This window comes from Ptychodera flava (assembly GCF_041260155.1).
Source record: "Ptychodera flava strain L36383 chromosome 23 unlocalized genomic scaffold, AS_Pfla_20210202 Scaffold_24__1_contigs__length_23054250_pilon, whole genome shotgun sequence".
NCBI lineage: Eukaryota > Metazoa > Hemichordata > Enteropneusta > Ptychoderidae > Ptychodera > Ptychodera flava.
Genome location: NW_027248278.1, coordinates 18,641,133 through 18,713,221, shown reverse-complemented (window position 1 = coordinate 18,713,221; position 72,089 = coordinate 18,641,133). Strand labels below are relative to the sequence as shown.

Below are 72,089 nucleotides of genomic sequence, written 5' to 3'. Positions count from 1 at the left end.
CCGGTTTTAGACAAATTAAATGAAACCATCGCAAAAATGAATAAATGGTCATGACCATTAATTCATTTCCGCGATGGTTTCGTGTATCCTGTCTCAAACGGATGTTAATGGTATGCGATGTCGATGATTTGTAAACTTCAATGTGCAACGAGTGGCTCGATCTGTTTATTTACTCTAATACGCAGTAAAGCGTAAGAAAACGTGTGCTTCCGTTTACAATCCACAAAGTAATTGGGTAGATTGGGCGGAAACCTTTTTATTTCAGTGTAACCCATCAAAAGAGATCAAAATTTGGCAAAAATCATGCATAGTTTTGGAAAATGAGAAAACAGAAAGAGTTTAGGGTCGAAAGGTTTTAAATAAGGAAGATCGGGTTACGGAAACACACACATTTTTATGTAGCCAAGCAGAAAAAAAAAACCTATTTGTATACTTAGACATCTGAGTTGTATTCAAAAAGAGCATAAATGCTGAAGTTGACGACGGCGAAGAGTATCTAATCTCACCAATAACCAATTTAGATGTGATTACATAAAAGAACAGAATTATAATAGACGGGGTTTGTTTTATTGAACACGGTATAAAAGTAGGAATGGGATGTTTTACTCTGCCATGTTGGTTCGATGACAGACGACTGTACTCGCTAACTGAGAACGATAAAATGGAGAAGTCATCACTGAAAACCCTCGATTCGATCGAATATGGATTAAGAAAAGTAGAATTAAAATCAGAAGAGGATGAGGAAATACTAGTGACGTCCTTTCTGCAAGGGAAAAAATGATTCGTAAACCTGTTTGCTGTTCTATGGCAAGTCTGAGCACAGACAGTAGGTTGAAGTGACAGATACGTTAGGTTTTCCAGATGTTAATGCGGATATAAAAACTAGGTTGAATCCAAAAATCGCCAGTCATTTTCAATCCTTGTTTCACTAATGGTAGCCTTAGTAATGGAAATAGGAAGGACATTTAGTTTCCTGCCTTCTAAACCACAGTGGGTGGAGAGACTGTGATTAAACTGAATATCTAGAGTGGAAACACCATTTAACAACATATAGCTGTGTCATTTTACGGGATATGTGAATCATGTCGCACGTGACCTTGGCAAAAGGAACAGCAAGGTAATTGTCGTTTCAAATTGATACTCAACAGCGTGCAAATGTTGAAAGGACGACCTCTTTTGACAACATTGCTCTCATTTCATGTACATTTTGTAATCACTTGCTGGCAGCTCTAATAACCATCGGTTGGTTGGCCCTTTGACCCGTATGGCACATTTCATGCGTTAGTCAATGGGACAACGAAAGCGAATGTTTGAAACTATATAGATATTCAAGTTCAGCGATATAACCCTTTTCTTACATTAATTCATCGAAAAGATGTTGGCCTGTTAAGAACAGTAATGTGCTTCAACAAGAATATTGCAACATGAATTACCCGTGATAGTCATTCTAGTATTTAATTGTCTGTTAGCGCGAATTTGATGTATGTAGGTTTTATTTAGCTTGATAGAGTTTGGACTGATAGATGTAAAGTTTTGAGTTTACGCGGGTCTCCTGTTTTCCGAAGATACATCACGATTCAATATAATAAATCACTTATTTCCTATTTTGTCATTTCAACTTCTGCGAACTGTTGCGTACGTGGTCCAGAAACGCCATGAATTTTAACAATTAAAGCGGGGTAGAGTAGACTTACATGTGTAAAGTCAAAGTGAAAATGAAATTAAGTGATGACGTGTAGCAGTGGTTTCGATGCAAAGCGCATGTAGGCCTACTGTAAAATCATCGACTTCTTTCGTGTTCGTCGGAAATACAATGCTGAGCTTTCGAACATGCATTCTTTCATTTTGTTACAGATGACACGGGCTATAACATCTTAATTGGAGACTTTTATGGCTGATAGACAAAGACCTATTAGAATATATGTATGATAAAGTACACTTCCTGTATGAATGTACAGACAACGTCCTTAACTGCGAATGGTCTGACGAGGCTGGGTTGGAGTTTTTGGAATTTCAATTTAAGAAACGGGAAGCGTGATCTTCATCCTTCATTATATAGCAACTAAAGCACTCGCCCACTGTTTTCTACTCGACTGTATATATAGCCCGGGCATACAAAAAGAAAAGAGGAAGATATGTGAATTTGACCGTTGTATTTAGGAGATCTCTGTATTTGCTGTTGTTCATTCCCTTTGAGTTGAGGAGATTCAACACTTCACTGCTTGACGCTGGATCCATTTTCCATAACGCCGGCAGCGATCACGACAGTGACATCGTCAGACGATCACCAGACTTAAACCTTGCAGGATTCATAACATTGATTTTGGACTAAAGCATGGGACTTCAAACGTTACTGGTTCTGGCACCTATTTTGTCTGTTGTCGTCACCACTCAGCTCCACGGTTCCAGTTATTACGAACCGCCTGACACGGTCTGTGATGGGAGTGAGTTCTACTGTAACTACACCGAACAGTGCACACCAAGAAGACTGCGCTGTCTCCTTGAGTCGGAGAGAACCTCGAAAAGCTGTCTGAACCCCAAAACACAAGAGGAGGATGGCTGTAGACGTGACGTCACCGAAGGTGTTTTTGAAATTTGGGAGGGATGGTCCACCCTCAGTAGTCTCCTGTCATCGGCACATTCTGATGGCCGCCCGTATCGCTTGGAACACCAGTTCATAGAGTATCGTGGGTTTACCTATGAGTATGGAAAAGATGGCGTCAATGTACGAGATATCAACGATCCAAATTTCATGTACAAGACACGAAATGTTCGTGACTTTGAAAAGGTTGGGGTCAGTAGGTGTCAAATGAGTGATTTGCAGGACTTTCTCGACAAGTGGAACAAAACGCGTTATCATTTCCTCTACCGCAATTGTCAGCATTTCGTCGACCAACTGACACAGATTTTGGAAGGCAATTGTAGAACCTTAGTATCGAAGTTGTACGGTATGGCCGGGATGGATCAGGGAAAAAGACTCTCTCCAACGTTTGATGGAGATGATGACGAGAAGACTGAGAGTGGTTCATCTGTTCGTGGAAGTGGGATCATTGATTCGCGATCTGACGTGAGGAAAATCGAAACAGGCACCGAGGTGTACTATGGCGGTGTTCTGATAGGCGGCAGACGGACTCATATCGAAGAGACGAAGAGTGAAGTGCAAATTAGCGCAGTATGGTTGACTCTGGCAGTGATCGCCGTGGTCCTGTTGACAGTTGGGGGCGTTGTCGTCTATGTGGTATTCGTGAAGAAAAGACGTACGGCCGAGACAAGAGCTTTGCTGGGGAAGAGCACAGCCTAGAAACAGGATTCGTGAAATCGGTCTTTCGCTTAGCTTTTCAAAAAAGTAGCCGTTCACTGAGTGATCTATACTACCTGTTACTGTTTGTAGAATTCCATCGAAGTACAACCCTGTGAAACGCCTGTTTTAATTTTTTCAAGTTTAGAAATGTGTTAATCAGGCTGCAATATAGCAAAGGCTGTAGACTATACCTAGTGTCTGACGTCATAGCAGGCAAAGTGACGTAGAAAATGTACGAGTCGCAGGTCTTCTTTATTTTATCAAGATGCAACAATACAATTGAAAATATTCAGAAGTGATGTTGTTTGTTTAGTAATATGTTCTACTAGCACTAGTATGCTAATTTTCACAATATGTAACACCGTACTCCGACAGTGAGTCCATTACTCTGGACATACTGAGTCTTGACCGGGTCTCGAACTCGCCATCCTCCGATAGTGAGTCCGGTCCAGGTTCCTCCCGCAATTTGTCAACTCGCAATAAAATTCAGGCTTGAAACCCTTGGACTAGACCTAGGTCGAGTATGGTTTAGCGCGAAAAAAACTCGAGTTTCGGTGGAATGCAACAAATAGAAGTAATGCCACGAAATAGAAGTTGCACACGAACCTTGAACAACTCTATCAACGTATCTGATAATAAGTTCCGATTAGCGCTTCCCTATTTTTGTTGAACTTAAGAGTCACGTGACAGTACGAGGACGTTTTGACCCTAATAGTTTCAGGCAGTTGTGGTCATTCTCAATCTGTATTGTGATCCCCGTAGAGCTTGCCATTACTCCTCCTCTCGTACATGGGTGAATATTTTCTCTCGTTCTTCGCGACAATTCCACTCAAAGATTTCCGTACTGTATATACCAAGTGAAAAGCGAATCAAAGATGAGTCCAGGATTTCGCGTCTTAATCCTTGTTTTGTTGGTTACGACTCAATGCACTAGTGCCACTCTCAGTGACGTGTTTGGTAGCAAGATAAAGGATCCTATCTGTTCCAGAACAGAGTTCTACTGTCCATACGATAGTACACACCGCTGTAAGCCGAGAAGCGCACGATGTCTGCTCGAGTCAGAGAGAACCGAACAAACCTGCTTGAATCCACAGACTCAAAAAGAGGAAGGCTGTCGCGGAAACTTGAAGACTGGCATTTTTGAAATCTGGGATGGTTGGACTTATCTCTTCCGGCCGGTCTCCTCACTGACCGCCTCCCGTTCTCACCATCATAGATTGAAGCACGAATTCGTCACTTACCGAGGCTTTACCTATGAGTACAGTAGCAGAGGTGTTGACATCCGGGACGTCAGTGATCCAAACTACAGGTATAATAGTCAGAAAGTTCTTTCATTTAAGGAAGTGGGTACCAGTGAATGCAGGATGGACGACTTGTATTCATATACATCGCAATGGAAGGACAGTGACTACAACGCATTTACACATAATTGTCAACATTTGCGGATGGTCTGATTCAACTTTTGAAAAGTAACTGTAAGTCTACTCGGTTATTAAAGTCTATGTACCAATCAGTCATCGATACAAGCAACCAGGAAATACACCCTCACAGTGATGACATTGCACCTGCTGCAAGCTGGAATGCTATGGGGTCAAGGGTCACCGTGGACCAGGACGACGACCGCTTCGTGGATTCTGATTCCAACCAGACGCGTGTACCCACGGAAACAACAAATCCAGACGAAGATAGTGGTATGTCGAAATACACGGCGGGTTTGGTTGTCTTGGTGATAGCGGTAGTGGTGTTAGCAATGGCAATCCTTGTTGCCATGGTAATTTTCAGGAGAAAACGCACTGAGGAAGGGAAAGCTTTACTTGGAGATGAACCCAAGACATAGACATCACAACTAGGCATAGGACCGACAGACTAACTACTACTACCTATCTAACTACTGACTATCAGAAAAGAAAGGTTTCAAATTGAAAAACCACATACATGAACTGGCTGAATTATATTCCAAATCCTGTAACCAGCTGTTTAAACGCGGACGACACAAATGAACGCAATAGAGTGAGCTCGGAACGGTATATTTAACCAAGGAAACCCGCTCAGTGATTGGGAAAGGGTACCAGGCTTTCGTTTTGCATTGCACTACAGATCGATGTCGTTCAACGATTCAATGTCTATCACAAAGGAACCTGTCACAAGGTTTAAATACAAACCTTTTTTGCGAACTTTTGAACTTGGGATGCAATAGTGAAGATCTGCTTCATCAAAGTGTCCATTTGTCACCGTTTACACTTCTTTGTAATTGTTACTCACATTCATCCTGTGTTCATTTCATTTACCGTCAGCTGTTTTCTAGTCTTCCGTGCATTGTCTATCAATTATAAATAGTAACCCTCACATAAGAATAAAGATATCAGCTCTAGTGGACATTAGAAAGGCAACCTAACATATAATATATCATTGATCGATCTACAGTGTATGTTAGCCTGCAATGAAGGGTCGTTTCACAGCATCTGCCAGCCTGGGTCTCGGCCCAACCATGTTGGTTGGCAGTTACCGACAATTGTTAAAGTTCTAAGTACACTTAGACATGTTTCAAGTAAATTTTAAAACGTCTGAGTCCTCTTTGCGACGATCAATTGAACAGTGCATCTCACTTTCTCTCTGAGCTGTATATTTCATTGTCAAAAGTTCTAATAATTTGTGATTTATCTTTATTTTACTCTTTAATAAAGCCTAAACCACACAATTTGAAGTTCGGTTTCATAATTTAATAGAACAAACCAACTGACCACAGTGGGCGCACGCTACAGCCCGAATAGTGTACGCAAGGCCGTACGCTGATGGTCGGGACTAGGATGGCCTGAGGCCGACCTTAATATTCATTGGAGAAACTAATAGATGAAGGAACAAATTAATTTAATTACCAATACTCTTGATCGTCTTCCCTGATTTCAATTCAAAGACAGGGAAAATGTAACTATCCTAAATGACTGCTTGATACCTAAAGAGGCATAAGGTATAAGCGAACTTGTGGACGAATTTTTCTCTATTCATGTTTATTTTGTGTGTGTAAATATAGTATATTGTTCAACTCCAAAACTTTCTTGAAATTACTGTTCTTCTTGTTACACAGTGTGCATATGCATGTGCTGTTCACCATATCTTTTCATTAGCTTTTTTCCACAGTTTTTCTCATCTGTTAAGACATATCACCTCCCATTAACCCCCCTGCATAGTCACTTTTGAATAATAATGTAATTCACTCGTGACTTACGCGATGCATAAATTACCTGCTTAGAAATTTGAGAAGTGTCAGTTTTTGGGTTCCGCTTTCGATTTATTCGGATGTTAATGGTATGCAATGTCGCCGATCGTAAACTTCCAGGTACAACTAGTGGCTCGATCTTTTTATAAGCTCCAATGCGAAGTAAAGCGCAAGAAAATGCGTGCTCCCCTTTACAAGCCATAAGGTAATTGGGTAGATTGGTCGGGAACCTTTTTATTTCAGTGTGACCCATCAAAAGATATCAAAATTTGGCAGAATCATGCTTACTTTTGAAATAGACAAAACGGAGTTAAAGGTCGAAAGGTTTTAAATAGGGTAGGTTGGGTTACGGAATACACACAGATGTTTATGTGGACAAACAGGAAAACCTATTTGCATACTTAGACAACAAGTTGCATTCAAAATGAACATACTCGAAGTTGACGACGCAGAAAGGTATCTAATCTCACCCATAACCATTTTAGATGATATTACATAAAACGATAAAACGAACAGAGTTAAAGTTGTAAGAGACGGGGTTTGTTTTATTGGTCACGGTATGAACGTTGGAATGGGCGTTTACCTCTGTCATGATAGTTCGAGAATAGACGACTATACTCGCTAAATGAGAACGGCAAAATGAAGAAGTCGGTACTTAGAACCCTTGGTTCGATTAATATGGATTTAAGAAATTGAAAGTTGAAATCTGAAGCGAGGGGTAATGTTAGTGACGCTGTTTCTGCAAGGACAGAACGTATTTGTAAATCCGTTTGCTGGTCCACGGCAAGTCTGAGCACGGTACACATAGAGTAGGTTGCAGTGGCAGATATGATAGGTTTACCAGAGTTTACTTCGATAAAACACTAAGTCAATCCAAAAATCGCCAGTCATTTCAATCCTTGTTTCACTATTAAAAGCCTTAGTAAGGGTAGTAGGAAGGACGTTTCGTTTCCTATCTTCATTCCATAAGGATTGATTCAACTGATGTCTTAAGTACAAACACCATTTACACACATTCATTTAGTTGTGTCGTTTTACAGGATTATGTGAATCATGTCGCACGTGACCTAGGCAAAAGTAGCAGCAAGGTAATTGTCGTTTTAAATTGATACTCAACAGCGTGCAAATTAGAAATGATGACCTATTTTTGACAACACCTGGTACCACCACTATTTCGTGGTTCAAGATGACCCCATTGCCTTTGTCATCATCTATATGTTCCTTGGACCTGGTAATTTTCATAGTTACCTTGAATGATAACGATTATTGGACCTGATTTGATGTCTTTTACGTGCAGTTTGTAATGACAATCTGCAGGTTGATCTGACAGCCAACGGTTGCTCGACCCTTCATCCCGTATGCACATTTCATGCGTTATTCAATGGGAAAACGAAAGCGGATGTTTGAAGTCGGGCAAGTAAAAAACATTCAAGTTCAACGATACAAAACTTTGTGACACTTTTTCGTCGAAAATATGTTGATCTGATGTGAGCAGTACTGTTCTTAAGCAAGAATATTTAGGATGAGTCACTCGTGATAGTCATTCTAGTATTTAAGTTTCTGTCCACATATAGAGAGTGAATGGAAAGTTAAAAGTCACATTTAGCCACCAATGCATCCAAGCTTTACATTTTCTACTTTGTCAAATATATGATGGTATTACACTTTAAGCTTGCAATTCGTGATAATACGGAAATATATTTTAGTTTTCCAATTCTCTATTTGAAAGCAAAAAGTAGTTTTACATGTAAAAGTACAAATATAACCGTATATAGACACGGCAGAAATGTTTGCTACATCGAAAAATATCCATGTCCTGACACTATGAAAGCTTTCACTTGTTTTTGTTAAGACGTCAGAGGCGAAATAACCTCACAACCTTTTACTCTTTTGATTACTCAGTCGTTAGCAATGATTAGAATGAGAAAGATTGGTATTTGTGATGGCAGACAGTCAAATTCGCCATCCCCACTCTGAGTACTGTCTGCTGTGTACAACAATCCGGAAGCAATATTACTATTAGCAACGATTTAGAGTATATAGCTTGTAGTTAGCTTGGTTGATTTGGGGCTTATATGTGTAAGGTTTTGAGTTTACGCGGGTCTCCTGTTTTCAGAAATTCATCACGACTCAATATAATATATCACTTATTGCCTATTTTGTCATTTCAACTTCTGCGAACTGCTGCGTACGTGGTCCAGAAACGCCTTGGATTTTAACAGTTAAAGCGGCTACAGTAGACTCGAATGATTTGTGAAGTAAAAGTGAAAATGGAATTAATTGATGACGTGTAGCAGTGGTTTCGATGCAAAGCGCATGCGCTGTAAAATCACCGACTTCTCCTTTCGTGTTCGTCGGAAATACAATACTCGGCTTAAGACCATAAAGTCTTTCATTTTGTTACAGATGACACGGGCTATAACATCTTAATTGGAAACTTTCATGGCTGATAGACAAAGAACTATTAGAATATATGTATGATAAAGTACACTTCCTGTACTAACAGGAAACGTCCCCAACTGCGAATGGTCCGACGAGGCTGGGTTGGATTTTTTGGAATTTCTATTTAAGAAAGCGGGAAGCGTGGTTTTCATCCTTCATTATATAGCAACTAAAGCACTCGCCCACTGTTTTCTACTCGAATGTAATATATACCCGAGCATACAAAAAGAAAAGAGGAAGATATGTGAATTTGACCGTTGTATCTGTGAGGTTTCTGTATTTGCTGTTGTTCATTCTCGTTGAGTTGAGGAGATGCAACACTTCACTGCTTGTCGAGGGGTCGATTTTCCATAACACCGGCAGCAATCACGACAGTGACGTCGTCAGACGACCACCAGACTTAAAGTTTGCAGGATTCATAACATTTGATATTCTACTAAGCATGGGATTTCAAACGTTGCTGGTTCTGGCACCTATTTTGTCTGTTGTCGTCACCGCTCAGCTCCAAAGCTCCAGTGATTACAAGGCGCCTGACACGGTCTGTGCAGGGACTGAGTTCTACTGTAACTACACCCGTCAGTGCACTACAAGAAGAGTGCGCTGTCTCTTGGAGTCGGAGAGAACCACGAAAAGCTGTCTGAACCCCAAAACACACGACGAGGATGGCTGTCGAGGAGACCTAACCGAAGGTATTTTGAGATTTGGGAGGGATGGTCCACTCTTAGTAGTCTCCTTTCATCGGCACATTCTGATGGCCGCCCGTATCGCTTGGAACACCAGTTCATAGAGTATCGTGGGTTTACCTATGAGTATGGAAAAGATGGCGTCAATGTACGAGATATCAACGATCCAAATTTCATGTACAAGACACGAAATGTCCGTGACTTTGCAAAGGTTGGGGTCAGTAGGTGTAAAATGAGTGATTTGAAGGACTTTCTCGACAAGTGGAACAAAACGCGTTATCATTTCCACTACCGCAATTGTCAGCATTTCGTCGACCAACTATCACAGATTTTGGAAGGCAATTGTAGAACCTTAGTATCGAAGTTGTACGGTATGGCCGGTGTGGATCAGGGAAAAGGGCTCTTTCCCACGTTGGATGGAGATAGTAACGTGAAAGCTGAGAGTGGTTCATCTGTTCGTGGACATGGGATCATTGATTCACGATCTGACGTGAGGAAAATCGAAACACGCACCGAGGTGTACTATGGCGGTGTTCTGATAGATGGTAGATGGACTAAGACCGAGGAGACGAGGAGTCGAGTGCAAATCAGCGCATTATGGTTGACTCTAGCAGTGATCGCCGTGGTTCTGTTGACAGTTGGGGCGTTGTCGTCTATGTGGTATTCGTGAAGAAAAAACGTACGGCCGAGACAAGAGCTTTGCTTGGAAAGAGCACAGCTAGAAACAGGATTCGTGAAATCGGTCTTTCGCTTAACTTTTCAAAAAAGTAGGCATTCACTGAGCGATCTATTCTACCTATTACTGTTTGTAGAATTCTATCGAAGTACAACCCTGTGAAACGCCTGTTTTAATTTTTCCGGTTTAGAAATGTGTTAATCAGGCTGCAACGTAGCAATGGTTGTAGACTATACCTAGTGTCTGACGTCATAGCAGGCAAAGTGACGTAGAAAATGTGCTAGTCGCAGGTCTTCTCTGTTTTATCTAGATGCAACAATACAATTGACAATATTCAGAAGTGATGTTGTTTGTTTAATAATATGTTCTACCAGCACTAGTATGCTAATTTTCGCAATATGTGACGAGGTTAACCTTCACATACAACACACTATTGGTTGAGAGCTGTGTAACTTTCGTTGTCAACTACACGATTTGCAAATGCATAGTTTGTTTTGTTTTTCTAACTGTTTGATCTTTAATCGGATTAAAGAAATTCTACCTTACAATATGTATACATATATTTGTATCATGTCATTTGTGCTTGGACTTTTCACAGGTGCTTGGCGTATTCCTAAGATTGTGAATACATTTGGTTTAGATTTACATTGAAGTTGTTTTTACCAATCGGCGTTATCGTTAGGAGATCTAGTATACTTTAGCCCTCAGTGCGTCAAACACGGAGGAAAGATGGTTAGTCGATACATGTCCGGGACACCCGTCAAGGCAGCATTGTCACGCGCTCCCTGCCTAGGAATACAATATGTCAATATCTGTTGTGTTGATCTCTTGTTCAACACAATTTGTTTAGCGACTTTTGATTTATTATATGTGTACATGTGTAATCAGCCATGACCACAACAGCTTCAAAGCAAAGGAGTGGGTGTGTTGGCGAATCTGTAGTATGATATCTTGAGTTTCGATCTGTCACAAAGAATTCCCCCTGGCTTGTTACAGTCAAAAAGTGAAGCAATGGTCTCGTGGCATAAAGAAATCTCAGTCTCGCAACCATAATGCATACAATGTATATTCTGACCACCATTCAAATGGGAAGTCGAGATCCCTGCCAAAGACCGTATCGTTGAATCTGCAAAAGTGCAAATCTGGAACTGAATTCCTTTTTTTGGTAAATGGCTCGTAATTATTTTTTCAGTCCATCATCCAACGGGTGTTAGGTCAATTACAGGATGACGTACGCATAACCCACTAACCTCCAATGGGGCACTTAGGAGTAAATTTGCCTTGCTCAGGGACACAACACCATGCTAGAGTCTCGAACACACCATCCTCCGATAGTGAGTCCGATACCCTAACCACCGGTCCACGGTGCCTCCGGCAATATGTCAACTCGCAATAAAATTCGGGCTTGAAACCCTTGAACCAGACCAAGGTCGAGTATGGTTTAGCGCGAAAAAAAACTCGAGTTTCGGTGGGATGCAACAAATGGAAGTAATGCCAAGAAATAGGAGTTGCACACAAACCTTGAACAACTCTATCTACGTATTTGACAATAAGTTCGGATTAGTGCTTCCCTATTTTTGTTAAACTTAAGAGTCACGTGACAGTACGAGGACGTTTTGACCCTGATAGTTTCAGGCAGTTGTGGTCATTCTCAATATGTAGTGTGATTCCCGTAGAGGTTGCCGCTCCTCCTCCTCTCGTACACGGGTGAATAATTTCTACGTTCTTCGAGACAATTCCACCCAAAGATATCCGTACCGTATATACGAAATGAAAAGCGAATCAAAGATGAGTCCAGAAGGATTTCGCGTCTTGATCGTTGTTTTGTTGGTTACGACCCAATGCACTAGTGCCACTCTCGGTGAGTGTTTGGTAGCAAGATAAGGACCCTATCTGCTCCAGTACAGAGTTCTACTGTCCGTACGATAGTACACACCACTGTAAGCCGAGAACTGCACGATGTCTGCTCGAGTCAGAGAGAACCGAACAAACCTGCTTGAATCCACAGACTCAAAAAGAGGAAGGCTGTCGCGGAAACTTGAAGACTGGCATTTTGAAATCTGGGATGGTTGGACTTATCTCTTCCGGCCGGTCTCCTCACTGACCGCCTCCCGTTCTCACCATCATAGATTGAAGCACGAATTCGTCACTTATCGAGGCTTTACCTACGAGTACAGTAGCAGAGGTGTTGACATCCGGATATCAGTGATCCAAACTACAGGTATAATAGTCAGAAAGTTCTTTCATACAAGGAAGTGGGTACCAGTGAATGCAGGACGGATGACTTGTATTCATACACATCGCAATGGAAGGGAAGTGACTACAGGGCACTTACACATAATTGTCAACATTTTGCGGATGGTCTGATTCAACTTTTGAAAAGTAACTGTAAGTCTACTCGGTTATTAAAGTCTATGTACCAATCAGTCATCGATACAAGTGACCAGGAAATACACCCTCACAGTGATAAAAATGCACCTGCTGCAAGCTGGAATGTCATAGGGTCAAGGGTCAGCGTGGACCAGGACGACGACCGCTTCGTGGAATATGATTTCAACCAGACACGTGTACTCAGGGAAAAAACAAATCCCGACGAAGATAGTGTTATGTCGAAATACACGGCGGGTTTGGTTGTCTTGGTGATAACGGTAGTGGTGTTAGCAATGGCGATCCTTGTTGCCATGGTAAGTTTCAAGAGGAAACGCACTGAGGAAGGGAAAGCTTTACTGGGAGATGAAGCCAAGACGTAGACATCACAACTAGGCATAGGATCGACAAACTAACTACTACTACCTATCTAACTACTGACGATCAGAAAAAGAAAAATATTTCAAATTGAAAAACCACGTACACATGAACTGGTTGAAGTATATCCTACATCCTGTAACCAGCTGTTTAAATGTGGACGACACCAATGAAAGCAATAGAGTGAGCTCAGAACTGTATATTTAACCAAGAAGGAAACCCGTTCGGTGATTTGAAAAGGGTGCTAGGCTTTCGTTTTGCATTGCACTACAGATCGATGTCGTTCAACGATAGAATGCCTATCAGAAAGGAACCGGTCAGAAGGTTTAAACACAAACCTGTGTTGCGAACTTTGAACTTGGGATGCAATAATTAAGATCTGCTTCAAAGTGTCCATTTGTCACCGTTTACACATCTTTGTAATTGTAACTCACATTCATCTCATTAAAGAAGGCAATACAGAGTTGACAAATATCCTTTTTCACTTCTGTCGTGTTATTCACATTTGTCTCTTTCCCAGAAAATGTAATTGGAACACCAATGTATGGCTTGAAATTTCATTTACCGTCAGCTGTTTTCTAGTATTTCTATCTGATTGCAAAGCTTAACGGTTTGGAGTACTATACACACATATCGCCGCACCTTAATTTGAATGGTACAATAGGCTGAACTTTGACATGTAATTTATCCATGTAAAAGTCATTTTTACAATGGTGTACAGTAGTTTCCAGACTTTTACATTGAACTGTAGTTTATCTGAATAAAACACCTAGTCACAGAAATGTTTGAAGCTCGCCATTTTAACGACTGGAATGTTAAATTACAGCGAAGTTTCAATGAAATCGCAACATTTGCCTGAATATAGCTCGTCTAAGATTGACAACACTTATCTTGTTACAATAAAACACTGCTAATCTTCAGTGGAGGCGATACACGCAATGTAGATCAACTATAAACACCAACTCTCACATAATAGTAAAGGTAGCTGGCTAGCAGCGCTAGTACTAACACATAATAAACCATCGCTCGATCTACAGAGTATGTGAGCCTGCAGAGAAGGGTCGTTTCACAACATCTGCCAGCCGCGGTCTCGGCCGAACTATTATTGTCATAATTTTAATTACACTTAGACATTTTTCAAGTAAGTCGTCTAAGTAAAGGGCTGCATAATATTGCCGACACGTGTGCCATAGCGGAAATTGTGATATGATAATTTCAATAATGATATAAGTTCTAACCTCCCTCCCTTGCAATTGAAAAGTGCATCTTCAATTAAGCCTCTCATTTGGAACATTTCTATCTGAGCTACATATTTCATTATCAAAACTTCAATAAATTTGTTATTTATTTTTATTTTACTCTTCAATTAAGCCGATATCACATAATTTGAAGTTTGATTTCATAATTCAACAGAATACACCAATTGACCACAGCGGGCGCACGCCATACCTCCAATTAAAGTTTAAAGTTTATTTATTTTCTAGAGCGCCTTTTCTTTCAAAAGCGCTACACGCACTAATAATAAACCATAAATAAGTCTGCAAGTTTAAAATCACAGCTGAAAACGAAAAATAAAACTGGATACAATGTTAAAAGGGTGGGCTAAAACTGTTAGTAAAAAACACATTACATTTTATCTCTACAGTTTATAGTACTGTTTAAACAAATGTGTTTTTCGTTCACGCTTAAAAAGATCGATGCTAGTGGTTAACTTTAATTGTAAGGGAATTGAGTTCCATAGTTTTGAACCACAAATAGTGAGCGCTCTGTCGTTGAGTGTATTAAATGAACAAGGTACAACAACATTGTGAATACCATCGTTACGTAAATTGTAACGTGCATTGCTGGTAGGTGTGAACAAATCCTGAATATATATAGGTGCTTTGCCATTCAAGGCCTTAAAAACTAGTAAAATTACTTAAAATCCACTCTCGCCTTTACAGGCAGCCAGGGAAGCTCAATGAGAGATTGTGATATTCTGTCATTTTTCCTCAAACTTTTCACTAGTCGTACGGCATTATTCTGTACTCGCTGCAATTGTGTATGCAAGTCCTATTGCACATAGAGTGTTGTATTTTCAAGGCTACCCTTCTCATTCAACATACACAGCGGAAGGAAGTGTTCTTTCTCCCCGGAACATAATAATGAAAATATTATTGAAATTAATGACTGTAAAATTCTGAATGCGTGGAATTAATAATATAAACTAAATGACATTATTCACCTTTGGTTTTATTTGTGTTATGTGCCAGACATTAATTTACATAACGGTCTCTTCTAAGGACAAATACGAAGTCGCATTGTATGAGCTAGCTATGTCTCCTTATCTTCCTATCATACTTTGAGCACAACAAGTGTAACACCTATAGTTCTGAATAAGATAATAACTTATGGATCTTGGAAAATGTCCTCCTAACCTAAAACACTCAAGAAATTTTGTTGTCCTTGTCAAAATGGTGTCCTCTTTCAATGTAAAGTGCTCAATGAATTTTGTCAAGTGTAGCGTTCAGTCTTGTGACTCGGTATCCCTAAATTGAAAATATAACGACTTAAGCCATACATAAATTACCTGCGTAGTAATTTTGCGCAGTATCGGTTTTTGGGTTCCACTTTCGATTTATTCGGATGTTAATGGTATGCGATGTCGATGATTTGTAAACTTCAGTGTGCAACGAGTGGCTCAATGTGTTTATTTACTCTAATACGCAGTAAAGCGTTAGAAAAAGTGTGCTTCCGTTTACAAGCCTTCAAGTAGTTGGGTATACCGGGCGGAAACCTTTTTATTTCATGTGACCCATCAAAATATATCAAAATTTGGCAAATATCATGCATAGTTTTGGAAAATGAGAAAACAAAAAGAGTTTAGGGTCGAAAGGTTTTAAATAGGGAAGATCGGGTTACGGAAACACAAACATTTTATATAGCCAAACAGAAAGAAAAATCTATTTCTATACTTATACATCTGAGTTGCATTCAAAAAGAGCATAAATGCTCGAAGTTGACGACGGCGAATCTAACCAATAACCAATTTAGATGTGATAACATACAAAGAACAGAATTTTAATTAACGGGGTTTGTTTTATTGATCGCGGTATAAAAGTAGGAATGGGATGTTTTACTCTGCCATGTTGGTTCGATGACAGACGACTATACTCGCTAAATGAGAACGACTAAATATGGAGAAGTCGTCACTGAAAACCCGTAATTCGATTAATATGGATTTAAGAAATTCAACGTTGAAATCAGAGGCGAATGGGGCAATATTAGTGTCGTCGTTTCTGCCAGGACAGACCGTATTCGTAAATCTGTTTGCTGGTCTACTGCAAGTCTGAACACAGACATAGCTGTAGGTTGAAGTGACAGATACGCTATAGGTTTTCCAGATGTTAATTCGGTTATAAAAACAAGGTTGAATCCAAAAATCGCCAGTCGTTTTCAATCCGTGTTTCATTGTTGGTATCCTTATTAATGGAAATAGAAAGGACATTTTGTTTCCTGCCTTCTAAACCACAGTGGGTGGACGGACTGTGATTAAACTGAATATCTAGAGTAGAAACACCAATTAACAACATATAGCCGTGTCATTTTACAGGATATGTGAATCATGTCGCACGTGATCTAGGCAAAAGGAAAAGCAAGGTAATTGTCGTTTCAAATTGATACTCAAAAGCGTGCAAATGTTGAAAGGGCGACCCTTTTGACAACATTTCTCTCATTTCATGTACACTGTGTAATGACTTGTTGGCAGCTCTAATAACCAACGGTTGGTTAGCCCTTTGGCAGGTATGGCACATTTCATGCGTTCTTCAAAGGGACTACGAAAGCGGATGTTTTAAGTCGGGCAAGCGAAACTATATAGGTATTCAAATTCAATGATACTAAGTTTTCTGACATTAATTCATCGAAAAGATATTGGCCTGTTAAGAACAGTACTGTGCTTCAACAAGAATATTTCACAATAAATTAACCGTGATAGTCATTCTAGTATTTAATTGTCGGTCCAGTCTTAAATGGAATATTAACCCTTTGAGTGCTGTAATTTTCGCACTAAAATTTTAGTGCAACATTTTAACAATTTTTATAAATTTTTCTGCATTTTTTTGATAATTTTGGACCAAATGGACATCACATTTCATTGGCTACAGATTTTTATCAAAATTATGGCAAAAATCAGAAAAAAAATTGTCTGGGGTACATTTCCTAAAGGCGACAAAAGCTGACTTTGGAGCTCAAAGGATTTAAAGTCACATAATAGGCACCAACGCATTCAAAGCGTTACATATTCTACGTGGTCAATTATATGATGGTATTAAACATTAAGCTTTTCATTCGTGATAATATCTTTGTGTTTCCTAATTCTCAATTTGTAGCGGAAATTATGCTTTCATGTAAAACTACAAATATAAACGTATGCAGAAATATTTGCTACATCGATAAATATTCATGTTCTTACACAATGAAAGATTTTACTTGTTTTTGTTCTGACGTAAGGGATGAAATAAGCAGACGGCATTTGACTGCTTTGATTACTCAGTTGTTAGCAATGATTAGAAAGGGAAAGATTGGTATGTGTGACGGTAGACAGTCAAATTCTCAATCCCCACTCTGAGTACTGTCTGCCGTGTACAACAATCGGAAGCAATATTACTGTTAGCAACGATTTGGCGTATATAGCTTGTATTTAGCTTGGTGGATTTGGGGCTTATAGGTGTAAGGTTTGAGTTTACGCGGGTCTCCTGTTTTCAGTAAATTCATCACCACTCAACATAATATATAACTTATTGCCCATTTTGCCATTTCAACTTCTGCGAACTGTTGCGCACGTGGTCCAGAAACGCCTTAAATTTTAACAATTAATGCGGGGTAGAGTAGACTTACGTGATGTGTAAAGTAAAAGTGAAAATGAAATTAATTGATGACGTGTAGCAGTGGTTTCGATGCAAAGCGCATGTGCTGTAAAATCATCGACTTATGTTCGTCGGAAATACAATGCTCAGGATGGGACCATAAAGTCTTTTATTTCGTTACAGATGACACAAGCTATAACATTTAATTGGAAACTTTTATGGCTGATAGACAAAAAGCTATTAGAATATATGTATGATAAAGTACACTAAGTCTTCCGAAGGAATGTACAGGAAACGTCCTCAACTGCGAATTGTCTGACGAGGCTGGCTTGGAGTTTTTCAAATTTCTAAATTCCTTTTAGGAAACGAGAAGCGGTGCCTTCTTGATTTTCATCCTTCATTATGTTACAGTAGTAACTAAAGCACTCGGCCACTGTTTTCTACTCAACTGTATTAAATAACCTGTTCACACAATAGGAAAACAGGAAGCTATGTGAATTTGACCGTTGTTTCTGTGAGATTTCTGTATTTTGCTGTTGTTCATTCTCTTTGAGTTCAGGAGATTCAACACTTCTGCTTGTCGGTGGATCCATTTTCCATAACGTCAGCAGCAATCACGACAGTGACATCGTCAGACGAGCACCAGACTTAAAGTTTGCAAGATTCATGACATTTGATATTCGACTAAGCATGGAACTTCAAACGTTGCTGGTTCTGGCACCTATTTTGTCTGTTGTCGTTACCGCTCAGCTCCAAAGCTCCAGTGGTTACAACCCGCCTGACACGGTCTGTGCAGGGACTGAGTTCTACTGTAACTACACCGAACAGTGCACACCAAGAAGACTGTGCTGTCTCCTGGAGTCGGAGAGAACCTCAGTAAGCTGTCTACACCCCAAAACACACGAGGAGGATGGCTGTCGAGGAGACTTCACCGAAGGAGTTTTGAAATTTGGGAGGGATGGTCAACACTTAGTAAATTCCTGTCATCGAAGGCTTCTGATGGCCGCCCGTATCGCTTGGAACACCAGTTCATAGAGTATCGTGGGTTTACCGATGAGTACGGACCGGACGGCGTAAGCGTTCGCGATATTAACGATCCAAATTTCATGTACAAGAAGACACGCAATGTCCGTGACTTTGAAAAGGTCGGAGTCAGCAAGTGCAAAATGAGTGATTTGCAGGACTTTCTAGACGATTGGGTAGAAACACCATATGCAGTATGGAGTCACAATTGTCAGCATTTCGTCGCAAAACTAACAGAGATTTTGGAAGGTAATTGTGTTCCGTTGGCATCCAAATTATACACATGGCAAAGTGTGGACCAGGGAAAAAGACTTTCTCCGACGTTGGATGGAGATGATGACGAGAAGACTGAGAGTGGTTCATCTGTTCGTGGAAGTGGGATCATTGATTCACGATCAGACGTGCGGAAAATCGAAACACGCACTGAGGTGTACTATGGCGGTGTTCTGATAGACGGCAGCTGGACTCATGTCGAAGAGACGAAGAGTGAAGTGCAAATTAGCGCAGTATGGTTGACTCTAGCAGTGATCGCCGTGGTCCTGTTGACAGTTGGGGGCGTTGTCGTCTATGTGGTTTTCGTGAAGAAAAAACGTACGGCCGAGACAAGTGCTTTGCTGGGGAAGAGCACAGCCTAGAAACAGTATTCGTGAAATCGGTCTTTCGCTTAACTTTTCAAAAAAGTAGCCGTTCACTGAGTGATCTATACTACCTGTTACTGTTTGTAGAATTCCATCGAAGTACAACCCTGTGAAACGCCTGTTTTAATTTTTTCAAGTTTAGAAATGTGTTAATCAGGCTGCAATATAGCAAAGGCTGTAGACTATACCTAGTGTCTGACGTCATAGCAGGCAAAGTGATGTAGAAAATGTGCTAGTTGCAGGTCTTCTTTATTTATCATGATGCAACAATACAATTGAAAATATTCAGAAGTGATGTTGTTTGTTTAGTAATATGTTCTACTAGCACTAGTATGCTAATTTTCGCAATATGTAACGAGGTTAACCCTCACATACAACACACTGTTGGTGGAGAGCTGTGTAACTTTCGTTATCAACTAAACGATTTTCAAATTAATAGATTGTTTTATTTTTCTAACTGTTTGATCTTTAATCAGATTAAATAAATTCTACCTTACAATATGTATACATTTATTTGTATCATGTCATTTATGCACGGACTTTGCATAGGTGCTTGGCGTATTCCTAAGATTGTGAATACAGTTGATTTAGATTTACATTGAAGTGGTTTGTACCAATCGGCGTTATCATTAGCACATCTTGTGTACTTTAGCCTAAAGTCGGTCAAACACGGAGGAAAGATGGTTAGTCGATACATGTCACGGACGCCAGTCAGCGCAGCGTTGTCACGCGATCCCTGTGGTTAGGAATACAATATGTCAATATCTGTTGTGTTGATCTCTTGTTCAACACAATTTACAATCCCATATAAATGTGTTCAGCGTCTTTTGATTTATTATATGTGTACATGTGTAATCAGCCATGACCATAACAGCTTCAAGCTTCAAGCTTCAAGCTTGTAGGCGAATCTGTAGTATGATATCTTGAGTTTCGATCTGACACAAAGAATTCCCCCTGGCTTGTTACAGTCAAGATGTGAAGCAATGGTCTCGTGGCATAAACAAATCTCAGTCTCGCAACCGTAAAGCTAAAATGTATATTCTGATCACCACTCAAACTGGGAAGTCGAGATCTCTGCCAAAGACCGTATCGTTGAATCTACAAAAGTGCAAATCTGGAATTGGATTTTTTTTTGGTAAATGGCTTGTAATTATTTTTTCTGTCCATCATCCAACGGGTTTTAGGTCAATTATAGCAGGGCTCGAAATTAGCGGTAGTCCACGTCCACAGAATACCAACTTTTCCCTGGGGCTACCAAAGTCCATGAAATGGTAGCCCACAGGACTACCATAGTACCAAAGCCTGGGACATGAAATTCAGTCACTACAAGGCATGCCACGTCTGGACCATCTCTTTGGGATGAGCTAAATGCGGTCACACAGAAACTATGTCTCCTCCCAACTACAGATAAAGCTCTTGGTCTGTTTTTAGCCCTGCTACAGTCGTGCTGAGAGGATCGTGGTCGTTGCAATGATGGCTATCAAGCTTTGCATACAACTCTGAGAATGAAACGGAATTGTCAATAAATGATAGGTCACCAAACTTTTGAGTGTCACTGTTGTCAATTATACCAGTTCCTTTGGGTATTAAAGGTGTGAAGGTATTTAAATCAAATGATTAACACATTCACTTCATGAGCACATTCTTGAAAAATAGCTTTCATTCATCTGGTAAATGAAAAAAAATCCCTAAACTAAAATGTGCATGGGCTACCAGCCATTGTCACTGGGCTACCAACTTCAGAAAATGGTAGCCTAATCGGACTACAGGGAAAAAGGATAACTTCGAGCCCAACTAACCTCAAATGGAGAACTGAGGAGTAAATTTGCCTTACTCAGGGACACAACACCATGCTAGAGTCTCGAACACACCGTACTCCGACAGTGAGTCCATTACTCTGGACATACTGAGTCTTGACCGGGTCTCGAACTCGCCATCCTCCGATAGTGAGTCCGGTCTAGGTTCCTCCCGCAATTTGTCAACTCGCAATAAAATTCAGGCTTGAAACCCTTGGACTAGACCTAGGTCGAGTATGGTTTAGCGCGAAAAAAACTCGAGTTTCGGTGGAATGCAACAAATGGAAGTAATGCCACGAAATAGAAGTTGCACACGAACCTTGAACAACTCTATCAACGTATCTGACAATAAGTTCGGATTAGTGCTTCCCTATTTTGTTGAACTTAGAGTCACGTGACAGTACGAGGACGTTTTGACCCTGATAGTTTCAGGCAGTTGTGGTCATTCTCAATCTGTAGTGTGATCCCCGTACAGCTTGCCATTACTCCTCCTCTCGTACACGGGTGAATATTTTCTCTCTTTCTTCGAGACAATTCCACTCAAAGATTTCCGTACCGTATATACCAAGTGAAAAGCGAATCAAAGATGAGTCCAGAAGGATTTCGCGTCTTGATCCTTGTTTTGTTGGTTACGACTCAATGCACTAGTGCCACTCTCAGTGACGTGTTTGGTAGCAAGATAAAGGATCCTATCTGTTCCAGAACAGAGTTCTACTGTCCATACGATAGTACACACCGCTGTAAGCCGAGAAGCGCACGATGTCTGCTCGAGTCAGAGAGAACCGAACAAACTTGCTTGAGTCCACAGACTCAAAAAGAGGAAGGCTGTTACGGAAACTTGAAGACTGACATTTTTGAAATCTGGGATGGTTGGACTTATCTCTTCCGGCCGGTCTCCTCACTGACCGCCTCCCGTTCTCACCATCATAGATTGAAGCACGAATTCGTCACTTATCGAGGCTTTACCTACGAGTACAGCAGCAGAGGTGTTGACATCCGGGACATCAGTGATCCAAACTACAGGTATAATAGTCAGAAAGTTCTTTCACTTAAGGAAGTGGGTACCAGTGAATGCAGGACGGGTGACTTGTATTCATATACATCGCAATGGAAGGGAAGTGACTACAACGCATTTACACATAATTGTCAACATTTTGCGGATGGTCTGATTCAACTTTTGAAAAGTAACTGTAAGTCTACTCGGTTATTAAAGTCTATGTACCAATCAGTCATCGATACAAGTGACCAGGAAATACACCCTCACAGTGATAACAATGCACCTGCTGCAAGCTGGGATGTCATAGGGTCAAGGGTCAGCTTGGACCAGGACGACGACCGCTTCGTGGATTATGGTTCCAACCAGACACGTGTACTCACGGAAAAAAGAAATCCCGACGAAGAGAGCGGTATGTCGAATTACACGACGGGTTTGGTTGTCTTGGTGATAACGGTAGTGGTGTCAGCAATGGCGATCCTGGTTGCCATGGTAATTTTCAAGAGGAAGCGCACTGAGGAAGGGAAAGCTTTACTAGGAGATGAAGCCAAGACGTAGATATCACAACAAGGCATAGGACCGACAAACTAACTACTACGGACTATCTAACAACTGACTATCAAAAACAAAAAAGATTTCAAATTGGAAAACCACGTACACATGAACTGGTTGAAGTATATCCTACATCCTGTCACCAGCTGTTTAAACGCGGACGACACGAATGAAAGTAATAGAGTGATCTCAGAACGGTATATTTTAGCAAGGAAACCCGCTCAGTGATTGGGAAAGGGTGCCGGGCTTTCGTTTTGCATTGCACTACAGATCGAAGTCGTTCAACGATTCAATGTCTATCACAAAGGAACCTGTCAGAAGGGTTTAAACAAAACCTGTGTTGCAAACTTTTGAACTTTGGATGCAATAATGAGGATCTGCTTGAAAGTGTCCATTTGTCACGTTTACACATCTTTGTAATTGTTACTCACATTCATCTCAAAAGAGAAGGCAATACAGAGTTGACAAATATCCTTTTTCACTTCTGTCGTGTTCTTCGCATTTGTCTCTTCCCAGAAAATGTAATCGGAACACCAATGTATGGCTTGAAATTCCATTTACCGTCAGCTGTTTTCTAGTATTTCTTTCTGATTGCAAAGCTTAACGGTATGGAGTACTATACACACATATCGCTGCACCTTAATTTGAATCGTACAATAGGCTGAACTTTGACATGTAATTTATCCATGTAAAAGTCATTTTTACAATGGTGTACAGTAGTTTCCAGACTTTTACATTGAACTGTAGTTTATCGGAATAAAACACCTAGTCACATAAATGTTTGAAGCTCGCCATTTTAACGACTGGAATGTTAAATTACAGCGAAGTTTCAATGAAATCGCAACATTTGCCTAAATATAGCTCGTCTAAGATTGACAAACACTTAGCTTGTTACAATAAAACACTGCTAATCTTCAGTGAAGGCGATACACGCAATGTAGATCAACTATAAACACCAACTCTCACATAATAGTAAAGGTAGCAGGCTAGCAGCTCTAGTACTAACACATAATAAACTATCGATCGATCTACAGAGTATGTGAGCCTGCAGAGAAGGGTCGTTTCACAACATCTGCCAGCCGCGGTCTCGGCCGAACTATTATTGTCATAATTTTAATTACACTTAGACATTTTTCAAGTAAGTCGTCTAAATAAAGGGCTGCTATAATATTGCCGACACGTGTGCCATAGCGGAAATTGTGATATGATAATTTCAATAATGATATAAGTTCTAACCTCCCTCCCTTGCAATTGAAAAGTGCATCTTCAATTAAGCCTCTCATTTTGGAACAATTTCTATCTGAGCTACATATTTCATTATCAAAACTTCAATAAATTTGTTATTTATTTTTATTTTACTCTTCAATTAAGCCGATATCACATAATTTGAAGTTTGATTTCATAATTCAACAGAATACACCAATTGACCACAGCGGGCGCACGCCATACCTCCAATTAAAGTTTAAAGTTTATTTATTTTCTAGAGCGCCTTTTCTTTCAAAAGCGCTACACGCACTAATAATAAACCATAAATAAGTCTGCAAGTTTAAAATCACAGCTGAAAACGAAAAATAAAACTGGATACAATGTTAAAAGGGTGGGCTAAAACTGTTAGTAAAAACACATTACATTTTATCTCTACAGTTTATAGTACTGTTTAAACAAATGTGTTTTTCGTTCACGCTTAAAAAGATCGATGCTAGTGGTTAACTTTAATTGTAAGGGAATTGAGTTCCATAGTTTGAACCACAAATAGAGAGCGCTCTGTCGTTGAGTGTATTAAATGAACAAGGTACAACAACATTGTGAATACCATCGTTACGTAAATTGTAACGTGCATTGCTTGTAGGTGTGAACAAATCCTGAATATATATAGGTGCTTTGCCATTCAAGGCCTTAAAAACTAGTAAATTACTTTAAAATCCACTCTCGCCTTTACAGGCAGCCAGGGAAGCTCAATGAGAGATTGTGATATTCTGTCATTTTTCCTCAAACTTTTCACTAGTCGTACGGCATTATTCTGTACTCGCTGCAATTGTGTATGCAAGTCCTATTGCACATAGAGTGTTGTATTTTCAAGGCTACCCTTCTCATTCAACATACACAGGCGGAAGGAAGTGTTCTTTCTCCCCGGAACATAATAATGAAAATATTATTGAAATTAATAACTGTAAAATTCTGAATGCGTTGAATTAATAATATAAACTAAATGACATCATTCACCTTTAGTGTTATCTGCGTTATGTGCCAGACATTAATTTACATAACGGTCTCTTCTAAGGACAAATACGAAGTCGCATTGTATGAGCTAGCTATGTCTTCTTATTTTCATTTCATACTTTGAGCACAACAAGTGTAACACCTATAGTTCTGAATAAGATAATAACTTATGGATCTTGGAAAATGTCCTCCTAACCTAAAACACTCAAGAAATTTTGTTGTCCTTGTCAAAATGGTGTCCTCTCTCAATGTAAAGTGCTCAATGAATTTTGTCAAGTGTAGCGTTCAGTCTTGTGACTCGGTATCCCTAAATTGAAAATATAACGATCATCTTGTTGTTCAGGTGCGACCAAGCAATATCTCTTTCACGTGACTTTCTCATCATAGCTTGGAATAGTATCAGAAAGACTTTTATTTTAAGCAAGACATGACACTAATTAGCAACGTATATATATTTTTCATTACCTTTTTTCTCATCTGATAAGAGATATCACGTCCTATTAATCCCCCACCTCTGCATTGTCACCTTTGAATAATAATGTACTACCCACGTGACTTAAGCCATACATAAATTACCTGCGTAGTAATTTTGCGCAGTATCGGTTTTTGGGTTCCGCTTTCGATTTATTCGGATGTTAATGGAATGCGATGTCGATGATTTGTAAACTTCAATGTGCAACGAGTGGCTAGATCTGTTTATTGGCTCTATATACGCAGTAAAGCGTTAGAGAAAGTGTGCTTTCGTTTACAAGCCTTAAAGTAATTGGGTAGATTGGGCGGAAACCTTTTTATTTCAGTGTGACCCATCAAAAGAGATCAAAATTTGGCAAAAATCATGCATAGTTTGGAAAATGAGAAACAGAAAGAATTTAGGGCCGAAAGGTTTTAAATAGGGAAGATCGGGTGACGGAAAACACACACATTTTTATGTAGCCAAACAGAAAGTTACCCTATTTGTATACTTAGACAACTGAGTTCTATTCAAAAAGAGTATAAATGCTCGAAGTTGAGGACAGCGAGGAGTATCTAATCTCATCCATAACCAATTTAGATGTGATTACATAAAAAGAACTGAATTATAATAGACGGGGTTTGTTTTATTGATCACGGTATAAAAGTAGGAATGGGACGATTTACTCTGCCATGTTGGTTCGATGACAGACGACTAAACTCGCTAAATGAGAACGACTAAATGGAGAAGTCTTCACTGAAAACCCTTGATTCGATTAATATGGATTTAAGAAATACAACGTTGAAATCAGAGGCGAATGGGGCAATATTAGTGACGTCGTTTCTGCCAGGACAGAAGGTATTCGTAAATTTGTTTGCTGGTCTACTGCAAGTCTGAGCACAGACATAGCTATAGGTTAAAGTGACAGATACGCTAGGTTTTCCAGATGTTAATTCGGTTATAAAAACTAGGTTGAATCCAAAAATCGCCAGTCATTTTCAATGCGTGTTTCATTATTGCTATCCTTATTAATGGAAATAGGAAGGACATTTTGTTTCCTGCCTTCTAAACCACAGTGGGTGGACGGACTGTGATTAAACTGAATATCTAGAGTGGAAACACCATTTAACAACATATAGCCGTGTCATTTTACAGGATATGTGAATCATGTCGCACGTGACCAAGGCAAAAGGAAAAGCAAGGTAATTGTCGTTTCAAATTGATACCCAACAGCGTGCAAATGTTGAAAGGGCGACCCCTTTGACAACATTGCTGTCATTTCATGTACACTGTGTAATGACGTGCTGGCAGCTCTAATAACCAACGGTTGGTTAGCCCTTTGGCAGGTATGGCACATTTCATGCGTTCTTCAAAGGGACAACGAAAGTGGATGTTTGAAGTCGGGCAAGCGAAACTATATAGATATTCAAATTCAATGATACCAAAATTTTCTGACATTAATTCATCGAAAAGATATTGGCCAACATTTTAACAATTTTTATAATTTTTTCTGCATTTTTTGGATAATTTTGGACCAAATGGATGGGTACTGATTTTTATAAAATTATGGCAAAAATCTGAAAAATTGACTGGGGTACATTCATAAAGGCGACAAAAGTTGACTTTAGTGCTTAAAGGGTTAAAAGGCACATTTAGTCACGAACGCATTCAAAGCCTTACATATTCTACGTGGTCAACTATATGATGGTATTAAACGTTAAGCTTTTCAATCGTGATAATATATTTGTGTTTCCTAATTCTCAATTTGTAGCGAAAATTATGCTTTCATGTAAAACTACAAATACACAGTGAAAGATTTCACTTGTTTTTGTTCCGGCGCAAGGGGTGTAATAAGCAGACAGCATTTGACTATTTTGATTACTCAGTTGTTAGCAATAATTAGAAAGGGAAAGATTGGTATGTGTGACGGTAGACAGTCAAATTCTTCATCCCCACTTTGAGTACTGTCTGCCGTGTACAACAATCCGGAAGCAATATTACTGTTAGCAACGATTTGGCGTATATAGCTTGTATTTAGCTTGGTGGATTTGGGGCTTATAGGTTTTGAGTTTACGCGGGTCTCCTATTTTCAGTAAATTCATCAACGACTCAATATAATAAATCACTTATTGCCCATTTTGCCATTTCAACTTCTGCGAATTGTTGCGCACGTGGTCCAGAGACGTCTTGAATTTTAACAATTAGAGCGGGGTAGAGTAGACTTACATGATATGTAAAGTAAAAGTGAAAATGAAATTAATTGATGACGTGTAGCAGTGGTTTCGATGCAAAGCGCATGTACTGAAAAATCATCAACTTCTCCTTCTGAGTTCGTCGGAAATACAATGCTAAGTTTTGGAACATAAAGTATCTTATTTCGTTACCGATACACTTCTTAATCGGAAACTTTTATGGCTGATAGACAAAGCACTATTAGAATATATGTATGATAAAGTACATTTCCTGTATGAATGTACAGGGAACGTCCTTAAGTGCGGATGGTCTGACGAGGCTGGGTTGGAGTTTTTGGAATTTCTATTTAAGAAACGGGAAGCGTGATCTTCATCCTTCATTATATAGCAACTAAAGCACTCGCCCACTGTTTTCTACTCGACTGTATATATAACCCGAGCATACAAAAGGAAAAGAGGAAGATATGTGAATTTGACCGTTATATTTGTGAGGTTTCTGTATTTGCTGTTGTTCATTCTCTGTGAGTTCAGGAGATTCAACACATCACTGCTTGTCGGTGGATCGATTTTCCATAACGTCAGCAGCAATCACGACAGTGACATCGTCAGACGATCACCAGACTTAAACCTTGCAGGATTTATAACATTTGATATTCGACTAAGCATGGAACTTCAAACGTTGCTGGTTCTGGCACCTATTTTGTCTGTTGTCGTTACCACTCAGCTCCAGAGCTCTAGTGGTTACAAACCGCCTGACACGTTCTGTGCAGGGACTGAGTTCTACTGTAACTACACCGAACAGTGCACACCAAGAAGACTGCGCTGTCTCCTTGAGTCGGAGAGAACCTCGAAAAGCTGTCTGAACCCCAAAACACAAGAGGAGGATGGCTGTAGACGTGACGTCACCGAAGGTGTTTTTGAAATTTGGGAGGGATGGTCCACCCTCAGTAGTCTCCTGTCATCGGCACATTCTGATGGCCGCCCGTATCGCTTGGAACACCAGTTCATAGAGTATCGTGGGTTTACCTATGAGTATGGAAAAGATGGCGTCAATGTACGAGATATCAACGATCCAAATTTCATGTACAAGACACGAAATGTCCGTGACTTTGAAAAGGTTGGGGTCAGTAGGTGTCAAATGAGTGATTTGCAGGACTTTCTCGACAAGTGGAACAAAACGCGTTATCATTTCCTCTACCGCAATTGTCAGCATTTCGTCGACCAACTGACACAGATTTTGGAAGGCAATTGTAGAACCTTAGTATCCAAGTTGTACGGTATGACCGGGGTGGATCAGGGGAAAAGACTCTCTCCGACGTTGAATGGAGATAGTAACGTGAAAGCTGAGAGTGGTTCATCTGTTCGTGGACATGGGATCATTGATTCGCGATCAGACGTGCGGAAAATCGAAACACGCACTGAGGTGTACTATGGCGGTGTTCTGATAGACGGCAGCTGGACTCATGTCGAAGAGACGAAGAGTGAAGTGCAAATTAGCGCAGTATGGTTGACTCTAGCAGTGATCGCCGTGGTCCTGTTGACAGTTGGGGGCGTTGTCGTCTATGTGGTTTTCGTGAAGAAAAAACGTACGGCCGAGACAAGTGCTTTGCTGGGGAAGAGCACAGCCTAGAAACAGTATTCGTGAAATTGGTCTTTCGCTTAGTTTTCAAAAAAGTAGCCGTTCATTGAGTGATCTAAATTACCTATAAATGTTTGTAGAATTCCATCGAAGTACAACTCTGTGAAACGCCTGTTTTAATTTTCCGGTTTAGAAATGTGTTAATCAGGCTGCAAGCTGTCGACTATACCTAGTGTCTGACGTCATAGCAGGCAAAGTGACGTAGAAAATGTGCTAGTCGCAGGTCTTTTCTATTTTATCTAGATGCAACAATACAATTGAAAATATTCAGAAGTGATGTTGTTTGTTTAATAAATGTTCTACCAGCACTAGTATGCTAATTTTCGCAATATGTGACGAGGTTAACCTTACACACAATACACTATTGGTTGAGAGCTGTGTAACTTTCGTTGTCAACTACACGATTTGCAAATGCATAGTTTGTTTTGCTTTTCTAACTGTTTGATCTTTAATCGGACTAAAGAAATTCTACCTTACAATATGTACACATGTATTTGTATCATGTCATTTATGCACGGACTTAGCTTTTCACAGGTGCTTGAATTGGCGTATTCCAAAGATTGTGAATACATTTTGTTTAGATTTACATTGAAGTGGTTTTTACCAATCGGCATTATCGTTAGGACATCTAGTATACGTTAGCCCTCAGTGCGTCAAACACGGAGGAAAGATGGTTAGTCGATACATGTCCCGGACACCCGTCAAGGCAGCATTGTCACGCGCTCCCTGCCTAGGAATACAATATGTCAATATCTGTTGTGTTGATCTCTTGTTCAACACAATTTGTTTAGCGACTTTTGATTTATTATATGTGTACATGTGTAATCAGCCATGACCACAACAGCTTCAAAGCAAAGGAGTGGGTGTGTTGGCGAATCTGTAGTTTGATATCTTGAGTTTCGATCTGACACAAAGAATTCCCCCTGGCTTGTTACAGTCAAAAAGTGAAGCAATGGTCTCGTGGCGTAAAGAAATCTCAGTCTCGCAACCATAATGCATACCCAATGTATATTCTGACCACCATTCAAATGGGAAGTCGAGATCCCTGCCAAAGACCGTACTGCAAAAGTGCAAATCTGGAACTGAATTCCTTTTTTTGGTAAATGGCTTGTAATTATTTTTTCAGTCCATCATCCAACGGGTGTTTAATAGGTCAATTACAGGATGACGTACGCATAACCCATCAACCTCCTATGGAGCACTTAGGAGTAAATTTGCCTTGCTCAGGGACACAACACCATGCTGGGAGTCTCGAACTCACCATCCTCCGACAGTGAGTCCATTACTCTGGACTTACTGGGTCTCGAACACACCATCCTCCGATAGTGAGTCCGGTACCCTAACCACCGGTCCACGGTTCCTCCCGCAATATGTCAACTCGCAATAAAATTCGGGCTGGAAACCCTTGGACCAGACCAAGGTCGAGTATGGTTTAGCGCGAAAAAAAAATCGAGTTTCGGTGGAATGCAACGAATGGAAGTAATGCCAAGAAATAGGAGTTGCAAACAAACCTTGAACAACTCTATCTACGTATTTGACAATAAGTTCGGATTAGTGCTTCCCTATTTTTGTTAAACTTAGAGTCACGTGACAGTACGAGGACGTTTTGACCCTGATAGTTTCAGGCAGTTGTGGTCATTCTCAATCTGTAGTGTGATCCCCGTAGAGCTTGCCATAACTCCTCCTCTCGTACACGGGTGAATAATTTCTACGTTCTTCGAGACAATTCCACCCAAAGATTTCCGTACCGTATATACCAAGTGAAAAGCGAATCAAAGATGAGTCCAGAAATATTTCGCGTCTTGATCCTTGTTTTGTTGTTTACGACTCAATGCGCTAGTGCCACTCTCGGTGACGTGTTTGGTAGCAAGATAAAGGACCCCATCTGCTCCAGTACAGAGTTCTACTGTCCGTACGATAGTACACACCGCTGTAAGCCGAGAAGCGCACGATGTCTGCTCGAGTCAGAGAGAACCGAACAAACCTGCTTGAATCCACAGACTCAAAAAGAGGAAGGCTGTCGCGGAAACTTGAAGACTGGCATTTTTGAAATCTGGGATGGTTGGACTTATCTCTTCCGGTCGGTCTCCTCACTGACCGCCTCCCGTTCTCACCATCATAGATTGAAGCACGAATTCGTCACTTACCGAGGCTTTACCTATGAGTACAGTAGCAGAGGTGTTGACATCCGGGACGTCAGTGATCCAAACTACAGGTACAACAGTCAGAAAGTTCTTTCATTTAGGGAAGTTGGCACCAGTAAATGCAGGACGGGTGACTTGTATTCGTATACATCGCAATGGAAGGACAATGACTACAACGCATTTACGCATAATTGTCAACATTTTGCGGATGGTCTGATTCAACTTTTGAAAAGTCACTGTAAGTCTACTCGGTTATTAAAGTCTATGTACCAATCAGTCATCGATACAAGCGACCAGGAAAGGCACGCTCACAGTGATAACAATGCACCTGCTGCAAGCTGGAATGCCATGGGGCCAAGGGTTAGCGTGGACCAGGACGATCACTTCATGGACTCTGATTCCAACCATGCGGGAATATTCACGGAAAAAACAAATTCCGAAGATGAAGATAGTGGTATGTCGAAATACACGCAGGGTTTTGTTGTATTGGTGATAGCAGTTGTGGTGTTTGCAGTGGCGATCCTAGTTGCCATGGCAATTTTCAAGAAGAAACGCACCGAGGAAAGAAAACCATTACTTTGAGGGGAAAACCATGGTAGATATTACATTTGGGGTTGAGATCGAAAGAATAACAATAAAAAGGAAATATTTCGAATTGGAAAACTACATATACATGAAGGCGCTGAATTAAATCCCGACCTGTAGGCCTAACCAGTTCTTTCAATGTTAACGAACAAACTGTAGGGTTAGCAATAGAGTGAGCTCACAACGGTACATTTAACCAAGGAACACCGCTCGGGGATTTGGAAGGGATGTCGAGGTTTCGCTTTGCATTGCATTACTGATCGATGTTTTTAAAATGAGTCTATGTCTATCATAGAAGCCTGTGTTTAAAGAGAAACCTTTATTGCGAACTTTGGACCATGGGTCGCAGTGATGATGATCGGCTTCAAAGTATCAAACAAGTGTCACCGTTTACACAACTTTGTATTGTAACTCTGCTATATCTAATACAATCAGGCAATATAGAGTTGACATTACAAATATATCCTTGGTTCACTTTTGTAGTTTTATTCGTTTGTACACATATCTATTTTTGGCAATGTAATCGGAACACCAATTTTTGGCTTTGAAATGTAATTTTCTATATTGTTTGGAACTCCGAAGCTCAACACAAACGGCAAGGATCTGGCTTCTTTCGGTGCACGATTTCCACAAACGTTGAGGAATACTATACACCGATCGCTGCAACCTATATTTGTTCGATTCATAAAAATATGCTGAACTTTGGCATGTAATTTATCCATGTAAACAGTCATTTTTCACAATGGGATACAGTAGTTTCGACACATGTACATGGAAGTAAACTACCGCACTTTATCAGAACAAACAGCGAATTTACGATTTATGTATCTATGGCTACAATTTCATTTATATCAATATTGTGAATAATGCCTACAAACGTTACGAGCCAATAGTAGTAACGATTGAATGACGCCAACAAGTATGTTCTATACGCGTGCGCAAATCATTTACTTCCAGATGTCGGGAGCTTCCATGTTCTTGAAGTAAATGATGCGACCGTACGTTACCGATCTTTGAAAGGGTCTCTATTTTCAAAAGGAAACCTCTCGTCATTCATTGTTTAGAGGCACATCGTGTGTTATAAATGGGGTTATGCAAAATACGATTATGTGTTCATGAGGGTTCCGTGCGTGGCGTGTGCAGCAGGTTCCCTCATCCATAAATCCATAAAATATGGTGCATTTTGTGAACAACAATGACCAAAGACAACACCTTACCGTGGCATAGGATGTCTAATCGTCAGGTACTTCATACATCGTTGTTGCCCGCCCACACATATACCACTTACGAAATGATTTAATGTGATACAAAACCAACAAAATCTAGGCGTTAGTATCTGGGATAACTGACACTTTTGGATACGGTTATGCGTCATACATCATCGCTGCCAACCCACTTTCATTCCCGTTAACGATCTCACTTGATACGAAACTTCTCTATCTCAGAGTGGCTCCTGTAAGGGCGATCATTGACAATTTTGATACCATCGAAAACGAGTTTCCTTTTAGCCTATAGCTATGTATCCCAGACATTAACTTTTCACGACTCCCTAGGTTGTTGCGAAAAATTCCCGTGACCAACCAATCTTTACCAGTGCAACTCCAGGGTGTCCATGCAAGTAACTCTCATCCTGAAGTTATGCATAGAGGCCGGTTTATTAGAACTGTGCTAGTAATTTAATCGCTGATCAAGAGAGTCGGTCCATTGATCAGGAGTAAGCCGATTTGTAGATGTCGACTTGTATTATGGCAAAGTCTTCAAAAAGAGAGGAATTTAATTCACCTTTCAACTTTCCCTTTTTGTCGAGCAATATACCATCATCTCCAGCTTATGGTGTGTATCATATTTCACAACTCCTTAGATACAGTAGAGCATGCCATTCATATGAAGACTTTCGAGTTATACACAGCCTATTAGCTCAAAAGTTAGTGAGGCAAGGATTCTCATAAAGTAGATTAGTTAAATCATTTAGGAAATTCTACGGTAGATACGGAGATGTTGTGTCAAGATATGACCTGTCTGTTACTCAAATGATGAGTAACAGCATACCAAATTTTGACTCACAAAAGTAATTTGGTGAATTCACCAAATAACAATGGATTTGTCGCTTTGGGTCAATCTTGACGGGTGCGGCTAGCTGGCATGTCAGACTTTAATGACCATGTCGACTCACAGTTACTTTTCAAAAGTTGGATCAATCCATCTGCAAAATGTTGACCATTATGCCTTAATACGCTGTAGTCACTGCCCTTCCATTTGAATGTCTAGGAATGCAAGTCACCCATCCTGCATTTACTGGTGCCAACTTTGGTAAATGAAGAAACTTTCTGACTGTTATACCTGCAGTTTGGATCACTGATGTCCCGGATGTCAACACCTGTACTACTGTACTCGTAGGTGAAGCCTCTATAGGTGACGAATTCGCGCTTCAATCTATGATGAGAACGGGACGCAGTCGCTGAAGAGAACAAGCTGAAGAGACTGGTCCAACCATCCCAGATTTCAAAAACGCCAGTCTTCAAGTTTCCACGGCAGCCCTCCTCATTGTGAGTTTGTGGATTCAGACAGGTTTGTTCGGTTCTCTCTGACTCGAGCAGACATCGTGTGTTTCTCGGCTTACAGCGGTATGTACTATCGTACGGACAGTAGAACTCTGTACTGGAGCAGGTAGGGTCCTTTATCTTGCCACCAAACACGTCACCGAGAGTAGCACTCCTGTTGTAAGTGTTAATCGACAAAATGAGGATTAAAATCTGAAATCCTTCTGGACTCATCTTTGATTCGCTTCTCACTGTGTATATACGGGAATCTTTTGTGTGCAGTGGATTTCTCTCGAATAACGAAGGGAAATGTCAACTGGTAATGAATGGGGGTCGAGAGGAGGAGTGACAACCCTTTTGGAATCACGCGACAGATTAGAAAACTACTAAAACTGCCATCGGCGTAAAAAAGTCTTTCGCAAGAGTTTTTTATCCATCAGCAGTTCGAATTTTAAATCAAATGTAATATATTTGTTTCACATTTCGTATTTTAGTCTTTGTATTTTAATGTGTGTTTATTTTTAGTATATTATTCCAGTTTATGATATTTTTAATTCTTTCACTGATGCGCACGTGAAAAATCAATTTTCATTGTATTTAATGCATATGGCAATAAATAAATAAATTATTAAATTATTATTATTATAAAAGTCCTCGTACTGTCACGTGATAGATTAAGACAAATGGAGATGTACTCATAAAACAGGTACATATAGTAACATGCATTGATAGTGTTGATCAAGGTTCGCTTGCATCTCATATCTTGTAGCATTACTTCCAGCCGTGCAGTTCCACCGAAATTCGATGTTTTTCGAGCACAAAGATACTCGACCTTGATCAGACTTACTCAAGGATGTTAAGTCTGGATTTGTAATGCAAGTTACAAACCATTTACAAAAAATAAATAAGATTTCAGATTTGTATTTTGGGAGAAGGATACGTTCTTTAGCATTGATCTTGATTCCCTTTTCGAATGATGGAAGAATTAAAATTTATGCCTTTTGGTTGCGAAACTTAGATTTCTTGATGTCAAAAGTCAGAAGAGATTGCCATGCTAAAATCAACTGCATTTTCGGATTGGTATAATAGGGAGCCCTATTCAGACTCAGTTTCCATAAAAACGGATATGATGACCCGACATGTAATTTCATTTTTAAAATAATATTATATCAAATAATTATCAGCCAAATTTCATATTAATTACGTTACTTTTAATTTTAGTATGAATATTTCATTCTGCGCCATACCATGTCATACCAGTATATTGAGGGCGCAAAATCAGCGATCTGATTGTCGAAACGAGAAAATATCTGCGCCATGTTCGCGACTGAATAGCAATAACTCACCTTAGCAATGGTTATACCATTCGACTTTGACAACTTAGGGATGAACCATTAGACCTTGGGAGGGGGGTGGTCACAATGAAATTGTGAAATTTTTTTTTTACCATTGTAAATTTCTGAATTTTTTTTTTCCAATTGAGATTAGCTGTGCAAATTTTTTTTTCAGAGTAAATTTTCAGATTTGTAATTTTTTTTAGTTCGTCGCTGTCTGAAGATAGGGCAAAGATGTGGTGCCAAGCACCACAAGCGGCCACGCAAGCAGTCACTGGGGGGGGGGGCGGTCAGGAGAGGGGTGTCCCCCTGCTGCTGTTGGAGCTTTTGAAAAATAGAGATAAAAATGGTCTATTGGTGGCATTTTGGGAGCATTTTTTCGGATTACACATCTTCCTCTGAAACATGGTCTTCTGCTCCTCAGTAGCTTCCTATAGTTTTGAAAATTGACTCTTTTGGTTTCCTGGCTTCCTTTCTACTGCGTGGTGAAATGCCTACATTCACCCCACCAAACATCATGCATATCTCATGATTTACAATTGATTTTGACAAGCTGAGAAGCTAAAATAAGCTAAATAATATAGTTAAATTTGCATATTTGTGTTTTTAGAGCAATTGTTGCCCTTTTTGATCAAAACATCTATTTGTCTGTAGTAGCATGTCCAAATTGATTGGATGTGTATAGATGTGTTGAAATTTCAATATTTGTCTTTTTAGGGCAATTTATGCCATTCATGGTCAAAAAATCTGAATTCTCTGAAAGGGCTTGTCCAATTTCTTTGAAATTTGCTACACAAAACGATTATTCATGCAGATTTATTCAGTATTTGCTATCGAGAAACTTTCAAAGTTCAACCCTTTTGTGTGTTTTTGTGTTGGGATTTGTTGGATAGATGGCATTCTACGTAGTGTATTGTTGAATGTTAAAACATGTGTTGCTGTTGTTTTTTGAGGCTGTTTTTTGAGAAAAATGAATGAAAATGCCTTTTTAAAAGCAAAATAATACATAATGACTTGATATGTTGTTTTATCATTATTGATGTGTTTCTACTTGTTCTTCCATTCTTGCATTCATGATTGCAATAAAATGCTGTGAAAAAAATGAAACTGATGTGGCCTGCATTCTGTCTTGACAACCATACCATAGTTTCAATGTTTTACCTAGTGTACCTGCTTGGTATGCAGGAAACAAGTAGAAAACAGGCTCTATAATTTCATAATTTTGAAGTGATCAGATTACAAAAGTCCTGAAAAGATAAGATAATCACAACTTCCAGTATAAGGGATACAGTCACTCTAAATGTATAAATTAAAATTAAAAATGTGCCTGGAGGATGTACTAAAAAATACAGAAAGTTGCTTTCTGTCGGTAAAATCTAAAAAAAATCAAAATTTTAAAGATTTTTGCAGATTTTTTTTTTACGCCTTTGTCTTCTTATTTATTTTTTTTTATTGCAAACTAGTTTGAAGATTTTTTCCCTAACTTTCTGCTCTGAAATTTTTTTTTTCTGTTTTTGACCACCCCCTCCCAAGATCTAATGGTCCGTCCCTTAGCAACATAAATACACTCGCTATGCCCATATGTATTGGACTTGAAACTGATCAAAATCTCTTGGTAAACAGTCGCTGGCTGTTGTTTATTTCTTAAATATAAGCTCCTCATTAATTTCCCCCTTTCTACATAATGTAAATTTATAGGTCATGTAAATTTCGGATCATAAAATGTTAAATTCGCTCATTTGGTAATAAAATTTGTTACCAATAAAGCGTGGTGTTTTATCGCTCTGGATTTGCTACACAGACACATTTAAGTTGTAATCGCAGACAAGAAGTTGTCTGAAATGTGATAAAATTCTCAATAAAGAAACTATAAATGGTAACGCTTTATATGACACCGTTTAATGATTTGTTTTAATGTTTTCGGGTGACTTTGTATCTCGGAAATTGACCGAGATTTCGACCTCATTATACATTTGCAAATTTCACGTGACTCGCTGAAAATACTAGTATTACTATAGTTATGACATATCAAGTATTAGAACAAATCTTTCTTGCATTTACACGATTTGTCAAAGCAAATTTCGTGTAAATGCAAGAAAGATTTGTTCTAATACTTGATTTGTCATAATTACTCTATGAAGAAACAATGCATTTACGATTTCAGAAAAATTAAGACGATGAAATTTTTTCTAACCCACAGACGTATAAAGTTAGCCGAACAAGTTGTAGACTAGAAAATAATTGTAAAATATTTATAATCAAAATATCTATCCCAAAGGCACAATCTGTCCCAACGAACTATCGACTAAACAGACCTGAGATATTTGAGTGCTGTGTAATTAGAAAAGTCATGCCAGATTGATGGGTTTCAAATAGTACTCTTGTTGTATAACCAAACTAACTATAACTGCTCATGCATATAAAATACATACAGAGACTAGTGGCCGTACATAATCCTGGAATTGTAAAAAAATACAATTTATTGTTTCGGGATTATATATGTTACATCAGCACAAACTTTAGGTCTGAAGAAGGAAGAAGGGTATCCAAGCGATAGACAGACATACACTCAGACTAGCGGATCAATACCATTGCTCTTTATTGTGTCATTGTTACACCGAAGTCAACTACTAATTCCCCGGTAAACAAACAAACATTATCAAATTGTAATTTTAATCGAATTGCTATCAAGTTTGAAAACAACGATTTCATACTTCGGCGAAATCTCTTCAATATTATTGGAAAAAGTATAATTTCAGCAGTGTTGGCAAAATGCATTTTTTGTCTCGGTTCTAGGAATGCTCATAGTTTCATGATCAACGGTACTTGAGAACATGACAACAAAAAGAACCTATCCTAAATAATCGTAACCTAATATATTCATAATATTAAGACGATTGGAACCAGTTACGTAAGGAATTGGATCTTCATATTTTTCAAATTTCTCAAAAATACGTTCGGTGCCCTATAGCTGAATGTTGTCATAACAACAAGTGTTTAACTTTAAAAGAAAAGCAGATGAGCTTACATTTGAAGATTTAACAGACATTACTTCACCATGTAATTATCTGAAATTAGTTTCAATCGTGTTTTATCAATTTGAAATATTTAAAACATTATTTTAAACTCGGAAGAAATACTTTGACAGACAGGTAATCTATGACAATAAGCAGAACTAAATGACTCTGATAATATTATAACCATCATGCGCATTTTATTCTAGTACTGTAGTTAACATGTGATGACACAGGTTTTGCTTCATATGGTTTCATTGCTCCCTGCTTCCGTGTTTATTCGCTTCTGCATGGCTTATTGAAGAAACTGGTTGCCCTTGTACGAACTGACCTTTCATTGTTTCAACACAGGACTTTTCAGGCTACAATTATTTGTACATTGTCTACCACAGTCATTGCATTCATATGGTTTGGCACTTAAATGGGACGTGGTGTGTTTCTTAAAACGACTTGCAGTTGTGAATGTTATACCACACTCGTTGCACATATATGGTCGTACACCTGTATGAAATAATGTATGCTTCTTGAGGGAACAACTATACCGAAACGTTTTGCCACACTCTTTACATACATGTGGTCTTTCACCAGAATGGATCAAATTATGTGTGTTAAGATTACCCGCTTTTGAAAATGTTTTACCACAAACTTTGCATTCATATGATCTGTGTGTTAACATATGTGATACAAGATGGTGCTTATATGTAAATGTCTTGCCACATTCCTGGCATTCATGTGGTTTGAAGTTTGAGTGGGTAATTGTATGGAGTTTCAAAGCACTCCTCGTTTGAAACGTTCTGTGGCAAACTTCACATTCATACTGAGGTGAAAGCATATTGGGGGGTAACTTTTGCTTTGAATGGATGGACATATGAGCCCTGAGATTACATTTAGGTGTAAATGTTTCACCACAGAATTTGCACTCTTTACTCGAAATATGAGTACTGAGATGAGCCTTCTGTCTGAACGTTTTACCGCACTCTTTGCATTCATGTGGTCTGACATTTGAATGTGTCAACATGTGCGTCTGAAGATTGCCCTTTTTGTAGAAGGTTTTACCACACTGTCTGCATTCATGTGACCCGACGTTTGAGTGAATCAGCATATGTTTCTCTAGAAGCTCCGTGTGCGCAAATGATTTAGAACAGTCTTTGCATTTGAATGGTTTAAGATTTGAGTGGGTCAACATGTGTGCCTTAAGACTCTGCTTGCGTTTAAATGTTTTACCACAATCTCTGCATTCATGCGGTCTGACATTTGAATGTGTCAACATGTGTGCCTGATGAGAGCTTTTGTAGTTGAAGGTTTTACCACACTCTCTGCATTCAAAGGGTCTGAAGTCTGAATGTGTCACCATGTGTGAATGAAGATGTTCCTGCTGCGGAAGGTTTTACCGCACTCTTTGCATTGATGTTGTCTGACATCCGAGTGAATCGACATATGTGTCCGTAGCGTGCTTTTTTGGGTAAAAGATTTAGAACACTCCTTGCATTGGTATGGTTTAACATTTGAGTGGATCAACATATGTGCTTTGAGCGATTGCTTGTGGGTAAATTTTTACCACACTCTTTGCATTCATGCGGTCTGTTTTTCAAGTGCATCAACATGTGTGTCTTTTCAGATGACTTGTGTTTGAATCTCTTGCCGCACACACTGCATTGATATGGTTTCATGTCTTTCGTTTCATTGCACTTTCTTCCACAATCTTCTCTGTTACCTAAAACGGCACTTGAATAGATCAAGCTATTTGAGTGTGCATCAACATGGTTCTTCCTTGTACAAGAATTCTCACATTTCCGATATTCATGTGATGGTGCATATCTGTTATTGTGGATCATATTGTGCGTATCAACTCTATTTTTCCCTTCTACTGTTGTTCCGTACTGTACATGGGAATAAAACACTTCTGATTGTGAATGTTTTTTCACTTTGATAATTTTTCCAAGGTCGTTTTGATTCCCTTGATGTTGACACGTGCTCTCAGTGGTATTCATCCACGCTTGTAGATTCTGTGTGTCGGCGTTCCTGTGTTTAGATTGGCTCTCTCCCAGATCGGCGCAATCTCCGCTTTCCGTGCGTATCGATTGTTGATTTGTAAAACCAAGCTCCCGTTGTTGATGTTCCTTATCTTTATTCCCTTGAATGCTGGCACTGCTATACTCAACTTTTATCAATCCATGTTTGACAAGACTTCGTATAATTATTGATGCACCTGCAAAGAGAGAGAGAGAGAGAGAGAGAGAGAGAGAGAGAGAGAGAGAGAGAGAGAGAGAGAGAGTTAAGTAATTTTGCTTCATGATATATATCTAAATTTATCACAGTTGGAAATTAAAAATCGTGCCAATGAAGCTGTATCTTTGCTTTCACATTGACTAATTCAGTTCGAACACTGTCCCTTCATCCTTGATGGAGGAGCTGTGGTTAAACGCAGTATTTTAAATTTCATCATAATTTAAACATGTCATGAAGGACGATGCTAGATAGCGGTGGACAACATTTAAGTGCTATAATAAGTGTGGTTTTTAAGTTTTCGTACACCAAAATTACGGCAGTTCATTCATTTTCGTTTCAGACTTTAACTCACACAGGACTGTCTACAGATTCAATATGTGATACAAAGTTGGACTGGAATGATATCTAATAATATAGACACGTATCCTTGTTCGCAACATCTGTTCAGTGTTACTGAGGTAGGTGATTTGCTTTACACAAAACTTTCTGTAAGTGGTTTTATGTTCAATCAAGACAAAACGTTTATTTGTCAGAACAACCACAAAGTCGATAGTAAACAAGTCATTGACAATGACATAGTCCCCACTTGTAATACGAGTATTAGTCTTGATGGGGCAGGGAAATGTGGTCATTAAGAAGTATCACTGGAGTGTATATGTTGAGATCTATGGGCACATAGGTCTATGTCGTTGTTCCCAATTTGAAACACATGAGGCATGTCTAAGTTATGGTTCTAAATCGGGAAAAAAGATCAGACCTCTAGCTGTATTGGCCAGCCAAGAAATACATATGCACATAATAATGAGGTACAAGATGTGACATCTTAAGGTCTAATATCCTATCAGAATTGGAGGGTATAGAACTTGTGGTTACTGAGTTATGCATATATATGTATAATCAAGGTCAAAGGTCATAAGGTCATGTGACTTTTTAAAAAAAATTGCATTGCTAATTAATCCCTATATGCCAAAAATCAGACCTCTAGCTCTATTCCCATGCCCGAATTAGATGTGTGCATAATAATGAGGTAAAGCGTGTGTTGTCATAAGGTCTCCCACCCTACTAAATATAAAGGACAGAGCACTTGTTGTTACGTATTTATCGACATAAACGTATATTTCAGGTCAAAGGTCATCGAGGTCACATGACATTTGGTCAAAAAATTTCTATCCTATAGTTATCCCTATATACCAAAAATCAGACATCCAGCTCTATGGGTTTGCTCAGAATTAGATACACGCATAATTAATGAGGTACAGTATGAAGCATCATAAGGTATCCCATCATACCATATATGAAGGGTGTACCACTTGTGGTTACTGAGTTATGGACAAATATGTATATTGAGGTCAAAGTTCACCGAGGTCATGTGACATTTTGTCAAAAAAATTGTATTGCTAAGTTATCCCTATATACCAAAAATTAGACCTCTAGCTCTATTGGTTCGCTCAAAATAAGATATGCACATAATTAATGAGGTGCAATATGTGGTGTCATAAGCTGTCCAATCATACCATATATGAAGGGTGTAGTACTTGTGGTTACTGAGTTATGGACAAATATGTATATTTTAGGTCAAAGGTCACCGAAGTCACGTGACATTTTGAAAAAAAATTGTATTGCTAAGTTATCCCTATATACCAAAAATCCGACCTCTAGCTCTATGGCTCGCTCAAAATTAGATATGCACATAATTAATGAGGTACAATATGTGGCATCATAAAGTGTCCCATCATACCATACATGAAGGGTGTAGCACTTGTGGTTACTGAGTTATGGACAAATATGTATATTTTAGGTCAAAGGTCACCGAGGTCACGTGACATTTTGAAAAAAAAATAGTATTGCTAAGTTATCCCTATATACCAAGAATCAGACCTCTGGCTCTATTGACTCGCTCAAAAGTAGATATGCACATAATTAATGAGGTACAATACGTGGCGTAATAAGCTGTCCCATCATACCATATATGTAGGGTGTAGCACTTGTGGTTACTGAGTTATGGACAAATATATATATTTGAGGTCAAAGGTCACCAAGGTCATGTGACATTTTGTCAAAATATCTGAGATATCTGCGTGAACGGATGGACTCATGGATGGACATGACCCAATTTATACGCCCCCTGGACTTCATCCGTGGGGACTAAAAACTGTGTCACTGCATCCTTTTTGCAATATGAATACGATGAGAAACTAAATTTTTATTTTATTTTTTTGGCCTTATACATGGGAGTCTATGGACTGCCTTAGTCTAAGGCAACATGGGAGTCTATGGACTGCCTTATACATGGAGTCTATGGAGACTGCCTTATACATGGGAGTCTATGGAGGTGAAAACTAAAAAATCCTCTAACACGGCCAAAATTCGATTGCATTGTGAAACAAATCGACGTGCATCTGTATGGGGTAGGGTACTATCCTTGTGCACGGACAGACGCACGGACGCACGCACGGACGCACGCACGGACATGACCAAACTATAAGTCCCCCCGGACGGTGTCCGTGGGGACTAATAAGCACATAAGTGGCAGTTAATCTACAACATCCACAACGTCATCAATCTGATGTCAGCAAGCTGTAATATGATTTGTTTTACCTTGAGATATTATAATGGGTTGGCTTAAATATGAGGAGTATAAAGTTAGATAAAAGTTGTGGTATAGCAGGCTTTGATCATCAGTCTGTAAGAATCTTTTCCAAAGAATTTGACATATATGTCAATTATTGTCATTCATAGGCCACTACTCTGCTTTATCACTGGTATCCTAGTCCAGGGCTCAAAATTAGCGGTAGTCCCGCGTCCACAGACTACCAACTTTTCCCTGGGGCTACCAAAGTCCATGAAATGGTAGCCTACACGGACTACCAAAGCCTGGGACATGAAATACTTGGCGTGCGATGTCTGTCACTTTCAGACGAGCTAAATGCAGCATACAAGACGTACATGTATCAAGTTTTGGGGTTTTGATGGTGAAATTTCACAAAACTGTCACTTCTATATCAAGAGATTGTGTAATACTAAGTTTGATTTAGAATAGTAATATAAAACACTGTGTCAGTTAAGCTTGGCTGAGTTTCGCTGTCTTTTATCTATGGTTGTCGATCAGTATCAATGTATTACGTTCTGTACAGAGAGACTCGGGTGTAACAAGGCATGCCAGTTCATAAAGATCATGAGAATATTTTTTTTCTGTTTTCTTTATTCAAGTTACACTTTCTTCGGATGTATAAGCCGATTTTGAAAGTGAGAGAAAGTGTTAAAATGTACATAAATTAGCATATATTAAGCATTTGTGATACATAACATGGGGTTTCTCGAGTTGAAACCCCTAGTTTTACTGTTATTTGTGTGGCTGAACCGGGGCTTTTACTCGGATGAGTACAATATCCCTAAACTAAAATATTCATGGACTACCAACCATTGTCACTGGGCTACCAACTACAGAAAATGGTAGCCCAAGTGGACTACCAGGTAAAAGTTAATTTCGAGCCCTGTAGTCGTACGACGACCGATGGACTCAGTGGTGATAAGAGATTGTAATTTCGTTGTAAAATGAGAATGACATAATCGCCTAAGCAACAGCGACATTGTCGACCAGTATGGTTGTACACTTACAAAGCCTATACTGTGTTGCCGCCATCTATAGAGCATTCTAGTTCTGCAGTTGTTTTCAGGTTTCACTCCAACATGTTTCTCATGCTACCCTTTTGTAGTTTTATCAGGTGCAAAACCTTTACTCAACCAGCTAGGTTTACATGTAGACAGTCTATGGTTTATCTCAACACAGTAGATACACCAAGTCTCCAGACTATCGTCACTTCGTTCCTTATCTAAAATCTAAATCTATTCCTATCTCTTCAGGGCCTCACTTTGCTTGGATTATTACATATGCGTCAACAAAGTGATGAGGTTCAGAAAGTGAAAACTAAGTTTACGCAGTGGAATGCCGGATAATCGACCTTCCTCGTTGTAAAGAGAAGTACATTATATGCCATTATTTCCTCGAGTGATGTCTTAACAAGCTGCAGTATTATGTATATATACCAGCCTACCTTCCATTGGCAGTATGTTGCCTCTATATTGCTGACACAATGTGTCTGACACCATCTCGAAGGAAATCATCAGGTCTTGAAACAGGTCAGAGCGTCTTGCAGCTTGACAAATCACTGAACATTCTGGAAGGAACAAAAATATTTCAACGTTTAACGAGGTAATGCTTGAATAAGCATACACTAAACTCAAATTACACCATTTCAAAATACATATACATATGAATACACATACACATGCATACATACGTACACGTATGCATACACATACACACAGAAACAGATAGATACATTGATAGATAGATAGATAGATAGATAGATAGATAGATAGATAGATAGATAGATAGATATGTACATATCTATATAACCAGTATATTCAATAATTATATCCCTTCCAGATCACTGCGTTCTTGCAGTCAGAACCTCAAAGTCGCCCATTTTTCATGAATTTTGTTTGATACGAGATACTACTTATATTGTTTGACATGTTGAAAGATACTGATTGAATGGGTGACCATGCATACATTCGACCCTGGTTTTAGACAAATTTAATGCAACTATGGCGAAAATGAATTAATGGTCATGACCATTAATTCATTTTCGCGATGGTTTCATGTATCGTGTCTAAAACTGGGGTCGTATATATGCATGGTCATCCATTCATTCAGTATCTTTCAAGAGGTCAAACAATATAAGTAGTATCTCGTATCAAACAAAATTCATGAAAAATGGGCTACTTTGTCCCTTTAAAGTTCCCAAAGCACTTATGCAATTCTTTATCAAAACACCTTGTCTGTTGCGGGTGTGGATGAATATAACAATCTCCCTAAAGCCACTGACAAGTATTCTATTTACTTGTCTGATGCCTCTTCGTAGTTTTTTTCTGATATTTGTACTTCTGTGTTTTTTGTGTTTTCAAGTATTGTTCTGTAATATGATTTTCTTTTATCTTGTCATGTTTCTATAATTTGTACCGGTTACTGTAAATCTTCATTCTAGTAATTCGCCAAATTTCAACATTTCGCCACTTGGGCTTGAATTCCCACGATTTACCGGAGGTGTAATTCTTCAAAATTGGCGGCAATACATTTGCAAGTCTCTCCTGTGTTCAAATTCAATGGCAGCACCATTCCTGGCACCCTCATGTATCGTGAATTTCTATGGTTATGCATGAAATGTCTCACGCAAGGTTGGACAATAGAAAGACAATGTAGACGAACTTTTATCAGAACTGTAGCTGTTAAGTATCGCTTTTCATATTTTCACAGCTTGGATTTAAAACAATGATGTTGTGACATGTCTCATACATACTGCGAATTAATCATTGTGAAACTAGCGTTGGCAAGTTCTCTTGTCGACAAAGTATTGTAAATTTTGAGAGTCGGACTTTGGTGGCCTTGGAGTGAGCATATCTCCAGGCTCTCGGAGCTAAGAGTTGCCCCAGGCAGCCATCAGGCTGACCTGGGGAAATAAAGTTTCGAGCGCAACGTTAATTCCTGTGTCGCCTGATCTATATATTTACTCCATCTACGCGTACTGTGGTCAGAAGTTCCCCTTTAATCCTGTCAGAACAGCAAGAACATTTTTATTACCCCTTGATCCGGACTCAGAACAGGATGGACACTTCTTTACGATTTGATATGGTGGAGGAACTAAAACCCGGTTGCAATATCGACCAAATGTGGTGTTTGGTCGAGCCTTGAGCTACAAAGCGAATCGTTTGCCAGTATCTGAGCCGCATGATTCCCCGAAAACGACGAAAACGAAGCCTCTCACCGCAAAGCTGAATTGAATTTCCCGATAGAACTTCGAGAAGCGAGTCGCTCCCGGACACCTGAGTGAAATTCCCCGGATGACATAAAGGATGGACAATGAAGAATTCAGACCGAAACAAATTACAGGAGAAGGTGATATTTACAGAGGCAAGCTGAATCATTCAACCCAAGGAAGCCAGCGAAGAACACGTCAAGGCAGATCAACCATGAGAAGATAAGAGTATCAACATTTTGAAGGGTGAGCAGATTCGAGATTTGCCGAAGTTGAACAAGAGAACTGTGTATGATCGTTGGAACTGCGTCTTTTGTCTGCGAACTGAATTTGACAATTGTTCGAGGCGTTTTTGTGGTCAAATAGTTAGTATAGTAGACTCGCTTTAATTCCAAATATTGGTATTGTTCAACAGAGAAATCTAATTATTTATACTCGTTTGTCTTTATTTTATACGAAGCCTCATCTACGCGGGTTGGTTTGGGGTTGGGAGTGTTTTTTTTTTTATTAAGTGAAGATAATTATATAGAGCTACGAGAATTACCGACGCTGCAGTGCTACGCGTAAGACGTCTCCGATACGAAGGATCGGGGGGTTGGAGAGTTGAGTTGAATAGTTAGTTTTTAAATTTGAACATCGTCAATATGGTAATCGAAATTGTTCTAGAAACGGATCTCACTGGGAGAAACTTTTGATCACAAACATAACCGCAGACATTGCCCGATACAGCTTGTATACATCTGCGATCAGCACTGCAACACATACATTATTCGATTATTTTCAAATAACAATGTCATTTTCTAATTACAAACAAAAAATTGTACTTTCCACTTTATGTTCTTCTGAAATTCTGTACTTTCCTTGTGTATTTTGTGTAAATGTAATATTTTTGTATTCTATCTATATTTGAGACACCTTTTATATAAGGCTTGAGGGCAAGCCTTTGTGGGAGAAAGAACGATGTCATGTTTCTATAATTTGTACCGGTTACTGTAAATCTTCATTCTAGTAATTCGCCAAATTTCAACATTTCGCCACTTGGGCTTGAATTCCCACGATTTACCGGAGGTGTAATTCTTCAAAATTGGCGGCAAATTTACATTTGCAAGTCTCTCCTGTGTTCAAATTCAATGGCAGCACCATTCCTGGCACCCTCATGTATCGTGAATTCCTATGATTATGCATGAAATGTCTCACGCAAGGTTGGACAATAGAAAGACAATGTAGACGAACTTTTATCAGAACTGTAGCTGTTAAGTATCGCTTTTCATATTTTCACAGCTTGGATTTAAAACAATGATGTTGTGACATGTCTCATACATACTACGAATTAATCATTGTGAAACTAGCGTTGGCAAGTTTTCTTGTCGACAAAGTATTGTAAATTTGGGAGTCGGACTTTGGGGGCCTTGGAGTGAGCATATCTCCAGGCTCTCGGAGCTAAGAGTTGCCCCAGGCAGCCATCAGGCTGACCTGGGGAAATAAAGTTTCGAGCGCAACGTTAATTCCTGTGTCGCCTGATCTATATATTTACTCCATCTACGCGTACTGTGGTCAGAAGTTCCCCTTTAATCCTGTCAGAACAGCAAGAACATTTTCATTACTATTTGATAATCTATTCGACTTCCATGAAAAGAGGTGTTTCACCTACGGAGTTATCGAGTTGCAATAAATAAATAAATAAATAAATAAATAAATAAATAAATAAATAATAATAATACATACATACATACATACATACATACATACATACATACATACATACATACATACATACATACATACATACATAAACATACGTACGTACGTAGGGGGTACGTACGTACGGACGGACAGACGGACGAACGGACGGACTTACACGTAATATGACCCAACGCCGTCCTCACGGTCATCTTAATTAATGGGTTTCAAACTAAAAGTCACATAAATGTCTTTAACTCTGTGAAATTACTAAAATAAATATGCAGATTTTTTCAGTTTTACCGAACACCAATTTACAAGAGAACAATGATTAAGTCAATACACAGTCGCCTATTTTCTAAAATTCTGCGGCTACGCGCCCCAAAGACGTGTGTACATACACGTCTGAGGAGAATACGCCTGTGTTCTTCTCAGACGTATGTACACAAGTCTTATGTTTTGAATAGGCGTAGAGCAGAATTTTTGAAAACAGGTGACTGTGGTCAATACCAACTTGCTATCGGGCTGAAAGATCTTTGCCTTCAAAGCGGCAGTCAAGCGCCGGAATAACACCCACTAAGGTGCAGGGACCGTGTTTGCTGCATGCAAACATAGACGATTAACGCTAATCTGGCCTCTTGTCGATAACTAAAATTTGACCGGTTTCGTTTTTGTATCTCTGCCGCTTTAGAAACACCCGTTCAGTTCAAAACGTACACATCGAAAGCCGGCCAGATAAAGCTGTTGGAAGAGGTTAGTTTCTGTCTAGAATCGTAAAAAGTGTGGCTCCTTTTCTGGATAAGCGGCTACTTCGCCTAATCACAGAGGTAAAAAGAAATATCTTTTTTTACCTCATGGCCTAATCGTGACGGGGTCACAATACTTCATGACCAAATCAAAGACGGGTTAATATCATTGTCACGTTTGCACAGTTGCTATCTATACATGATTTGTTTAATAAGTACATGAAAAATGACCAACGGGACAAAACAATCGTAAATACCAGCCACATGAAATGCCGATATCCGATCTCTCATATGTTCGCACGAACATGACAGCCGCGCTAACACAATATAAAAAATAAAACACTTTTGAATTTGGTACGGTATATACTTTTCTGTCAGATTGCGTACGTTCTGACAATTACAACCAAGTCACTGTCGCTAAACGGCCTGTTTGATTGAAGTAAGAAAACCTAATCATTTGACCCTCATGGCCACGTTAGTGAGCCGAGCGCCATTGCGTAATATAAACTCTTGGGACAGTCGCATACTCATAAAGAAGTTATATGAACAATACCTTGAGCGCTTGGCAGAGCCTCACCAGAGCAAACTTGTGATACGTTTATATCACTGGCCGTCTTCATGCAGTCAAATACAGTGCTGTTACTGTCCACCATTCCCGTCGATTCCATCTTTGGAGTCAAAAGTCTGCTACACGAACACCTCATGGAAACGGAAACGCAGTTGAAGAGACTCCTTACGCTCTGCTCTCATGCGATGCAGATGATTTGCGAAAGCAATCATCCTGGACCTTTGACCTTCAGCTGTGTTACTCGATATATTGAGGGCGCTCTGTTGAACTCCACTTTGTGGAGTGACCATGGATGGTGAGACGACAGAGTTAGAATCGAGGGCAAGTTCATCCGAACTGCATGTGACACCACCCCGATTACTATTATTTAAACGGACTGGCTCTCTGTCCTTCATAGACTTCTTCGCACAGTGGTGAGCAATGCAGAGACCTAACTCGACTCTCGAACTATGCTTTAAGGGTGGATCATTTGATATCCGGGGGGGGCTTGGAAGATTGGTGGAGAGCCATTATTTTTTTCCAACCTGCTTCACCATGAATTATTATTTTTTTCTACAGGGCATATGCTGGCAACTTTTTTCACTTTCCTTCTTCGATATATATATTTTTTACCAAATTTCGGTGCAATGTTTGTTTGCTGGTTTTTCACACTCAGTAACAAGATGCTGTTCTATCGCACACAGACTGTATTCAAGAAACTAAATTAAGATATGTAAATACATGTACATTTTGATTCACTTTACAAAAATATCAGTTTATAGATCTTATTTATACCATGGGTAACACACTGAAAATACAATCAAACAACCTGATAACTGAGTTCTACATTAAGCACTAACAAACTTACAGTGAAAACTTTTCTGAGAACATCACTGGTGTCATCAGAAGAGATGATGATATCCTACATATATTTGTAAAATCATGTACATTTATGGCATTTACTTGTGCTTGAAAAAATATGTCATTGTCTTACAAGTGTCCTTGTTTGAGTGATATTAGCAAGTTGAACAGTCCACTTGACTGACTGAGTCCACTTGACCCAGTTCATGGCTGGCTGTCTCTCTTCTTGTGGTATTTTGACAAAATCCATACATTCAGATTTACACATTTCTGGAAAACACTGGTGAGCAATTTCAATTTCAGCATACTTCCCCTAATCAGAAGGTCATGTAGAATATAAAGGAGATGACTGAGAGAAAAGCCGTCTGAAATAGTGTGAAAATCTTCCTCAATGAGACCACTTCAGACGAGTTCTTGTTTTCAGTTGCTGAAAGCTACAGTGATAGTAGCTGTAACTTTTGACAATTTTTCAGTGTTTTTGTTTGTGTATTTATTTCAGTTCCTCGTTTAATAAATCCTAAGTTATTGTTCCTCAAGCTTGAAATGGTTTATGCTTTATAAAACTCCAGAGCTACTGCTGATTTTTATTGATGCTGCAGTGTGCATCGAACAATTGCCAAGATTTTTTTTCCGAGTCGCAATGGTCCATTATTGTTTTTCCATCAGCCACTTAAAGCCAGGTTTTTTTTCGAGCAACTCCACCTGGCATCTTTTTTCCCCCAAATCTTCCAAGCCCGCCCCCCAGGATATCAAATGGTCCACCCTTTATCAAAAATGTTACGATATCGACCATGTTTACTCGAAAGATTTGATCGCAAACGTTGCGTAACACTTTATGTCCAACTTTTGGGTAGCGTTATCTTTTTCCAAAAGGGCAGGCTCAGGTGAAACAATCCAGTGTCCTCAAAATGTGCAGAAGTTACTGTAACACAGTAATCTTATTATGCACTATAATAATGTCAGCTACATTCATGTGGCATGTCCCTTAATGAAGATTTCTTGATGTCATACCATGGAGAGTTGTGACGTGACTGCATGGAGGTAAAAGAGATGTTGTACGATGGAGGTAAACACAGTCTGCCTTCTACCTCCTTGTTCGTAACTATGGTGACATACTTATGTCAACACGTCCTTCCTTTGGTCAACGCATGGCGATACCGACACGCATAGTGCAGTCAGTGGATCACTAAAAGGTCATCTGAGGGTCATATTAAATTTTAAAGATTAATCCAGCGAACTTTGTCTAGGCTCGAGGTCCTTTGTCCTAGAAATTAATGTGTATGACAACCTCTCGCCGTACATAGCTTTCTAAACATTCCTCAAAGACGATTCTTTCACGAAAACGGCCCCTTGTTCTCTCCACTATCATCTCCCTGCGAGATAGTGCTGTCCATTGCAATTGTTTTGAACTTTTAGCTACAACACAACAATTCCATCATCGCTACAATAATGGCAAATTTTACCAAGAATGTTAGCTTTATGTAGATCTTTTTCTGGACCTTTTGTATTACCTCATTTCAAAACGGCGCGCTATGCAGAACATGCAATCATGTATTTATGAGGGTTCCGTACGTGGCGTCTCGAGCTGCCTGCGGCTAAGGCCCCTGTTCAATCCACACACAACAGTGCATTTTGTGAACAATATTAATGGCAAAGCCAACACCCTACCATATCATCAGGTACGTCACCAACGTTGTTGTTCATCCACTCACATATCCGTACACTAAATGATTTCATGTGATACGAAACCAACAATATCCAGGTACTAGTTTTGAGGATCAATAGAAACCTTCGATACAACTTATGATGCCACATACGTCATCGATGCCAACCCACTTTCATTTCTGTTAACGATCTCAAGTGATGCAAAACTAACTTGTATCCGAACAAGCGATCATTCAACGATTTTGATACAAATTTAACTTAAACGATTTTGCTGTAGGCCAACAGCTATGTATGTTTCCCAAACCCTAGTCTCTTCATGACCTCCTAGGTTTGTTTCAAATATGCCTTTGTCCAACCAATCTTCGCCAGTGCAACTCAATGGTGCCGATGCCAGTACCTCTTATCCTGGAAAACTGACAAAAGGCAGTTTATGATAATTGTGTTCGTGATTTGCTCGCTGATCAACAGAGTAGATCCGTTGAAAGCAAGTCAAGCCAATCAACAATATCGACTTGTATTTTGGCAAAACCTTGCAAAAAAGATACATTTAAATCAACTTTACTGGTCCATATTCTTGCAGTGGTGTAAGACGTAGTGTTACAATAAAGGGGAAGTTCACCAAGGATGATTTTTACATATGTGCTAGCTTTGTGGTCACTTACCCAGGAAAAGCTATTTTCGCCATTTATAACTTGCAAGATTTTTTACAAAAAAAGATAGAAATAGTACAGGAAGTTGCCCATGTAATTTGAATCAAGGGAAAACGCGCCAAGCTTGGAGCTTGCATAATGTGATATAATCTCGGTTACCAGACTCCTCTGCGCTACCGGCGCAGAGGAGTCTGGGTAACCGAGACTGAATGCGATATGGAAGGGACCATTTTCCCATGGGTATGGCATTGTCCACTCACCCATGCTTAAACTAGGCTGTGCGTATTTACATAATTTTTGTTTATACTGTTTATTCTTGCGTAAACAATGAATCACTTATAATAAACTTTCCACTGTCAGATTTTGTGTTGCTGTTTACTACTGTGTTACTGTGAGTGGACAATGTGGGGGCCATATCCGTCTGAAGATGGTCCCTTCCATATCACATTACGCAAGCTCCAAGTTTGGAGCTTTTTTCCCATGATTCAAATTACATGGGCAACTTCCTGTACTATTTATCGCTTTTTGTAAAAAATTCTGCGAGTTAAAAATGTTGAAAATAGTTTTTTCTGGGTAAGTGACCACAGAGCTACCACAAATGTAAAAATCATCCCTGGTGAACTTCCCCAAAACAGACCGCTATCCTCTTTCGATTCTCCGCAGGCATTATATCGAAATTCAAATTCATTTCTAAACAATCTCTCATTTGGATTTTTGTTTCTCAGGCATACACCCCGGAAAGGAACTTGTTCAGATATGCTGTAGGGGTGTGCAGTCGCACGTAAGGAAACAAAGGGCTCATTTTAGACCGAAAATCTTTTACGATTTGGGGGCCTCATTTTACACGTCTATGATCTTTGACAGAGGTCAAAAGTCATAGCGTCGAAATTTGCAAATTAATGTATGTTAAAACCCAAGTATTTGCATGACCGAGTTACCAGGAAAACCTACTGTATTTATGTTGTTGCTGACCAAGCAATGATTTGCCAAATTATTTCTGGAAATACTAAAAAAACTATGTGCATCCCAGCAAATTTGGGTTCACTATCTGAAAATTATCAGTTATCACCAGCTACAGTCTAAGTGGTGTTTTTTTCAATTCCGAACAACAAAAATCCTATCAGTTCGAGCGTAAAACACTAGCTCATGTAACCATAGTCAACCTGTTATGATAAATACTAGGTGTATTACAGCCACTGTAGCTGGATGTTTTCTAATGGCCAAAAACCATGGAATTCTGACCAATCATCACCGTGTTTTTAACTTTGGCCAAAGCTAGGGGATCTCTTTCATGGTTCCCCTGGCCACAGAAAAAGTTATCGATGCTCAAGTTTATTGAGAGCAGCTACGTACGAGCTTCGTGCAGCTGGCGAGACGAGAATGGAGTTCGGTTGAAATTCGTTCTCGTGTTTTACGAATTGGCTCTAAAAATCAACCCAATTTTAGACACTGGTTTCCACTTGAATTAATACCCCCATTTTAGACTAAGTCGCTGAAATGACCAACCTACTGGTGGCACGTATACATATTGGCAAATCATGGAAGTATTAACACCAGGGGGTGTACAAAGACGATAAAATGATTTCCCTAGAGGCCAGTGGCACTCTATGACGTCATCACACAATTTCAGATGTGTTCAAATCCCCGTACCAATTATTAAATTTAAGACATTACAAATTCGACAAACTTGTTGCAAATCTTCGCTATAATAGAAAATACATGTTTGATTACGGAATGGAGAAGCGAAACTGTTTATGATTTAATCTTGTTTCGAAAACAGGTGGCATGCGCCCTTGAGGTTGTCTGCCCTCGAAATTAAAAAACATTTTTTGAATTTTCCACATTTTCTATCAAAATAAAAAATAAAAATTGGCGTAACAGTGCAAAATTTACAGATATTTGATAATTCAAAATGGCCGCAATCACCGTTTTAAAGAGCAACAAGGCTAACTTTTGATGATTGTTTCATTATTCTAATGTTGTATGTCAACTGCAAGTTCTTATTCTCTTCCCAAAAAAATGTTAAAACACCCACTATGTAGCTTGTCAACTTATCGTCTATGTGTGTAAGATCGTTTTGTTCACATTTTAATTCTAGTCCGGACCAGAATTCACTTTTCAAATATAACAATGTAGTTTACACATGTGCGGGCTAAGTTGTCAAACTGAACGTTATATCAACATGTACCCTGTTGGAAAAATATAAGATTACTCATAAGTTCGGCAGTGGCAGACAGTGAAATGTGCGAGCCAGAGTTGCCAATCTTTCGAGGAAACATGCATAGACAAATATTCTTGACTAAACGTACGCGTAGTTTTGAGAGTCGAGCGTGGTCTTCGTATCGCCAATCAAAGCACCAGAACTCTATGAAGAACATAAAAACAGTCCGTTTCAGTGAAATAGCAACGAGGGCAATGTTACTTGCATTTCAGTTGAAGAGCGACATTTGGAGTCGCTCTGCCTACTCTTGCTTGTCTTCTATGGTCTCCAGGGTTAGTTTTACGCAGAGCGCCCTCAATGATGTCGAGTTACGCAGCTGAAGGTCAAAGGTTCATGACTCCAAACATTTGCGTCGGGGAACAGTTCAAAGAAGCCACTCCACTATCGTGTCTGTTTCTATCATGGTCACAGTGACCGTGTTTCTATGAAGTGTTCATGTAGCAACATTTGGACTCCAAAGATGGAATCGACTGGAATGGTGGACAGTAGCAACACTGTAACTGAGTGCATGAAGATCGCCCGTGATATAAGGGTATCACCGGTATGCTCGCGTGGGGTTGTGCTGAGCGCCAGAGGTATTGTTTCACGTCATGAAATGTCATTAATTAGATAAATTCATTCCAACAAAGTGGCAAATCTACATAACTGTATGGTGTTACATAAGAGTTTTACACAGAGCACCCTCAATACGCACGCAGCAGGAGGTAAAAGGTTCATGGTCATTGCATTCTCAATTCATCTGCATCGGAGCACAGTGAGGGAAGCTTCTCCACTAGCATTTCCGTTTCTATGAGCCCACGTGTCGAGTGGAATGGTGGACAGTGGCAACACTGTACCCCGGGGGGGGGGGTACCTGTTCAGAGAAGTGGTTGGGGTGTGCGGCCGCAGGTATAAAACCCAGGGCCCATTTTAGACCTAAAATCTCGTTATTTTAGGACCCCATTATAGACCTTTATGACCTTTGACCCTGTCAAAGTCATAGTGTCAAAATTTTTAAAACGGAAAAAGCAAGTATTTGCCCCGGAAAAGCCCACCACTGTACAGCGTTTAGAGCTTTGTTGTTGCTGGCCGAGCCATGATTCCGAAAAATATCAGGAAATACTAAAATAATTTGGTGAAAGAAAATGTCTTTCACCTTCACCAAATTTTGGTCCAGCTTCTACAAATATCAGTTATCTTCAGTTACAGTCTGACTGGTGTTTTTTTTCAAATAACAATTCACAACAAACCTCGCTGTTCGTCTGTAGAGCAATAGTACTTCATGTGGCCTGTATGTAGTCATGATTAAAGGGAAACCTAAGTCCAGCGACATTGACCGTTTATCCCTTCCAAAATCACCCTTGAATAAAATGCAGCTCAAATTTGCAACATAATTGCACGCGCTGACGACTACGGCGCGACGAAAAGAGAAGTTGAAGTAGACGACATTATGGAAATGAGCTCGGAATCCCATGGGCGCGAAAGGGCTCATGGGAGAAGCGTGCGTGACGTCATCGGCGATACAGACGATTGTAGCTTGCAGCTGGAGGAGTACCGTGAACAGTTTAGCGCGTTCGTAAGACGACTCTGGAGAGTTCGGACAGCGATATTTCTGACATCGAGTATTACTTTTCCCACACTGAAATCAAACCATACTAATTTGAACCAAGATATGTAATAATGGGAAAGTATCTCCACACATCGTTCGTAATTCCGCGGAGGGAGTCACTGTGCTTGTAGGCCTACAGACCCCGAACTGGATTGGAGACCTGACACTGAGTGACTCTGCGATCCTTCAGCGTTACGTTTCTAAAACAGAGTTTTCTTTATCAGTCGCTTAAAATTAATTTTTGGTTCGTGAATGATACGTAAGTCGAGCTTAGCCAGATCTTTAAGGTTGCGAAATCTTCAATATATATCGGAAAATATTTATTCGCAATTTGACAAATGTAAGCTTATAGCGTCGTCTTTTTTTCGAAGTTGGTGTCGAACTTAGGAAGTCGGGCTTACTCAGATCTACAAAGTGATGAAATCTCCGATATAATGGATATTTGCCCGCTATTTAAAACAATAGTATCGTCTATATTGTTGTAAAGAATGCATTTCAAACAAGACCAGCCAAAACTCTCGACGATGTCCGATATGTCCTCTGTTCAGGTCTCGATCGCCAAGTAAAAATGTATTACATGTAAAGAATGTTATTCGTGCAAGGCAATCCCCAACTCACGGTGATATCTGATCGGCCCTCTCGACGAAGTTCCGATTGTAGTGTATGAAAGTTCGTGTGGAAATTTAATGAAAAAAATCCTTTCCATGTAAAAAATGTATTTCGTGCATGAATAATTCTAATAATGTAAAACATACATTATTCTTGACTATCGGCCACGGATGCTATGAACTAAGAGTCGGACAGAGGTGGTCGGGTGGTCAGAACTGTTAGGCACGTGGTGAAATCTCCGATATACATCGGATATTTACCCACATTTTGACAAAGTAGCGTCTAGTATCAGAGTTAATGTCCAAAGTCGCCGATATTTATCGGATAAATATCCGTGATTTCGCAGACCCGGCGTGCCGACACCACACAGTGCACGTAAATCTAGTATCGTCTGGTTTCGATATCGATATTAGCCTAGGAGTCCCGGTGCAATTGATATTTATTGAGTAAATATAATATCGGCGATTTCTCAGACCCGGCGTGCCGATCGAGACACATCATTCTCGACCGCGGGCCATCCGGGTACTTGCGGATTCTTACGTCATTTTTGCGTCAGCGCCGTTGGAAGTTTGAATTTTCAACCACCAAAGAAATATTCAAAGTTTCAATATACATAAATGACATAACTTTTAGTTCTGCTTTTTTCCACACAATTTCTGTATCATTCTCTCTTCTGTATCGTCTGATCTCTCATTCACCTCGCTCGTATGCGTTTCACCTACTGACGTCACTCCGCGGTCGAGAATAGGCAAGAAGTCATTCCAGTATCTTGTAATATCAATATTACCAGATATAGTCACAAAATGCCTATATTTATCGTGTATATAAGAGCGATTTCGCAGATCCGGGCTGTCGAGATGAGAGACGCTTTGTGTAGTTTCGTCTTCGGATTTTAGAGTCCCGAAATCGCCAATATTAACATTTATCTGGTTAAAACCGGCGGTAATAGGCTGACTCAGCATGTCAAGATACGAACCGCATTGTGTAGTATCGTCTTGTATCGGTATCAGAGTCCCGAAATCACTTATAAAATCATCCTGAAAGAAGTAGAACATAACTTTGTATCTTTTGAGATTTTAAAACTCGCCCGACTTTCTTTAGCCACTGTCTTCGAAAAAGCTGTTCTGTGGGACGACGATAAAAGCTGACTCCGTTTGTTCTTCCTTGAGTGATTTTTGCACTCAACTGAACAACAGTTAATAATTTTTTATGCTACTGATGAGAATTAAAGAGTCGTAACGCGCAGAACTGCACTCCTGCAGTCATAGACTCCAATGCTTTGGTAAGCGGTCACACACGTTCGTGTATCACCGATGACGTCACGCACGCTTCTCCCATGAGCCTTTCGCGCCCATGGGAATCCGAGCTCATTTCCATAAATGTCGTCTACTTCAACTTCTCTTTTCGTCGCTTCGTAGTCGTCGGCGCGTGCAATTATGTTGCAAATTTGAGCTGCATTTTATTCAAGGGTGATTTTGGAAGGGATAAACGGTCAATGTCGCTGGACTTAGGTTTCCCTTTAATACTTGGAGCAGTATAGAGCCACTTTGTTTGGGTATGTTCTACTGGGCAAAAATCTGCATTATATAGAGTTCTGACCAATCAGTGACAATGTTTTAAAACAAAGTCAATATTTACTTTAGCTTAAGCCAGGGGGTCTCTTTAATGGTTCCCCTGCCACAGAAAAGATATCAATCCTTATAGAGTGCAGCTCAGAACCCTGCTAGAGAGACGGGAACAGACGGTTGAAATTTGTTCTTGTGTGGCACTCAATAATCGACCCCATTTTAGACCTTAGTTTACAGTGGAATTGATACCCATATTTTAGACAAAGTGGCTGAAATATCCACCCCATTGGGTGGCACGTATACATATTGGCAAGTAATGGAAGTGACCCTCCCCGGGACTGTACCTGGGTGCATGAAGATCGCCAGTGATATACACCACGGTCCCTCCACAAAAGAGCGACCGTGTTTAAACGTTATCACCAGTGTGCTCGCTAGGGGCTTAGCGTATTGTTTCACATGTATTAGTCTAGGATCTTGCCGTAGTCTTTTTGCCCTGCGTTCATGGGCCAAGGCCAAACGACGACGGCGTGATCATAGATTACATATAGATATTCATGAGTGTGCTATGGTGCTATCACTGATCGGTACTCGGCTCACTAATGCGCCCCCCTCTAAAGTCTTGAAGGCTTTCATAAAATTTGAAACCCCTTCCCAATCATCGATTGTTTTGTAGAAGTCACCCTCCCTGCTGATTCCCACCACCTCCCCTCCCCCCCCTTAAAAAATGAATGCTCCCTAATAGCCCCTTTTTAGACCTAGTCGCTGAAATCGCCTCCTCATTGCTGCATTGGGCGGCACATATACATATTGCGAAGTATCGAAGTTCCCCCTTCCTGAGCCATGACTCAGACTCTTATGCAAATATCGGACAGAAAAGCATATGCAGTGCTGAATATCAAAAACGTTCTGATCTCGTAGGTGATTTGCGCCAGGGCTTTGTTCTTGTATCTTGGGAGAGATTGCATCTCGGTATTTATGGAAAGTGGAGTGTGCTGTAGACATTCAAACTTTGGCGTGTATATTGTATTGTGTAGAGCATATGCAATTGTTGTATTGGTTTGAGAATATTGTTCATGTTACCAGTATTGTCGATTTACATCCATATCATATATGTGTACGAGTTGTTGCTCTTTGGATAGATGATGCAAAGTTAAATATGGTATCGCTTTGTGTGGAACACACCAGGTCTAAGATAGCAGTCAATAGATGACGTCGTCTAATACTATAGATGACTACTTTTAATTATTAAAATTTAGTAAACTAATAGATAGTGGTTATATAAAGTGAAGCATAACACTTGGATGAGAGACCGTGAGCGTGGAATGCAGTGACGAAAAGTGTCTCTGTTGAGGGTAGAAATGTCTCTGACTTGGGAAGGGGGAATGTCCTGTCGATAAAGCAGTTCTGGCGGCAAAAGTGTCTATGAACCACGAAAAGAGGTACTTGATAGATAAGACATAATGTCTTACCAGGTGGAATCTCTGGTTGGTAAAATAAACAGTGGTAGTAAGCGGTGCCTTATGAATGAAGTATCTACAGTAAGACACTGTACTAACAGTGACGCGTGGGTAGATGGATGGAATTGGATTAGTTGGTAGATGGATGGATGGACGGACTGATGAATGAATGGAAGGATGGATTGGATTGGATTGTCCATACATACGTATACATAAGTACACATGTATGTACATATATACTAGGTAGGTAGGTAGGTAGATAGGTAGGTAGGTAGGTAGTAAGGTGTATGTGTGTGTGTTTTGAAATAGTCTACTTTGGGTTATTTAATGCTTATTTAAGTGTTAGCATGTTAAACGTTGAATGGTATTTGTTCCTTCCAGAATGTTCAGCAATTTGTCGATCTGCAAGACATTTTGACCAGTTTAATGACCTGGGGAAGTCCTTTGAGATGGTGTCAGATACATTGTGTCGGCAATTTGAAGACGATACACTGTCTAAGAAAGGTAGGCTGATATTAATATTTAATGCTGCAGCTAGTTTACATTTTCCTTGAGAAAATGTTGCCATACAGTGGAGCCGTCATTATTTACGGCCCGGGGGGTCAGAGGAATGTGAGGAGGGCACTCAAAATTTCGAAAGCTACAAAGGGTGTTGCTCAAAATGTAGAGGAAGACATGAGGAGATGCTCAATTTTTGGTGCAAAATGAAATGAAACACATCTCAGATTGCAACATGCCATGAATTTCTTAAAATTTTCGGTGCTCCCCCCCCTTGGGTATTCAAACAGTTTTACTTTGTAAAAACAACATTAAAAACACCTGTCAGATTGCAGGAGACTGCCCCATGGTACATATGCAAATATCAATTTCTCAAAATTGTTCATGCAAAAGAGGGGACAACCCCCTCTGACACTTCCCCCCACAGCCTCCTGCGTGTTCTTCCTCCTGTACTTTAAATTCTACCCTGTCAGATATCCTAGTGAAAACCGTCACAATACTATTGAAAGTAAATGATACTATACGGTTGGATACTGGTTTATATTTTGCTGCAACTTTGAATTTCATGTTTTTGTTTACACCTTTTTTAACCATCATGAGATAACCAGTGATAATCTAGCAGGGTGCAGTGGGATTTGAAAGTTCTTTACTATTTTTTTGTAAATTTTACAAATACATGTATTGATATTTAACTTTTCTGAATGGGGCGTAGTTAAGTCAAACTATTTCTGTATTAGAGAGGGGGTTACTCAAATTCATCATGGTTGGCAGGGGTACTCGAAATTTCAGAGTTTCTGATGAAATTCCTCCGACCCCCCCGGCCGTAAATAATGACAGCTCCCTAATGTACATCTCTTTATAACGAGGAAGGTCGATCATTTAACACTTTAATAGGCACAACCTCAAACTTAGTTTCGTTTTCTGTCCCTCATTGCCTTGCTCACGCAATTGTATAGTCCTGGCAAGGTGTGCCACTGGAGAGGTAGAAATAGATTTAGAAAGCAACAAAGAGACGACAGCCTAGTGACTACAAGTGTATCTACTTTGTTGATGCAAACCATAGTTTGTCTATGTATAAACCATGAGCAGCATGACCAATGGCTTGCACATTTCAAACAAAATTGTAGCATAAGAAACATGTTAGAGTGTAACTTGTAGAGAGCTCTGTAATTGGTATACAGGATAGACTTTGTCGGTGTGCTCCCGCACTGGTCGGCAGTTTTCCTCTTGCTAAGACAATAGAGACAATGATACCACTATACTCATTTCATGAACAATCTGAACAGATCTGGCCAACTAGGATACGAGTTTGTGTATAATATACCATTTCAGTCCAACTTTGCGTGAGATCTTGAAGCTGCAGACATCCCTCCCCTCTGTGAATTAATACACTGCAACAAAAATGAATGAACTGCAGTAATTTGTGTGTACGAAATCTTAGTTCAAATAAATCACATGTTTTATAGCATTTAGATTTTTTCAACACCCATCTAGCAAGGGTCTTTCGAAAATGTCTTTTAATTTATGATTGAAATTTGAAAAGACTATACTAGTTTCGCTTTCAAGTTTTGAGTCCTTTGTGCAAAGGACGATATCTTGAAATCAGTGTCTTTACATTAAAAGTATGTATTTCAATGCCTTGTGAGGTGATGAATGTACATGAAGGTTTTTATCAGTTATGGCAAACTTCCATAGCTAAACTGCCAGTTCATATCACAGAGCAGTCTCTTACTATAATGAGCATGGTTTTGAACCACAGTCTCTCCACCCAGGGTGGAGCAAATGTGTGAATTCTATCAGCTTCATTAGCATAATTTTTAATATCCTGTTTAATAAATTCAGATTTTAATTCTTAATAACCTCTGTCGTTTGCTAGGTGCATCAATAATTATGCAAAGTCTTGTCCAACACGGATTGATGAAACTTGAATGTCGCAGTTCCAGCATGCAAAAGAATGAAGATGAACTACATCAACAACGGCAGCTTGGTTTTACAGATCAGCAATTGATACACACGGAAAGCAGACAGTACGGCGACCTGGAAGAGAGCCAATCTAACCATGGGGACGCTGACACACAGAATCTACGAGCATGGATGAATACCAGCCGCAGCAATAGTAAACATCAGGAGTATCAAAATGGCGATGCGGAAATTATCAAATGGAAAGAAAATTCACAATCAGAAGCATTTTATTCCAATGAACATTACAGAACAAGTGAAGAGGGGAAAAGTGAATGTGACACACATAATTTTAATCTCAATAACAGACATGCAAGACTTCACGAATGTAAGGAATGTGGGAATACTTGTACCAGCAAGAACTGCCTTGATACTCATTCGTATAGTTTGATTCATTCATGTGTCAGTCTACACGACAGTGAATGTACTGGGAAAATATGTCCTGAAATGAAAGCTGTGGCACCACATAAATGCAATGTTTGTGGTAAGACATTCAAACGCAAGTCATCTGAAGAAACACACATGTTGATGCACTTGAATGCCAGACCGCATGAATGCAAAGAATGTGGTAGAACCTTCAACTACACAAGCTCTCTTCGGGCACACATGATAACACACTTAAACGTGCGGCCACATGAATGCAAACAGAATGGGAAAGCTGTGACACGATATAAATGCAGTGTGCGTGGTAAGGTATTGAATCACAAGTCATCTGAAAGGACGCACATGTTGATGCACTCGAATATCAGGCGGCATGAATGCAAAGAGTGTGGTAAAACGTTTACTAGCAAGCAGTCTCTTCAGATCCATACGTTGATCCACTCAAATGTCAGACCGCATGGATGCGAAGAGTGTGGTAAAACCTTCAGTTACACAAGCTCTCTTCGGGCACACATGATGACTCATTCAAATATCAGACCACATAAATGCAATGAGTGTGGTAAAACCTTTAGCTACAAGAACTCTCTCCGGACACACATGATAGTACATTCAAACGTCAGACCACATGGATGCAAAGAGTGTGGTAGAACCTTCAACTACACAAGCTCTCTTCGGTTACACATGATATCACACTCAAATGTAAGGCCACATGAATGCAAACAGTGTGGTAAAACCTTCAAATACAAGAATTCTCTCCGGTCACACATGTTGACGCACTTAAATATCAGGCCACATGAATGCAAAGAGTGTGGTAAAACTTTCAGCTACAAGAATTCTCTTCGGAGACACATGTCGGCACATTCTACTGTCAGACCACATGAACGCAAAGAGTGTGGTCAAACATTTAGACAAAAGCAGTGTCTTAAGAAACACATACGGACCCATACAAAAGTTGAAACATTCAGATGCAACGAGTGTTCGATCACTTTTGCCGAAAAGAGCATACTACAGAGACATATGTCGATTCACTCAACTGTCAGACCGCATCGATGCAAAGACTGCGGTAAAACCTTCAAATACAGGTCCTTTCTTCGGGCACACATGATGACGCACTCAAATATCAGACCACATGAATGCAAAGAGTGTCGTAAAACTTTTAGGTACAAGAGCTCTCTTCAGACACACATGAAAGTACATTCAAACGTCAGACCACATCGGTGCAAAGAGTGTGGTAGAACCTTCAGCTACGCAAGCTCTCTTCGGATACACATGATATCACACTCAAATGTGAGGCCACATGCATGCAATAAGTGTGGTAAAACCTTCAGTTACAAGAACTCTCTTCGGAGACACATGTTGGCACATTCAAACAGACCACATGAATGCAAAGAGTGTGGTCAAACATTTAAATGCAAGAACAGTCTCACAACTCATATCTCACCTAGGGAGTGCAAAGTATGTGGTAAAACATTTGCCCCCTATTGTAATCTCAGGACTCACATGTCATTTCATCCAAAGGAAAACATACCCCTACTTAGACACAAGGAGAGTCTTGAGAAACATAGTTGGACCAACTCAACCGTTAACCCATTCAAATGTACAGAGTGTTCATTCATATTTCCCTGCAAGAGCGTCCTACAGACACATTTGTTGAATCACTCAAACACCAAACCAAATAAATGCAAAGAGTGTGGTAAAACATTCAAGTACAAGAGCTTACTTCGGAGACACATGTTGACACATACAAATACCAGACCACATGAATGCAGAGATTGTGGTAAAACGTTCAACTACAAGAACTCTCTTCGGGGACACATGTTGACACATTCAAATATCAGACCACATGAATGCAAAGATTGTGGTAAAACATTTGGACAATACCAGTCACTCAAAACACATATGTCAATCCACTCAAATGTTAAACCATTTAAATGCAAAGAGTGTTCTAAAACATTTACTACCAAGAAAATTCTACGAAAGCATATGTTTATTCACTCAAATACCAGACCATATCAATGCAGAGAGTGTGGCATGACATTCAACTTCAAAAACTATCTTCGAACACATATGGTGACACATTCAAATGTAAGACTACATAAATGCAAAGAGTGTGGTAAAACCTTCAGCTACAAAAGCTCTCTTCGGACACACATGATGGTACATTCAAATGCCAGACCACATGAATGCAAAGAGTGTGGTAAAACGTTCAACTACAAGAACTCTCTTCGGATACACATGGTGTCACATACAAATATCAGACCACATGAATGCAAAGATTGTGCTAAAACATTTAAATACAAAAGTGGTCTCAGGTATCATATTTCAACTACGGAGTGCAAAGTGTGAGGTAAAACCACAGGGGCTCAGAAGTGGCTATTTAAGTCAATATTACAGCGTTTTTCTTTCTTTTCCAATGTTACAAATAAACCAGCTGAAGAGCACAACACTTGTGTAGCTGTCTTTTGTCTAGCTTGTATTGGCATGTATAGTGCGTCCTCGTAAATGTGACCTTTAGTTCCGTGACCTCTAGCCATGCCTACTTCCTGCCCTGCCCTCGCTATGCTTACTGTACTAATTTACTACTGTCAGTAAACACAGCGATGTCTGTACGCATGGCCAGTAGGCATGGCCAGAGGAATTGGCTAGAGGTCACGGAACTAAAGGTCGTATTTACATATGATCACATTCCCTATTGAGGGCGCACTATACATGCCAATACAAGCTACACAAAAGACAGCTACACAAATGTTGTGCTCTTCAGCTGATTTATTTGTAGCATTGAAAAAGAAAGAAAAACGCTGTAATATTGATTTAAATAGCCACTTCTGAGCCCCTGTGGTAAAACATTTACCGCTCATTGTAATCTCAGGACTCGTATGTCAGTTCACTCAAAAACAAACAAACAAACCCCAAAATAGGCTATCACCTTAGCGTGAATGTCAAGTTTTGTAACAAGACGTTCCAAAGATGGAATACTTTAATATCCGTAGAATAACCTACTTAAACTTTGAACCACTTCCATGCAAGTGATTTGGCAAAACATTTTCATTTAAGCACAATCTGGCATCACATATTGACAGGTACAAATCTCAGATCATCTTAATGCAACTCATGTGGTAAAACATTTTTAGCTCACATTTGCCATACATATATGGCAATTGGGAAGGTTATATGGTTGAAAAAAGTCTGTATGTGAGATGTCTGTCTGTATGTATGCATGGATGTCTGTCGCAACGCAAAAACTCACGAACTGCTGCACATATGAAGCTGATTTTTAGTGTAATGATGCCATATATGGTGTAGATGCGCCGTTGTTAAAATGAACTGTTAGTCTCATAGATATGCAAATGAGGTAGAAAAACCGACGAAAATGGTCAAAAATCAATAACTCAGGAACTACTCATCTGATCATTGTCATATTTGGCTTTTAGGTACCTTAGGCCCAACTCATTTAAAAATATAGATTCGATGTCAATATTCGATGCTTTTTTATGCCATTTTAGTAAAAAATCTTTTTCTCTTAAACCAATGGTCGGATCGCTTAAAATTTTGCGTGCAGGTGCCTTGAGATAACTCAAAATAGAAGTCATCAAAATTATGGCAAAATTTGTATATTTGTATTTTGTACAATTTTTGCCATTTTTGGTTTAAAAAATCTTCTTTGAAACTGTTTGCCATTATTTCTAATTGGGTGTGCCGGTTTGTAGGAGTGACCTGAAGATGACTCGGTAAACTCAAGGCAAAATTTGCAAATTTGTGGTACGTTTTACCATGCCTTCTAATTTGGTACACAGGTGAAATGTAGTAAGTCATTCATTTAAAGTCAAGTAGTGCCTGTGTGAATGAGCAGATTATGATTGTGCTGTTCCAGGCTAAGGTGTTATTTATAGGAATGATGCAATGTTAGACTGTTATTGATATTTAACTGAATTTGACTTATATTGTATGTAACTCGTGTACTGTATAAACCCTATCAATTCACCCAGAAAAAAATAATTAATATGATGTTAAATAATTGAATCAATTAGGAAATCAACAAAGCTAAAATAATTTTAGTATAGAATTATCTTTTTTTTGATAGTTCATAGTGAAATGCTTACCATCTTGGTTGATTGAAACATGTAAAGGCAACTTTCCTGAATCCCAACTTTGACATATTCTGTACCGTCATGTATTGTTCTCTGTATGTCATCTAAAAGAAATTACTCATAATAGTTTGTCATGATAGGTTGGCCTAGTAAAGAGAGATAGATAAAGTTCCACTTTCCATTTGTGGTCTACTTGAAAATGAAATAAAATTACTTTTTGAAGAAAAAAAAAGAGTGGTCAATTAAAAGAGTGGTCAAAGTGATAGGGTTTTTATGGTAAAGCTGAGCTATAAGATTCCTCATGTTCTATTTATAGTAATTATGCAATATGTGTAAACAGTGCAATGAAAGTGTAACATGATTCATTATGCTTTTGATGACCTTGAACTTCTTAAGTTGCAAAAATTTTGTGTGCTTTCTCTGAGTATGTACAGTCTCAACTTATTTAACAGAACTTACTTGCAATGTTAATTTGAGAGGTAATATGTTCTTGGTTAATAGGATGAAAATACAGATAAAGATAGCCAGCTGAAGATTCTTTACAACCTGACAGATATGCTGTTTTTTAGCTCATATTTGGTTTTGTATATAAATACCAAAAAGAGCTTATATGATGAGTCGGTGGCGTCTGTATGTCTGTATATTTGTGGGTATGTATGTGCGGATGTATGTCCGTCACACACAAAGGCTCCCATACCGCCAGAGCTACCATCTCAGTATTTGGTGTACAGGTAGATGCAGGGGTTGAGATGTGAATTTGTTCAAATGAACACATCAGTGTCAAAAATGTGCAAATGAGGTAAGAAAAAGTGAAATCCTGCAAATGTGCAGGAGTGATGGCATGCCAGTAAGAAACAGGCCAACTCCACTGATCTTGAGTCATTTCCTGTCATTGTTTATGAACTGTTACATATTAACAGACCTGCTGAAACCATAGACAGTAGAGGGGGGAGGGGCTTGTTTCTGCTATGCATGTTGCTAAAGTTGACCTCCAGTACCTAAAGTTTCAGACCTTAATTACTTTTGTCATTCTTGTTTTTCTGGTTTAAATATTTCTTGTTGTTTTTCTGGTTATACTGTGCAGAAATCATTGTCATAACATCAACGTAGAATTTTCCTCCACTGAACAGATAGAAACAACATTTATTGTTGATCATTGGTAACCCATACTGGTATATACCAATTCTGAATAAATGTGAGCGACACCATATAATTGCGGTATTTTTTAATGACGTAATCTTGATAAGCAAGGCATGTTTACTTTAATTAGAATGTAATTAACTCTTGTTTATATTATTATAAGCAGTAGTATCAAGTTGAACAAGCTGATATTGATAGGTTGGTCGGCTGTATGTATCTATGCATGTCTAGCTGTCTGTCTGTCTGTGTGTATGTATGTATGTATGTATGTTAGTTAGTATGTGCGGATGTAAGTCCGTCCACATTAAAAACTCCTAAACAGCAGCTCCTACCATCTTAGTTTTGGTGGACAGGTGCAGGGATGGAGATATGAATTTGTTCAAATGAACATGTCAAAGTCAAAAATATGCAAACGAGGGGAAAAAATAAAAAATCCTGCAAATTGCTAAAACTCTGTAACCACTGGCCAGATTTGGTTGAAACTTGGTATGCAGGCTGTTTATAGTGGCTTTAGTTACATTTTTTCAAATTGTGGTAAGATTTTGAAAGATGTATTTTTTGGGCGATTTTCCCGTTTTTTATCAAAAAATCTTCTTTTCTGAAAGCGCTCATCTCATTGCCTTGGATTTCTTCATATGTCACACAAATGCACGTCGATTTGTTTCATACGATCCAATATGGCCGCCGTGCGGCCATTTTATTACAATTGTTTTACATGTACAGAGCCATAACTCATACATGTTTCAACCGATTTTATTCAAAGTTGGTACAAGGACATTGACCTATGTCATACATATGCACACTGATTTGTTTTGTGATACAATCCAATATGGCCGCATTGCGGCCATTTTATTACAATGTTTTTCATGTACAGAGCCATAACTCAGGCATATCCAAACCGATTTTATTCAAAGTTTTTACAAGGACATTTGTCATACATATGCACATCAATGTGTTTCATGATATGATCCAATATGGCTGCATGGCGGCCATTTTGTTACAATTTTTTGATGTCCTTGTCACTAACTCAGGCATGTCTCAACCGATTTTGTTCAAAGTTGGTACAAGGACATTGACCTATTTAATATATATGCACATTGATTTGTTTTGTGATACGATCCAATATGACCGCCATGTGGCCATTTACGATTTTTAGCTCATATTTGGTATGTATATAAATACCAAAAAGAGCTTATATGGTGAGTCAGTGGCGTCTGTATGTATGTATGTGGGTATGTATGTGCGGATGTATGTCCATCACACACAAAGGCTCCCATACCGCCAGAGCTATCATCTTAGTATTTGGTGTACAGTTAGATGCAGGGGTTGGATGTGAATTTGTTCAAATGAACACATCAGTGTCAAAAATGTGCAAATGAGGTAAGAAAAAGGGAAATCCTGCAAATGTGCAGGAGAAGTGGCATGCAAACGACTGAAACAGGCTACTCCACTGACCATGAGTAATTTCCTGTCAGTGTTTATGAACTGTTACATATTAACAGACCTGCTCAAACTAAGAGGGACTACCTGTTTCTGCTATGCATGTATCTAAAGTTGACCTCCAGTACCTAAAGTTTCAGACCTTATTTACTTTTGTCATTCTTGTTTTTCTGGTTTAAATATTTCTTGTTGTTTTTCTGGTTGTACTGTGCAGAAATCATTGTCATAACATCAACGTAGAATTTTCCTGCACTGAACAGATAGAAACAACATTTATTGTTGATCTTTGGTACCCACACTGGTATGTGCCATTTCTGATCAAATGTGAGCAACACCGTAGCATTGCGGTATTTTTTCATGTCAACGATGGTTAGATGATATTATCAGAGTCACAGAGAAACATTGACAGAGTCGCAACGGGTATTGTTTAAGGCGTGAAGTGGTTATGTAACCCATGTTCGCCTCGCCTCAGGTTGCTCTCGCTTCTCTTTTACGAAGAGTGACGACCATGCATCCTTCGGTAATTTTCGGATTTTCGCCGACTGTTAAGCGAAAGAATGTTCGGCAAAGTTTGTGTTGTTGTTGTCGTGTGGTGCTGAGCGGAATTGACGTGCTGGCGAAAACGGGAGTGTTTTGAGCTTCAGGAAAGTGAGTTTTACCGTTTTAAAAATTCCTCTCATATTTTTATGAATATATAATGAGTGTGTTTGAACCAAATTTGAAAGTCTTTTATCGATACTGTCTGGTTTTACTCAATGGTTTACGGTCAGTCATACCGTCTTTTACACGTGCGTCAAGGAAGGACATGTTTATGAAACTGTTAGCGTGTTATGTTTTGATTGGCGTGAAGCACTGTTTCTGGCCTGAGAGCTCACAAAGTAACTATAGTTGCTACGCGACTGGAAGTACGATGCCATCTCGTCGTATTTTTTGCATAATCTCGTGCAATTATCAACCACAAACAAAACCTGCAAAAAGTTTAACACCTTTGAAGCTCATTTTAATATGAAAAGCCAATAGTCTACCGAGACGACCATAGAACAAAAGGCATGCAGCGTTTCCAGTCTGTGTATACTATTTGTCTGTGTCAGAGTAGTGGTCATTCCAAATATAATAGATTGCCTGTCTGTCGAAGTATTATGATATTATCTCCATAAATGTCAAAACCTATCCATTAAATTGAGTTGATACATCAATTCTGACTAAATGTCTAAACCAGCCATTTTGTAAAATACGTCTATAAGGTATGACAGAATGGTTGGGTGATTTTACTGCCTCAAATTAAACAATCCACCCAACTGTGACATGTAATGTTATAGGAAACAGTGAGAACCCACTGAGAAGAAAACATTAAGAGAGTAATTGTTGAAAGTAGTATGGAGTCTATATCTATGTATAATACAGTCGTTTTCTGTTTGTGAATAAAATGTACAAGTTATGCAAGTCATACAAAGCAATGTTTGTTGTCGGATTACTCACACTCACAACGACGTCAAAGTAGCGTCCTTCGGATACCTTGCTATTGTCCTCGTACAGCCAACAATTTAGCAATCAACGTTTTATACACATTCTGATGACGTAGTCGACATATGTCTGAAGCACTTGTCGACAGCTCTGTCTGTCGTATCTTTGCGCATGACAGTTTGAAAAGAGACAGAAAAGCACTAACTGCGCCGATTCTCAGCAATAGACACTTGGCAGGACAGAAATGGAAACTGCTGCTGAAATATACTGTCTATAGTAGAGAGATTGGTAATTGCAAAGACAACTGTCGGTTCTACATAAGTAGCCCTGACATGTGCTGTAAAGTCCATGAAGGCATATACGCAACGTCGAGATTGATTGATGAATGTCATTGTGAACAACAGCAGATACTTTTTCTGGCTGTATATGCAGATCTGAGTGTCTTC

General features: G+C 39.4%; 2 protein-coding genes across 2 annotated transcripts; one reads left to right on the top strand and one right to left on the bottom strand.

Annotated features, from left to right (window-relative positions):
- Positions 1–39,204: 39,204 nt before the first annotated feature.
- Positions 39,205–50,261, bottom strand: LOC139124860 (zinc finger protein 417-like). Its single transcript, XM_070690962.1, has 3 exons — positions 50,061–50,261; positions 45,318–45,440; positions 39,205–41,242 (listed from the first exon to the last, which is right to left on the bottom strand). Exons 1-3 carry the CDS (start codon positions 50,209–50,211, stop codon positions 40,548–40,550), a joined length of 969 nt encoding a protein of 322 aa, XP_070547063.1. The 5' UTR covers positions 50,212–50,261; the 3' UTR covers positions 39,205–40,547.
- Positions 50,262–61,060: 10,799 nt separating this feature from the next.
- On the top strand, positions 61,061–65,986 carry LOC139124481 (zinc finger protein 11-like). The gene is made up of 2 exons (XM_070690622.1): positions 61,061–61,177; positions 63,048–65,986. The coding sequence occupies exons 1-2, from the start codon at positions 61,123–61,125 to the stop codon at positions 65,855–65,857; spliced, it is 2,865 nt and encodes a 954-aa protein (XP_070546723.1). The 5' UTR covers positions 61,061–61,122; the 3' UTR covers positions 65,858–65,986.
- The last annotated feature ends 6,103 nt before the right edge of the window (positions 65,987–72,089 follow it).

What these genes read in the sequence shown, in the direction of transcription:
- LOC139124481 (XM_070690622.1), top strand. Translation starts at nt 61,123, where the DNA reads ATGGTGTCAGATACATTGTGTCGGCAATTTGAAGACGATACACTGTCT. An exon ending in CGATACACTGTCTAAGAAAG is followed by an intron (nt 61,178 to 63,047) that starts GTAGGCTGATAT and finishes GTCGTTTGCTAG; the next exon opens with GTGCATCAATAATTATGCAA.
- LOC139124860 (XM_070690962.1), bottom strand. Translation starts at nt 50,211, where the DNA reads ATGAGGTGTTCGTGTAGCAGACTTTTGACTCCAAAGATGGAATCGACG. An exon ending in GGCTCTGCCAAGCGCTCAAG is followed by an intron (nt 45,441 to 50,060) that starts GTATTGTTCATA and finishes TGTTCCTTCCAG; the next exon opens with AATGTTCAGTGATTTGTCAA. An exon ending in CAACATACTGCCAATGGAAG is followed by an intron (nt 41,243 to 45,317) that starts GTAGGCTGGTAT and finishes CTCTCTTTGCAG; the next exon opens with GTGCATCAATAATTATACGA.